General features: G+C 39.8%; 1 pseudogene; it reads right to left on the bottom strand.

Annotated features, from left to right (window-relative positions):
* Nucleotides 1-58,296: 58,296 nt before the first annotated feature.
* LOC147434300 (putative fructokinase-7 pseudogene) lies at nucleotides 58,297-59,808 on the bottom strand (annotated as a pseudogene).
* Between the last annotated feature and the right edge of the window lie 12,281 nt (nucleotides 59,809-72,089).

Below are 72,089 nucleotides of genomic sequence, written 5' to 3'. Positions count from 1 at the left end.
GCGCATTTTCGCAAGCAGTTAGGTGTAGGGTAGTACATCACTTCTCTACATCTCTTGTATATTAGCTTGTATAGTAGCTTCTCTCACACTTAAAGTACCACATTGGACTTTAAGTGGGAGGTTGTTGGGGTATAAAGCCCAATGTGGTCACCCAGGTAAGTGGGCGGGCCGCCAGGTATGTACACATATTCTTTTGTTAAAACCTAATAAGAACTCACTATGCTCTACACATTACAGTAGAGCGAGTTCACCATATCGTCGTGCTCTTCTTCTCGCACTCTCTCTCGCGTCGCACTTCCGCTCGTACTCCTTCACCACCGAGAGAGCATCCACCACTCTTTTCAGTAGATAGTTCAGCGATTGGCACACCGCGTGAGGTGGGAACCCGGAGCAACCTTAAGGTGCTTGACATGCCTGATGACTGAGATGCTTGAGGTGCTTGATAATTGAGATGCTACGGTGCTTTTCATGCTTGAGATGCTAGGGCTGTACTTGAGGTGAGAACCTACCCAGGCCAAGCTTGAGGGGCTTAAGGGCCAAGCTTGGGCTTAAGGGGCTTAAGGTCCAAACTTGGCCAAAGGTTGAGGGGCTTGAGGTGGCACAAAAGTCAAAGTGAATCCCTACAAGGAGGGGGTGAGCCATGCAAGAAGGGGGGGTGATTGATTGACGACTCTCTCTCCCAAAGGGCACCCCTTTGCCCAAGGGGCAAGTAGGACACATGTCAAGCCCCTAGCTAGGTTACCCTCATAGTGTGCCTATAGCCTATTGGCTGGCCTTCCAAGGGGTCCTATGATAATTAGTGGATTTAATTAATTGTTTTAGAATTTATCAAGCCCTCTTTCTCAGAGGTGAAAGGGAGACACTTGTCCCAAGGCTACCCTTGTTGCTTTGTATGACTCTTCCTTGTGATTGGGTAGGCCTGGAGGGGTCCAACGAGCTTCAAGCATGAGCTACAAGGGGGGGTTGACCAAAGCAAGTAGGGGGCCTGCTTAATGGGTATACTCTCCCACACACACTCACACACACTCTCATTGTGTGAAGTGCAAAGTGCAAGAGCTCCCTCTCCTTCTCCAAGCAAGTAGAGAGGTTGAGAGCCTACACCAACATTCTTGGCTATGGAGTGCAAATCCAACCAAGAGCCATGCTTCAATGCTTAAGCTTGCCATCTTCTCCATCTTCATTACTATGCTATTCTGTATGCTAGCAAGAAGAGTGATGATCACTGAGTAAATGGTTCTTTCTCCTATGAAATGTTTCTTCTTCCTCTTCCCTACCCTCATTCCCTGCTACCTCTCTCACACCTTCAAAGGTGTTTGAGGTCTTGCGACTGAGGCTTGGGATAGTTAATGCTTTCCAAAAAGTTTATGTTATGCTCATGATGCATGAAGCTTTCCATCTTTGTTGCATCACCTAGGTCACAAGGAACACAAAGATTGTATTGTAACAAGTCTCTCTTGATGGGATAAATCATAATACAAATGCATATTGGAGGGGGAACCGGCTCCACATAAATCCGGTCCTCTATATTATCTCTCTTGCGAAAGTATTGTTCATGCCTAGTTAACTAAATGCTATATTTATGTTGCTACCATCAATTATGTTCACCCGCTATGCTCACAAAGTAATTTCACAAAAGTACTCTTTGTAATTTCCGCTACTCTCAAGTTAATAGCGCAATTCCATTATAGTAGGTAAAGTGGATCAAGCTCTTCAAGTGATTGTGGAAGCACTTTCCATTATTTGTGCTAAGGTTTGGGGCTCCATCCTCGATGAAAACTATAGTATAGGCCATCATCATTGGCATCTAGAACATCCACATCAGAACTGTGTCTTGGATCTAGAAAGTCACTGGATGATCCTCCCCCACCTCCTCCAAAGCAAGCATCAAAACAAGAACCTCCCCCCGTCCTCGTCTCTGCTGGATGTCACTGGACTCTCGTCGGCCCCCAGAGCCACGTGAACTACGTCGCTCACTCTGCCCTAAACAAGATCGACGACCACAAGGGATAGGCTGGCTTGATGGTTGAAGCGGGGAGGGTTGATACGAGGGAATTGTAGAAGAGGGTGCCAAGGGAAATGGTGAAGGAAATGTAGTAGCGAGGACCAAGGGAAAGGGTCAAGGAAGTGTAGTGGGGGGTGCTGACGGAAATGGTGAAGGAAAGGTAGTGGGGGTTTGCGAGGGCATGGGCGAGGGTGAGAAGAAAATCCGATACCGGGATGACTGATGTGGCATCTATGAAGAGAATATCCCTTGAAAATCTTGTTCATACTCTTGGCTCATGCGCAATAATGAGGCTATCTGGGGATCCATAGGGACCAAACAAGGAGGAGGATAAGGAGTGGAGTGTTCATAGGGACTGGAGCCCCCAAAAGGATTCCTAGAAGGGGAACCCATGGTTATCCTAAAATAGTGAAAGAAGTCTTCGTCTTGATTGGCCATGTCACAATTGAAAAAAAAAGAAAAGAGAACTCAAACTCAACCTAAACATACTAAACGGGCAGCCCATTGCATGCAAATAGGCGTGCCAAAACCTCTCTAATAGAAGGGCTATAGCCATGCCCAAACTCATACCCAAAACTAAGGGTTTTTCCCCTTTATTAGAGAGATTTTGGCATGATTGTTTTCATGCAATGGGCTGCCGGTTTGGGGAGCCCATTGCATGCAAATAGACATGCCAAAACCCCTCTAATAGAGGGGCCAAACTCATACCCAAAACTAGGCAATTTTAATTAAAAATTACATAAATATAGCATCGAGTTGGGCTGAGCTTTTTTTACCCTAATTCTCTGCACATCTTCTTCGCTTCATCTGTTCTTCTCTTCTTCTCCATCTCCATAAAACATCAGTACTCTCTCTCTCTCTTTCCCTCTCTCTCTCTCTCTCTCTCACACACACACACACACACACACACACACACACACACACACACACACACACACACACACACACACACACACACACACACACACACACACACACACACATGATGAGGCTATTTTGATAGTCAAACATTGGTGGAAAGCATATATTGGTGGCAAGAGAGTGGCAAAGGAGCGTTGGCGGCAAGGAGACACACAAAATTGAATGCGCGCGACACATTTTTGATGTAAGTGCACTTATATTCTCTTCAATTTTTCATTTTGTTTTGAAATTAATGTTATTTGCTCTTATTGTTGAGGTAAAGGATTATGTGACCCCATGGGTTGTCCTCCATGCTCATGATTTTTGATTCTATTTTGCCCCCGCAATTAGAACGGTTTTGCATGCAATGGATTGTTCCAAATGAGCATTCCATTGCATGAAAAAATGCATGCTAAAACCTCTAGTTTATGGCATGAATTTGTCCCCTCTATTGGAGGTGTTTTGGCATGCCTATTTGCATGTAATAGGCTACCCAAAACGGGCTGCCCATTGCATGCAAATAGGCATGCCAAAACCCCTCCAATAGAGGGGACCAATTCATGCCATAAACTAGGGGTTTTGGGCTAGGGTTTTTGGCCCCTACATTAGAGGGGTTTTGACATGCATACTCACATGAAATGGGCTGCCTGTTGCATGCAAATAGACATGGCAAGATCCCTCTAGTAGAGAGGTCAAAAACCCTAGCCCAAAACCCTTAGTTTATGGCATGATTATTGGAGGGGTTTGGCATGCCTATTTGCATGCAACGGGCAGCCCATTGCATCTAAATATGCATGTCAAAAACCTCCCTCCTTATTATTGTTCTTTTGTCCTAATTGGTCGAGGTAAAGGCTCATGTGAGCCCATGGGTTGTCCCCCATGCTCATGTTCTTTTGGCCCTATTTTGCCTCCCTCCTTCAATGTCTTGTAAGGTGAGGTGAAGTGTGTGTGAGATGGTAATTTCTTTGTAACCTACATGGACGATAAAGAAGAGGATCAAGAGCTAGAAGAAGAGAATGATGATGAGGATGATCAGTTTGATCCCTATGCTAATTTTGATGAACTGGGACTCCACATAGAGTGTGTCATGGTTATGGAACTAGCAGATGATGATGTAGTGGATGATTAATTAAAGCCATGTTTTAATGCATCGTAATGAGGATGTTGTAGTAGCTAATGTCGGTCACTTGCTTTGTGAATTCTTTGTTAACGATCTTCTGTTAGCATACATTGTAACACATTTGTTTGATCTCTCTCTCTCTCTCTCTCTCTCTCTCTCTCTCTCTCTCTCTCTCTCTCTCTCTCTCTCTCTCTCTCTCTCTCTCTCTCTCTCTCTCTCTCTCTGTGGCTAGTTCATTTGTAGACAAGGAGAAGTAGCAAGGCGAGCTGAGGTGAGGCGGTCTTTGCAGAGGGATGAATTTGCTAGGACGTTGTCGGAATTTGTGTGGTCTAGCTAGGAAGGTGCAAAACCTCCAGCTATGAGAGTTCGTGATGAGAGTCACAAACACTTTCTGAAAAACTGTTTGTGGAGAATCACCAACCCTTTTTCTAAAGATGAAACAAAAACTAAGAATTGATAGAATAGTCACAAACACCCTCCCCTATTATGCTTGGGATTTGCTTGTTTTTGTGGGCGAGTTTGTGATGAAAGGTTCAACAATTCACATCCAGTTTTACTTAGAAGAGAAATTAAGAACTCTGATGCATGGTTTTTAGGACCCCTTCTGAAGATGCAATAAAGGCATAGTCAGTTGTTGGGGAGATGAGGATACTCTAGTCCAAGGGATCTCGAAAGAGAAGAAAAATCTACTTCACAAGCACCAAAGAGTAAAAAGTGCCATGGACAGAAGATACGTGGGAACGAGCTCTTATGCATGCCTACAACCTATATCTTACAGAATAGCCCATTCTAGGTGTGAATTTCTAGTGAAATTTACACGAGGATGTTCATGTGGACTCACAACACATCATACTCCGTTTTCACTTTTTTTACCGACAGTAAATATTTTTTACCTACAGTAAATATTTTTCACCTACATGGTAAATACAAATCACTTTTTACCTACAATAACTTTTTTTACCCATGGTAAATATTTTTTTACTGCACCATAAGTATTTGGTAGGTAACAATTCACTGTTACTAGAAGCAGTGATTGGGCATCAACAATGCAGTTACAGGAGGAGAAAAAGGGAAAATCTTATGGTAAAGGTGAGTCAACAGGGATAAAGACTTTTGAGTTGAAAAGAGACATGCTGATTTTTTCAAAGAACACATGTCAAAAGAAGCCATGGTTGAGGATTTTTTGAGAATTTGATATTCAGGAGGACCCAACTGACATGTGCAGAACCTCCAGTTTCAACAGCCACCTACCTGCTCTTAAATGCTTGTCAAGGCCTTATCCCCATGTGTCACAATCAGAAAAATCAGCATTTACCCTCCCCTCTCACATCACTCTAGAGAATATCTTGATGGTGACATATCAGGTGACCTCAATCTGTTGACCACCCTAAGCAAAAAGTAACCCCAATCAGCGGATTTAAGCATGTTTATCCCTAATCCTAAACCCTCTCGGAAACCTATATAAGGAGGCCTTCTCTCACTCAAAACCAACACTTCACCCACTTCACCAAGCAACGAAGCTATGACGACCTTGCTCACAACGAGGAGCTATGGATGGAGCTCTACTCTCTCTCCCTCTAGTATGCTACATTACTAGCCCTAAAACCTAAATAAGGAGTCTTCTCTCATGCTCCATGGCCACCATCCTCGCCATCATTCTCTAAGGTATTGATGTGTTGCTAGTAGGATCATACCTACTTGCTGGGTTGATTGTTTTTGACAAGGGATTATGCCATCCTTGGCTTGCTTCTCTATATCCTTGTTATGTATGATCAGATGCCGTTGTATTGTTAAGCTGATGTCTTGTGTATATATATGCTACATAAGGTCCCTAAGCTTCGTTTCTATGTGTTTTGCCATATGTTTTGATGCCATCATAATGCCAGAAGTCTCACTTGCCTATGTGCACTATGTGAGAGGTCCCTAAACTTCTTAATTTAGGGTGGTGCCCCCTTTGTTTTGTTCTTTGCTTGCTTGCATGAGGCGTGGTTTGTGGAGTGTGCACGAGTACAGAGGCCACCCGATTGCACTGCTCTTTTTCCCGCTATCATTTTGGTGCCCCCACGGAGGAGGGCTACACAGACCTTCAGTCCACAAGGAATGAAGATGTGCAATCTACAACATGGACGAATGGCGTGAGGAGTTTGCAAATTGGAGAACAGAAGAGGAGGAGGCTTTAGAGGCCTTAAAAGCTTTCATCAAGGTCTTGTTACCAGGTTGCAGTGTCATTGAAATTCAAGAAGTAAGTTCTTCTACATGCCTTGTTCGTGATGGTCGCCAACGAAGGAGAGTGAGAAGAAGAGCTTGATATACCTCTCCTCTCAACCTATGAGTGCTCCAGAAACCTCCAACGCACACGAGCTTGAAATATTCTACATCAACATACACGAAGGTACTGTGACACACATTAAGGGAAGAGAAAGCATCACCAGACCTCTCTTTCCTGAGGAGCCGACTAAGAGGAGGAAGATCACCTCTACACCTAAGTGGCCCAAGGGCGCAGCGCGTGCTCAAGCGTAAGGTAACATTTGGCTTAATCTCATTAATAAAGGATTACATGACCACTACAGGCAAGAAAAAGGCTAGTGAGCAACCAACTTCAACCTCCAACTTGCAACCACGACTCTCACCCCTAAATCCTTCTGAAGCAAAGAGGCGAAGGCTTGCCTACAAGATTGCCGCCCGTCTGTGAGTGCTCCCAGCGCACTTTGTGAATCCAGACACCACCAATCCCAAGCCAACCTCCTGTCCGCGTAAAGATCACTTTGGATATTGTCCAAAGTGCTTTGGAGACCGGGTGAAAAGCCTCCTTGCCCTACCTTTGCTGCTAATTTTCAAGAAGTTATCTCAATCTAAGGAAACTATCTTAGTTGATGATGTGCTGCACATTAATGGTGTCACTTTCATTCGTCATGCTGATTATGGTAATAGCATCCAATTGTTGCTTGCTAAAAGGCTCAGCATTGTACAAAGTGTTGCCATCACGCCTTACGTCTTCACAGATGCATCAGGGAGAGTCGAAGTGATCCGAGGTGTTGACCTTCTGTGGCTGATCAGGCTCATTGGTCCCAAGGTGGTGCAACTAAGCTAGGCTCTTGTGTGTAAGTATGGATGCCAATAATGAGAATGATGATCCCCGCATGTTTCCTTTCCATTTTGTGCGTCATATCCGTGTGAATATTTGTATTGATAGAAAAATCTTTTATCAGCAAAGAATAGCCCTGTTGTTTGGAGCCGAGAGACTTGGGGAAATCTTGCGCTCTCCTCATCCTGTCATTCTACCCTTACTAGACTATTACCATTCCTTTGATGTGTCGATCTTCATCCTATTTTGAGCTAAGTTGTGCTAAAGCTCCAAATTGTAATTACCATACTCTATTTTAAAATAAATTGGAGCTGTTTGTGTAATTGTTTACTCTCTCACTTATGGCCTTCCCTAATTTTTATGGTAAGCCTGGGGAGGTTGCTCCAGACTTTTTGGATAATTTGGAAATGGCCTTTCTGGTATCGGGAAGGGATGACGAAGCTACTAAGTTAAGGGCCTTTCCTTTGGTCTTGAGGGAAGGTGCAAAATTATGGTATCAAACTTTGGCACCTGAAGAAAGAAGAGACTAGGAGTCCTTAAAGATGGCCTTCATCGAAGAATTTCGCCGCCATGAGCTTCTAGAGGAGATATGGAGACAGCTCTTAGAGCTACGCCAAACATCACCCAATGACTATAGAAGCTATGAAGGAAAGTTTTCCAACCTGAGGGAGAAATGGTGTGCATCACTAGGTGAAGGAGAAAGGGTGCCAGAATGCCTAAAGAAGGACTGTTTCCTGGCAGGGCTTTACCCCATCCTTCGAGAAAAGGTAAAAGGTAAATTCCCAGATACCTTTGATAAAGCTATGACTTATGCAAGGGAGAAGGATAGAAAGTTAAAATTCCAAGCTCAACTACAAGGGGGAATGGAGCCTCCACCGCTAGCTCAACCTACGGCAAGGGTAGTAGCAGGGACAGGAGCAACAGACCAAGAGTCCTCTCAACAAGAATTACTTCAACAAATCACCAATCAACTAGAGAGCCTGTCCATCAATCTGGTTCAAGGTGTAAGGGCTCCCCAGCCAGGAAATGAACGAAATAGACAAGAAGGACAAAGGCAAGCACGTGAGTACATTTGCTACAAATGTGGAGAGGTAGGTCACGGCATGTATTATTGCCCCCATCCACGACGCCATCAAGGAAATGGTAATCAAAGACGGCCTTCTCGCCAGCAAGTCACTCCTCCTCGAGCTAGGCCACTAAATGGACAAAATGCACACGTGGCTCCACCAATCCAAATATTGAGACCCCCTCCTCCACCACCACAAGCACCAGCAGAGATCCCTCCACTACCATCGGGAGGGGAGGACAGGGCTGTCTCTGTCATAAGTCTTGACAATGGTAAGGATAAAGGGAAAGAAAAAATGGAGGAAGCTGTTGCCATGCCAATAAAGAGAGTTAGGAGACAAAGAACTGATGAAATGGAAGCTTCAGAGCCGGATAAAGGGAATGAGGGTTCCTCCCAAGTGATAGGAGACAAGAAAAGGAAGAGTAGGTCAAGGAGGCACATAGGAGTAGAAGACTTTCCACTTGGGGTAGGATCCATACCTTACGACCTGGTAGCAGATGTGATTAAGCAAGGACCAAAGATTTCATGGCAGCAACTCCTCCACCTTTCCCCAAAGATGCGTAGAACCTGGTCTAAGATGGTCAGCACCAGGAGGGCTAAGGCAAAGTCAGTTGGGTCTATTAGTGCAAGAGGCATGAAGGATATCGTGCCAGTCATTGATGCAGAGATTAAGAGTCAGCGAGTCTCCAATGTGTACGTAGATGGTGGAGCCGAGATTTGTGTTATGACAGAGAAATTAATGCACAGGTTGGGTTTGGAAGTAAACGAGCAAACTTCCTTACAAGCTAAGACGACAAATAATGTAAGGGTGGCTTGTGTGGGAAAGGTTAATGGAGTGAAGGTTTCAGCTTTTGGTGTGGCAATCTCAATTGATGCTTATGTGATCCCAACTAAGGGGGAGGGCTATCTGCTAATCCTTGGAAGACCTTGGCTTATGGCTATGAAAGCTAGGCAAGATTGGGAGACAGGTTCCCTTGAGTTGCGACCAAATCATAAGGTAGGTGGCAAGCAACAAAAAATTGTGTATGACATGAAGCAGGGTAGACAACAAGACCTAGAGATGGAGACTTCTATGGATGAATGGAGCACAAGCAGCTGCTCTTCATCTGAGGATGAGTCATCTGAGGAGGATGCTAGCTCTTTGGAAGTCATGGGTATAATACTGCGAAACCCAGAAGGAGAAGGTGGTCAAGACTCTCTAAACAAGGAAGAAGCCATAGGCTTAGAGGAGATGCTAGCTAAGGACCTACTAGAAGAAGAGAGAGAACCCTATTTGCAGGTACTAAAGAAGCATGCTGGCCTCTTTATAACTGATTACGAGCACATTAAAGGAGAAACGGTAACCCAACACCATATCCAATTAAAGGAAGGTGTCGTCAACCTTGTTGGTGATGAGGTATTTGCACAGGTTGAAGCTCTAGTAGGTCATGTTTCTGAGTATAAAGAGATGGTTGTGGAGACGTTTACAGAGGGTTTGGATACAGGTTTGAAAAGTGATCAGGTTTGCTTGGCTATGCAGCAAGTGGAGGAAAATGGCAGGGTCTTGCTATGTTATGTGATGCTATGGATACATGTGTTATTGGAGGTTGCTTTACATATATTTTTGTGTCAATGGCGAGGTTTTTTTGAAGTGGACTATACCATGGAGGGTTCTGTAGCAGATGGTAGGATAGCTGCTTATGATTCAGGTTTCTCAAGTGATGGCAAGTATGCTTATAGTGGACATGAAGGATTATAGATGCAGGGTGACGAAGCTCCGTGCTATAAAGAGCTGGAAGGGTGTACTGTCTATTGGCCTACAAGTGCAAAGGAAGGCTTGGATATACATGTTTTACAGGTTGATGGCAATGAGCAATGCTTTACTTTTGATCCAGGTGGATTCTACACCATGCGTGGGGGAGCTTTGAGCTTTCCATTTGGCCCTGGAGGGTGATGCGGTAGCAGATGCTTTTTTCTCTATCTCTATCCTATATATATAGCCACTATACTATCATTTTTCTTATACAGAAAAAAAAAAGAAAAAAAGAGAATGCTACCAGTGAAAGCGGATATTGACAATGGATGGGGTATGGCTTTCAAGGGTCTAGGAGACCAGTTGTTAGTCATGGATGGATACAATTATTCATCAGAAAGGACTAAATAGGGTGCATCAGCCAAGAAAGCAGTAACATGGCAAATTCAATTGGTACCAGGTAGGTAAGTATTCAAGAGAACCCTATTGTAGCACAACCTACAGCTAGAGGCATCAAATACCTCTAGCTTAAGGGGGAGGGCTATATGATGCATGGTTTTTAGGACCCCTTCTGAAGATGCAATAAAGGCACAGTCAGTTGTTGGGGAGATGAGGATACTCTAGTCCAAGGGATCTCGAAAGAGAAGAAAAATCTACTTCACAAGCACCAAAGAGTAAAAAGTGCCATGGACAGAAGATACGTGGGAATGAGCTCTTATGCATGCCTACAACCTATATCTTACAAAATAGCCCATTCTAGGTGTGAATTTCTAGTGAAATTTACACGAGGATGTTCGTGTGGACTCACAGCACAGCATACTCCGTTTTCACTTTTTTACCGACAGTAAATATTTTTTACCACAGTAAATATTTTTTACCTACAGTAAATATTTTTCACCTACATGGTAAATACAAATCACTTTTTACCTACAGTAACTTTTTTTACCCATGGTAAATATTTTTTTACTGCACCATAAGTATTTGGTAGGTAACAATTCACTGTTACTAGAAGCAGTGATTGGGCATCAACAATGCAGTTACAGGAGGAGAAAAAGGGAAAATCTTATGGTAAAGGTGAGTCAACAGGGATAAAGACTTTTGAGTTGAAAAGAGACATGCTGATTTTTTCAAAGAACACATGTCAAAAGAAGCCATGGTTGAGGATTTTTTGAGAATTTGATATTCAGGAGGACCTAGCTGACATGTGCAGAACCTCCAGTTTCAACAGCCACCTACCTGCTCTTAAATGCTTGTCAAGGCCTTATCCCCATGTGTCACAATCAGAAAAATTAGCATTTACCCTCCCCTCTCACATCACTCTAGAGAATATCTTGATGGTGACATATCAGGTGACCTCAATCTGTTGACCACCCTAAGCAAAAGTAACCCCAATCAGCGGATTTAAGCATGTTTATCCCTAATCCTAAACCCTCTCGGAAACCTATATAAGGAGGCCTTCTCTCACTCAAAACCAACACTTCACCCACTTCACCAAGCAACGAAGCTATGACGACCTTGCTCACAACGAGGAGCTATGGATGGAGCTCTACTCTCTCTCCCTCTAGTATGCTACATTACTAGCCCTAAAACCTAAATAAGGAGTCTTCTCTCATGCTCCATGGCCACCATCCTCGCCATCATTCTCTAAGGTATTGATGTGTTGCTAGTAGGATCATACCTACTTGCTGGGTTGATTGTTTTTGACAAGGGATTATGCCATCCTTGGCTTGCTTCTCTATATCCTTGTTATGTATGATCAGATGCAGTTGTATTGTTAAGCTGATGTCTTGTGTATATATATGCTACATAAGGTCCCTAAGCTTCGTTTCTATGTGTTTTGCCATATGTTTTGATGCCATCATAATGCCAGAAGTCTCACTTGCCTATGTGCACTATGTGAGAGGTCCCTAAACCTCTTAATTTAGGGTGGTGCCCCCTTTGTTTTGTTCTTTGCTTGTTTGCATGAGGTGTGGTTTGTGGAGTGTGCACGAGTACAGAGGCCACCCGATTGCACTGCTCTTTTTCCCGCTATCAAACTCTTATCTTTTGGCCATGAAACTTCAACTCTCATAGAAACACAACTTTCAATCAAAATCCAAACTTCTTTCATGGTATCATGTAGCTTTGCCCCTAATTACATAGTCGTAGCATCAAACATCTGAAAGGAATACACGATCTTCCACCTTCATGGTGAGCATTTTTTGAATTTGTAGGGATTTAAGAGCTTCTAAAGTGAAGTACATACACCATTTTGGTAAGAGGAAACCCTTATTCACTCCTCTCAAGCTCCGATACAAGATTGCAAAGAGGCAGGACTGTAGCACACATAGATTGGGCAACCATGGAAGCTATTTCCCAGTAGTGATAAATTGCATGTTTTTTCTGTGAAAAGTATCCCTCTCCCTCTTCCCCACAAAAGTTTCAGCTGATGTGTCAATTTTTAGGCCATTTTTAGCTCATTTTTGACCCAAAAAATGCCATTTTTGATGCGAAAAATCCCAAACGGAGTCATAAAAATCCCTAAATTTGTGGGATCACTTGCATAATCATAAAAGGCATAGATATTCAGAAATTTACATCAATATACCATTTTGGGTCACTTTCCATATGCAATGCTCCAACGACACATGTTAGTTGCTATTTTCGGCAGTTTTTGTCCGCATCAGTCTTTATAAGCGAGATGAGTGTGCCACCATGAAACACTTGGAATATGTGTATTTTAAAACCAAATTAGCAATCTTATCAAATGGGAAAGCACACAAAGGTGCCACATCTAGGACCACGCTTCCCCGGATAGGTATGCACATGATAGCGACCGTAGTAGCCGCTTTAGCATATATCACAATATGTATATTGTTGCTTTTCTTTACATGCATGGACAAGTGTAAAAAGTGAGGTGAATGTTTTTATTTCACACTATGTACGTGACACGCCACGACATCCACCCCCTCTAAACCTACACATCCTTTGGCATGTGCTTATATTTTCCTTATGTAGGTTTAATCCTCATTAAGATCCACAAATTTGGATGTCAGTTTTATCTTCTGCAAGTCTAGAAGCTCATCCTCTGCTTCTTCATCCTCATATGTAGCAATGTCATTAGGTTCTTCATCCTCATCTTGTTGTGAATAAAGAAGATCATTATTATGTCTCCTCTTGAACATCTTGATTCTTTTGCCTGCTATGGGGATTTTAAGCTCTGTTCCATCAAGCTCCTCATAGTATATGTAGCATTTCCATGCACATGTTGGACAACATAGGGACCAAACCACCTTTTTGAAATTTTTCTTTGTGTGGTGTGCTGGTTGTCAAGTCTACTATCATAGATTAGGACCCAATCACCCTCTTCAATAAGCTTTGGTTGAAGCCTATGCCTTTTATCAAACCTATCTTTATTCTTTAGTCTTGCATCCTTCAATTGAGATTTTGCAATGTCTATGTCTTCCTATCTTCTTTCCAATTTCTTTATGCGCAAAGCAAGTAGATTTTCCCTACTTACACCATCTTCCCAAGGTAACATGTTCTAAGCAGGAACTACATCCTCAATTGGCATGACTGGATTTTGACCAGACATCAATTCAGTAGGCATGTAACCAGTCACCGAGCTATGAGTAGTACGGTTAGCCCATAAAGCATATGGTAGCAACCTTGGCCATTCACACATTCTACCTTTGCATGCCTTAGCCAAAGCTTTGACAATAGGAGGATGTCTTCTCTCACTTTTTCCATTTCCTTCTGGATTATAAGGACAAGTCATGGCTAGATTGATACCAATTCTCGTAAAGAAATACCTTGCTTCATCTGCATCTAACTCACCTCTATCAACAACTATCTTTCCCACACAGCCATAGTGGGAAAATTACGTCTTCAAGCAAAAATTTACAAACAACTTATGTAGTTTTTGTTCTCAATGCACGCCCTTTCACTTGGTTTTTCAAGTCTCCTTGTGAAAGTACCAAGTATCTCATTTGCCAAAGTCCTAAAGGCATTGTGACTAGATCAACAACCCATTTATAGTGCATAGCTAATGGGTATGTAGGATGCAATCCATCACAATGGCATACATTGGAATACATTTGGCATGTGACACAAGACTCCACAAAATTTGCTACATCCTTATACACTCCTTTCCACCAATATTTCTTTCACTTTGAAAAAAGTAGCCCATACACCTCGATGTGTCCAGCATATAGGCTTTCATGAAGCTCTTTGAGACTTTTGAGCTGAGTAAGCTTATCACAAACTACTCGCAATGGAGTTGCATCTCTTCTTTTAAGATGTTTCCGTAAGTAGCCATCCCTCAAGAAGAATCCATATGCTTTCTTTTTTATCCTTTTGAATTCTAGTTCAGTCCTGTGAGGTCCCCAACCTACCAACACCAAAAAATTGGGATGGGGTCCTTGAGAGGTCTCTAGGCCTAATAAAAATCAGAGTCTCTAAACAAGAAATCCAAGGAATAGACCTTTACCATTGACAATGGCTTGGGTCTATAGCCCTCGAAGAAGACCTAGTTCTATCTCACAACGGAAATGGGACAACATATTAAAGAGTTCAAAACTATTTTGGCCCTATAACTTCCATAAGTTGGGCTAAGGTATCCTCAACCAACGCTTTTTTCCCCCTAACAGATGTGAGGGCACACCCATTGGTGGACTCCTCTTCCAAGTGAAGAAGTTTTCTAAATGTTTTTAGTGCGCAGAGATGGATAGTTACCTTACGAATCAGGTCCACCCCCCCGTGATTGACAACCTTAGTCAATCCCCACTTACCACCCCGCACTCAGACATGACTCTTTTGTTTTCTAATTACTATCACATTGTTTTAACATTTAAAACATTGGTTTCTTTTAACTTTCCGTCATGGTGATTCCTTCAATCAAGTATTAAAGACAGCATTGGAAAGCATTCTTTTAGCAACCAAACATTCTTTTAACTTTCTGTCATAGTGATTCCTTCAATCAAGTATTAAAGACAGCAGTGGAAAACATTCTTTTAGCAACCAAAAATCTTTAAACTTAAGACAAGGTACTGTCATTCAAAACATTGTCCATAATAACCATGACCAATACTCTTCTTGTCTCAAGTCCACCTAAGGGTGAACAACTTCTTTATATATGTAATTTAATTCTCATAAATAGCATGTAATCATCTAACACGATTTACTAATTTTCCCCCTTTAATTTTCAGCTAGAATTAGTATAGTTTGACTTGGATAAATATCTATATTAATTTTCTAACCTTAAGATAATTATCATGGCTTCTTTATCATGTAATCTAACTCTGGCAAATAGCCTGTAATCATCTAACATGATTTACTAATTTTTTCCCTTTAATTTTGAGCTAAAATTGGTATAATTTGACTTAGATAAATATCTATAATAATTTTCTAACATTAATAAAATTATCACGGCTTCTTTATCATGTAAAATAATTCACATAATTAGCACCTAATTTTCTAACTAAATTAGCTAATTTTCATTCTCAAATTATAGTCAAAATAAACCAATATTAGCTAAGGTAATTAGCTAAACTAATTATCTGTACTTAACATAATATCTCAACTTTTTAATGCTATTTTCCATCTCTGATAATTATTATGTAATTATATAAATTAATTTACTAATTTTCCTTTCCAATTTACAATCAAAATCAGACAATATTAGCTAAGATAACTAGCTAAATTGATTATCTATGATTAACATAATTACCTTGACTTCTAAATGTTGTTTTCTATCTCTAGTAATTGTCGTGTAATCATATAAATTAATATACTAATTTTCCATTTTAATTTATAACAAAAAACAGACAATTTTAGCTTAGTTAATTAGTTAAGCTAATTTTTTGGGCATGGCGTGATTATCCTGGCTCTCTTATAGTTTTTTCTAGCTTTGATAATTACTTTGTAATTATCTAAGTGAGTTAGCTAATTTCCCCGTTCAATTTATGTCTAAAAACAGACAATTTGAGTCTATTTAATTAGGTAAAATTATTTTCTATGCATGGCCTAATTATCACAACTTTCAAATAGTGTTTTTCAGCGCTAATGATTACTTTATAATTATCCAAGTGATTTAGCTAATTTTCTCCTTTAATTTATGCTCAAAAGCAGACATTTTGGCCTAATTAATTAGATAAACTTATTTTTTGTGCATGGCCTAGCTACCTTGGCTTCCTAAAAAGATTTCCTAGCTCTAATAATTATGGTGTAATTATCTAAGTGTGTTAACTAATTTTCTTTATTTTATGATTAAAAATAGTTAATTTTTATCTAATTAATTACAAAAACTAATAAAAAATCTAAGAGATAATTTTCTTAGCTTCTTGACATTCTAATCCAGCTTTGATAATTATCTTATACTAATCTAAGTTTAATAGTATAATTACCCTTAATTTAAAACAAAAAAAAATGAATTCCAATTCTAATATGACTTAATAATTAATTAAATATTAATATCCTTAATCTTAATCTAAGTAATCAACAAAATATTAAGAATTAAGAGGATAATTTAGAGTGTAAATAAGTTTAATCTTCTTAACTAGTGAGATTAATTAAGAAATTATAGGTAAATTTAGCACAATTCTGCTAATTAAAAAGGGGTTAGACTAATTGCCGTGGATAATCAGCTAGAGGTTTAGTCTCTAGTGATTTTTGGGTAGAGTTTCTCTCTATGTGAGAGAGGAATGGCAAGGACTCCGAGTCTGTCTCAATTGTGAAGAGGGGGGGACCTTTTTATAGCTTTTTAGGACTCAGTGTTTGGCAGTTCCTGGCACTTTAAGGTAGCCCCCATGCTCCCCCTAGTGCCACCTACTGCTTTATCTAGCATGCCAGGCTCATCACTGCTTTGCACAGTCCCCAGATACACCAAATCGACCCTGCTATTTTTTGATCCTTTTCATGATTAATTTTTAAAATATCTATAAATATCTGTAAATATCTACGGATTTTAAGATAAAAGTCTTTTATAGTAATGATTACCAAAATCTTACAATTTATTTATTTAATTTAATAAGCAATATAAACTTTCAGTGGCCTTATATAACTATGTCAATTTTTATCAGAATTTAGTTCTGAAAATTTCTAGCCATAGTAAAGTCATGATTACGGTTCCAAAAATACCAATATTTGCCACGATCGGACAATTATACATTGCTTTTTCAATGATCATATCAGTTTGATTAGGCTTTATACAATCTTTGAGGTTTCAAAAAGTGGAAACCTTACAATCACCCCAACTTAAGGAATTGAGATGTCCTCATCTCAACCGAAATTGGGAAAGTCCTTGAGAAGAGAAGATTCATCTTCCTAAGTGGCATCTTTGGTGGGATAATCTTTCAACTTTACCAAGTGTTAGTTTAATCTAAGAGTTCTTTCTAGTTTCAAGGATACAATTTGGTTGGAGTTTCTACAATTCCTTACTAATTACTTGCTACTCAATTTTTCCCCAAGAAACTCTCAGTGTTGAGATCATCTTAAAAACCTTTACAAACCATTTGTATCATCTCAAAAACTAGGTTGAGTCTATTCCATAAAAGATCCATATATCCACCTTGTCAACATGAATGCGCTCGATGTAATTGACCATTTAGAAAAATCAGTGTTTGACAAGTATCATGTATTCCAGTTTTACCAATCTGAATGCGCTCGGCGTGTTCTTGCCATCTTGAGAAATCTACATTTGGCAGAAGCTCCCATTATCACACCAGAGGTACTCCCTCTGTGCTCTAGCCTGGTTGACCACATTAATATGTAAAGGGTTTTAAGAAGTATCATACCAAGAGTTCTTTTGGTTTCCTATTATTCTTGTGCATTAATACTTACATATCTAGGTCATTTTTTAAGGAAGGCTATTTTGTGTAAAAGGAATGCGAGTTGGTTTTTTGATAACTATCTCATTCTCAAGATTCAAATTCTTGTCTTACTATCGAGAACCTCTTTCTCATTTGCTAGGTCATCCCCTAATTTTTGGATTGAATACTAATTTGACTTTAGATTCCTTAAGTAATTTTGGGAAAGAAAATAATGTATACCATTATAATATACAAGTAACTCAAACTTTTACATTATTGATTTATAGTGGTTTACAAAACTGTCTATTGTTGCTAAGCTCTAGGATTGTTAATTGTGGCCAAGCAAGTGGCTCTTTCATCTTCCTCATTCATTAAGGTTGGTTCTTCCATGATTGCATAAGATCTAGCTCCTCTTGCTCTTCCTCTACCTCGTCCTCCATTTCTACCTCCTCTTAGATTGTCTCCTTGATTTTGAGGAATGTCTCTAGCAATGGTTCAAGGGTTTTGCTCTTCTGGACAATTATTTCTATAGTGCCCCATTTGATTGCATCCATAGCACCTAACATTTGGGAAGGTCTGTTCCAAGTTCACTGCTGTAGCTACTCCACATTGTTGATATCCTTGGTTGAAACTTCCCCTAGCTCTTCCCCTAAAGTTATTAAATCCATTATAGTTCCTTGTAGAGTTGGTTCCTTCAACTGCAAGAGGCTTGGCCCTGAGAAGGGTATCCTGAATTGATGTAGGCCTCATGGCTTCAAGACGTGCACTTAGGGGTTTGTTGAGTCCTTGACAGAAGCGAGCAATTTGTTTCTCCATTGTCATTTGAGGAGCATAGCATCGTAAGGACACAAATTTTGTGTAGTACTCCTCAGAGAAAATCCTAGCTGGCGTATACCAAAGAATTTGTTCATCTTGATAGCCTGATGTGCAGGAGGGAGATAGCGTTCTTTGATTGCGTGCTTCATTTTCTCCCAAGATGGACTACTTGTGGGATTATCTCTGCAGTGTTGCTTCCACCAAAGTTTGGCATCTCCAATGAGACAGAACATACCCAACATTGTTTGGTTTTCTTGAGCAGTTCCTGTGGCTTTGAAATAGCCGTCCATAGCATCTAACTATGCTTCGGCATCTCGCTCTAAATTGGGTCCCTCTCCCTTGAAAGTAGGGAGTTGAACTTGCTTAGTAGTAATTTTTTCTCTTGAGTAACAATGTAAAGGCTATTTACGTGAATATTACTCTGGGATTGAATTAGTGAAATTTAGTACTAGATGAAAATATCTCTATTTATGCTTTTAACTTATCTCACACTCAAAACTTTTGCACACAGGATCAAGACAATTGCCAAACCATAAACAATACTGCTTATAGCATACCCATGAGAACCATAGTATGTACAAGAGTTAATACAATCCATGAAGATCCTACTATGTATAAGGGTGACGACAATCCTATACTATAATCTTGTGGACTTTGGGTGGATCAGATATAGGATCAAAATATGAAACATCTTTTGGTCCACTAAAACTAGGGTCTACACCTATGGGTCTAATTCTACCTGGGTAGGTTACTTTAGATACCTGATCGAACACCCACTGATTGTGTGATACTTGGGCACCATCCACTACAAAGGTTTCCTCTAGATTCTTCGTCGGAATGAAAAAGTACACTTCAATGACTTTAAGATCTTTGGCCCATTTGAGTCTCTTCATATTTAGTTCTAAACCTTCTAACTCTCCCACATCAATGAAGAAAAATCCACCAGATCCTGACCACTTGATCCTCCAAGTAGGAGGAGAAAATCTCATGTCTAGCCATTTCATCACACTTTTTCGCATTGAACAGTGTTGGGATAGGCAAGCCCTCATAAACCTAATGTTGAAATCCATGAATTTGCGGTAGGCCTGATGGAAATCTTCCTGCAAAGATGGGGATAATTTTATCTCTTTCTTTCTCTCCCTCTTTTTATTTAAATACCTCTTTAATTGAATTTGTCAAAGATCACTTATTTCAACCCAACACTTTAAACTTTTCCCTAGGTCCAAGATTTTAATTAACACACGCTCTGATACCACTTGTGAGGTCCCCAACTCGCCAACACCAAAAATCGGGATGGGGTCCTTGACAGGTCTCTAGGCCTAATAAAGATCCGAGTCTCTAAACAAGAAAAAATCCAAGGAATAGAGCTTTATCATTGACAAAGGCTTGGGTCTATAGCCCTAGAAGAAGACTTAGTCCTGTCTCCTAGCGAAACCAGGACAACATATTAAAAGTCCAAAACTATTCCGGCCCTATAACTTCTTCAAGTTGGGCTAAGGTATTCTCAACCAACACTTTTTCCCCCCTAATAGATGTAATGGCACATCCGCTGGTGAACTCCTCTTTCAAGTGAAGAAGTTTTCTAAATGTTTTTAGTGCGTAGGGATGGATAGTTACTTGACCAATCATGTCCACCCGTCCGTGATTGACAACCTTGGTCAATCCCCACATACCACCCCGCACTCACACATGATTGTTTTGTTTTCTAATTACTATCACATTTTTTTGAAATTTAAAATAATGGTTTCTTTTAACTTTCCGTCACAGTGACTCCTTCAATCAAGTGTTACAGACAACATTGGAAAGCAATCTTTTAGCAACCAAACATCTTTAAAGTAAAGACATGGTACTGTCAATCAAAACATTGTCCATAATAATCATGATCAGAACTCTTCTTTTCTCAAGACTACCTAAGGGTGAAAAAACGACACCCATTTCTTATTCACAATCTGGGGTGGATAAACCCCAACCCAAGGTTCGGGGTGCCTATACAACAAACTAGTTACCCATACAACCGGGCGGCTCCCCTAGGATAAAAACGGTATCCTAACTTATGTAAAAATATCAAGACATGACATGGAGTAAAAACTCATTGTTCATGGGGGGTAACCGACTTATCCGTGGGCTGGAAAGCCATCATTATTCATCAAAATATACCAAGGAGTCGGAGGTGTCTTGAGACAATCTATCTTAAGGATGATCAATCATATCTTTCCTAATTCAACCAGTCTTCTACTTTATAAACAAATGCACGTTGGGTTCTTGGAAGATGCCTTCCTTTTTTAAGCCAGTTTTACCTTTCCTAATTCCTTACTGCTCTTTTTTGTATGCAATGTTAATACTTAAGAAAAAATTGAATTATTTAAACTTAATTATAACGAAGACCCACCTGGGACTGATCAAGCATTTATTCTAGCACCGAGGCCCGAACGCTCTCGTCAGTGGGCCTACTACTAGGCCCAGCTTTGTTGTTGTGCGACGCTCTAGTTCGTTTTGGAGCTTCGTTCTCATCATCAAATGTAGGATTTTCTCGGGTCCTTTTGGGTGCCATAACTTCTTATCCTAATAAAAAAAGACGTATAATCATTAGGTAAATTATCTGAAAGCTAAACTTAACCTTTGTATTCAATCGTAACCCAATCAAGGTTAAATTTGTAGTCTTAATTGATAAATTCTTGACCTAATAATTTCTTATTTACCTATATAGATATGATAACTTTTTCCAAAGCTTTTCTAAGGGTTTTCTAAGCTCTCCTAATTTTCTTATAATTTCCTATATCTTTTTCCTAATTTCCCTATCGAATTTTAAGCTTGAAATTTGCTTATTTTGAGCTTAATATTTATTCTATTTATTTTCTTTAAAGATTTCATTTACTTAACTTTATATCATTGGTTTACACTTACTCTAATTTTCCTCAAAATGTTTGACAACAAAGTCTATTTATTTTAATTAATCTTTTGCTAAAAATAGAAATTTTGGTCAATTGTAATTTTCTAAACTAACTAATTAACTATGGTATAATTATCACAAGTAGACAATGATATTTCTGACCTTTGGTAATTATATTTTAATTTTTTAACTTACTTATCTAATTTTTATCTTTAAATTTTAGTTAGAATTAGTATAATTTGACCTAGATAAATATCTATATTAGTTTTCTAACCTTAAGATAATCCTCATGATTTTGTTATTACGTAATCTAACTTTGATAAATAGCATGTAATCATCTAACATGATTTACTAATTTCTCCCTTTGCTTTTCAGGTAGATTTAGTATACTTTGACTTAGATAAATATTTATACTAATTTTCTAACCTTTAGATAATTATCATGGTTTTTTTATCATATACTTTAACTCTCATAAATAGCATGTAATCATCTAACATGATTTACTAATTTCCCCCCTTAATTTTCAGCTAGAACTAGTATAATTTGACTTAAATAAATATCTATATTAATTTTATAACCTTAAGATAATTATCATGACTTCTTTATTATGTAGTCTAACTCTGATAAATAACACGTAGTCATATAACATGATTTATTAATTTTACCCCTTTAATTTTCAACTAGAACTAGTATAATTTGACTTAGATAAATATCTATACTAATTTTCTAACCTTAAGATAATCATCAAGACTTTTCTATCATGTAAACTAACTCTGATAATTAACACATAGTTTTCTAACTTATTTAGCTAATTTTCCTTTTCAAATTATAGTCAAAATCAACTAATATTAGCTAAGGTAATTAGCTAAATTGATTATCTACACTTAACATAATTTTCTAACTTTCTAATGCTCTTTTTAATCTTTGGTAACTACTATGTAATTATATAAAATAATTTACTAATTTTCCTTTCTAATTTACAATCAAAATCAGATAACATTAGTTAAGATAATTAGTTAAACTGATTATCTATGCTTAAGATAATTATACCAACTTCTTAATGTTGTTTTCTATCTCTGTTAATACTATGTAATTATATAAATTAATTTATTAATTTTCCTTTCCAATTTATAGTCAAAAAACTTGGCCTAATTAATTAGTTAAACTAATTTTCTGGGCATGGCCTAATTATCTTGGCTTTTTAACAGTGTTTTCTAGCTTTGATTATTACTTTGTAGTTATCTAAGTGATTTAGCTAATTTCCACCTTCAATTTATGCCTAAAAACAAACAATTTGCTAAACTAATTTGCATGAACTAATCATCTCAACTTTCTAACAGTGTTTTCTAGATCTGATAATTACTTTGTAATTATACAAGTGATTTAGCTAATTTCTCCCTTCAATTTTTACTAAAAAACAGACAATTTTGACGTAATTAATTAGATAAAATAATTTTATGTTCATGGCCTAATTACCTTGGCTTTCTAACAAGGTTTTCTAGTTTTGGTAATTACAGTGTAATTATGTTAGTGTGTGAACTAATTTTCCATTCATTTTATGATTAAAAATAGTTAATTTTTATCTAATTAATTACAAAAACTAATCAAAAAATTAAGAGATAATTTTTCTAGTTTCTTGATAGTCTAATCTAGATCTGATAATTATCCTATACTAATCTAGATCTGATAATTATCCTATACTAATCTAAGTTTAGTTAATATAATTACCCTTAATTTAAGACCAAAAAGATTAATTTCAATCCTAATATGGCTTAATAATTAATTCAATTATTATCCCTAATCTTAATCTAAGTAATCAACAGGATATTAAGAATTAAGAGAGTAATTTAGAGTGTAAAGAAGTTTAATCTTCTTGATTAATTAGATTAATTATAAAAATATAGATAAATTAGCATAATTTTATTAATTAAAAAGGGGTTAGGCTAATTACCGTGGATAATCAGATAGAGGTTTGCTCTCTAGTGATTTTTGGGTAGAGTTTCTCTCTATGTGAGAGAGAAATGGCCAAGACTCCGAGTCTGTCTCACTTGTGAAGAAGGGGGGGTTTTTTTTAGCTTTTTAGGCCTCATAGGCTGTGTTTGGCAGTTCCTTGCACTTCAAGGCAGCCCCCAGCCTCCCCCTAGTGCCACCTGATGCTTTATCTGGCCTGGACAGGCTCATCACTGCTCCACACAGCCCCCACATGCACCAAATTGACCATGCTATTGTTCTGACCCTTTTCATGATTAATTTTTAAAATATCTATAAATATGTGTAAATATCTAGGGATTTCAAGATAAAAGTCTTTTACAGCAATGATTAGCAAAACCTTATAATTAATTTAATTAATTTAATCAACAATATAGACTTTCAATGGCCATAACTATGTCAGTTTTTATCGGAATTCAGTTTTGAAAATTTCTAACCATAGTAAAGTCATGATTACGGTTCCAAAAATACGAATATTTGCCACGGTCAGACAATTCTACATTTCTTTTTCAATAATCATATCAGTTTGATTAAGCTTTATACAATCTTTAAGGTTACAAAAACTGGAAACCTTACAAGTCCAATCATCTTGCTTTTGTAAAATACTCAAGTAGCAACCTATGAGCAACCATTCATCCTCATAAAACTCCTCTGAAAAGGACTCCAGTGAAGATACAATGCATATATCATCACACTTTGCATAAGAAATTGTGTAGAATTTTGTGCCCAAATCTTCTTCCTCATCAATCATATCATCCTCATCTTCATACCTTGCCCTTGAAAGCATAACTACCATTGAATTATCTTTTCCTGCAATAATGTGATTCAATTCTGGGTTCAAGGACTTTATATAAGCAATCCACCTAAGCATAGCAATGTCAGGAGTAGTGCATCTTGCAATCATCCCTAGAAGTGGTAAGCAATCAGTCTCTACTACGGATGCTCCAATGAAGTACTCTTTGTCACACTTTAATGCTGTAACCACCCCCCATAACTCCCTTTTTACCTGTGGATATGCTCTTTGGTGAGAGCTTAGAACCTTGCCCCCAAACCTCACCACATACCCGTGTTTATCTTCATCGTCTTGTCCTACTGCCCATCCGATCCCCGTTGGACTAGTGTCCAGTGTCATAATCACCGGTCTTCCACACTCATAGTCAACCTCCTCAAAGTTGGTGAAGACAACAACAATTGCTTCAACTTTCTCATAGCTTTTACATGTACATCATTCCATTAAATTCTTTGGTTCTTCCTTAGCAATTGATAAAGAGGATCTAGGGCATGTGCATAATGTGGAATCCATATGATATAGAAGACACATGCTCCTAGAAACCTTCTCACCTCCGTGATATTTACACATAATTCATTCATCCTCTGTATTGCATCCACTTTAGTTGGACAAGGTCGGCGGCCATGAGGATTACAAAGATGTCCACTATCAATATTTCTTCAACCCCAAACACTGACTTTTGCCCAGATAATGTAAGGTCCACTTCTTCTAGCCTTATTAAAATTCTATCACAATCATTGATGTGGTTTGCCATATATTTATGGCACCCCCTCGAATCTAGAGCCTCATCTTTTTTAGCTAAGTTGCATCCTTTGATTGGCATGTCATCAAGAAAAGGCATTGTAATTTGAGGTATGAAGTCACGTAGGACTTTGTTCATACCATTCATCATGTGCGCAACCAAGTTGGTTACTCCATATAGTAAGGTGCACATCCTTACCAAACCCAAGGGTATTCTCATGGTAGTCAAGTCCCTACTTTCCATTGCTAGTTGGAACTGATCATACCCTGAGTAAAAATCCCCCATATAATAGATTGCCCTTCCTGCAAATGCTTCTGCAAACTCATCTACAATTGGCCATGTACCCATATTTTTGATTGTGACTTTGTTGACCATTTTTCTTTGGTATAGTGAACCATCTCCTTGAGTAGGGGGCACATGAAGGCTCCAAAATCCCCATCTTTATCTTTTCATTGAGTAAATCTATAAGCTTTGGCAAGAGTGCTTTTGGCACTGGAATTGGCCGTAGGTTCCAAGGCACATGAGGTACAATGAATATTACCATTGGTTTGCTGGATGCACACACCCTATCTCATGTGGCTCAAATGCAAAAGCTTTTCCATGTTTGGAGAGTGTCTACTCAAAGCATTTTCTTCCAATCTCTGTCAAGGAGTCATTGCTTCCAACTTTTAACATCTTCAATGACTCTTGCATAAACTTGTGTCTGATTCTTTTTGGATCTTGGAGACTAGGTTGCAAAGAAGCCTGATCCATCTTTTCCTTGCAATCTGTAGGCAAAGGCAATTCCATTAGTTTCACCTTCTTTGCTATAGTCTTGTCCTTCGTCTCCCCTTGCACTTCTAGATCTTTTTGCACATTGAAGCACTCCTCATCTTTCAAAGACTCAATGAGCCTATACATGTCCATAGAAGCTACTTTTACCACGTCATTTCCTTGTTGAAAACTAGAATCTGTTATAGCATTGAGATCACCCATAGTATCTATAAAAGAAACCTCTTCAAAAACACCTGAAATGTACTCGTCTTCATCTAGCCATTCATGGTCTTTTTTTCTCTGTACACTATTTACATATTTTTTTTGTCCTTTCTTTAAATATCCAAGCATTGTAAAAGATATTGATCCATCCTTTGCTAGTAGGGAACCTATAGAAAAAGCTTTGTCTCCCTTTGGATTAGGCAAAAACCTTTTTATTCCTATACCACTTTGTCTCCCTTTTGGATTAGGCAAAAACCTTTTTATTCCTATACCACTGCACTCCCACTTTACAGTGGTACTTGGCCAAAACCCCTCATCTCCCTTTGATCTCGAAACTCCTTGCTTGGTAGAGAACGGTCCCTTGAGCTGTCATGATTTCTCTCATGGTCAATGCAAACTGTCAAGAATTGAACAGCTCGTTTTCCATCTTTGCTTTTGACCCTGGCATAGGCAGATCCATCATCCAATACTTTTGTCTCCATTCGCACTACGGTGATGTATGGTTGTCCAAGGATTAGAGGATAGCTTGACATCTCTTGAACAAAGAAATTTTGCTCGCCTTTCACATCCCCTATGGTTACATTAACATTTGGAAAAGAACCATAGAGATCCCTGTTGGGGTATAAAGCCCAATGTGGTCGCCTAGTTAAGTGGGCGGGCCGCCAGGTATGTACACATATTCTTTTGTAAAAACCTAATAAGAACTCACTATGCTCTACACATTACAGTAGAGCGAGTTCACCATATCATCGTGCTCTTCTTCTCGCACTCTCTCTCGCCTCGCACTTCTGCTCGTACTCCTTCAACTGGTATCAGAGCTCAGATCGAGGCTCGGGGCAGCACTGCAGGAGGCTAGAGTCACCAGCTCAGATTGGAGTGAAATTTGATAGGGAAAGACACGGCCGCAAATCCTGTGGGCAAGCCTGAAGGGCTTGGTGTTGTCTGAATTTCATTCTGAGGTCATCTCGGCCACCGTTCGGCTTCGACAAAGGTCTGCGTAGGCCATTTTCGACTACGTGGTCTCGACGGGTGCAGATCCGACTGTGCAAATTTGGGGTTTTCGGCCTGCGACTGCAGGTGCTGAGGATATCGACACTCCCAGAGTGTTGATTTGTGGTTGTCTACACATCGAAGGACGGCTCACAGTTCTTGGAGGCGTGTCACATACGACACGGGCGCATCTACACACAGACTGTAGGCGACATCCACTAGTTCATCAGGTAGCTTGTGTTTGCTGCTTGATATTCCAGATTTCATCCTGACATTGCAGGTACTTCCACATGGGATGTATTGTTAGAGATGATGTATGTCTGTTGAGGGTTTGCTGGCCGTGAGTCACACAGCAAACAACTGCCGCAACGGTTACAGCATACAGTGGGAAATTTGTGGATGTATGGCTTTGTGGGAAGTCTATGTATTGTCAGATTTACTGCAGCCTTTGTTGAGGGTCGAGTGAGGTTTTATTGAGCTGGGGGATTTCTTCGAATGTTGAGATCCTTTCGGTGATACAGGTCTTGGAGCGATCCCTCGAGCACCCTTAGATAGGCAGCTAGGATGTATTGACTGTGAGTTAGATAGTTGGGATTGCATCTTTGCTTTACTGCCGTTGAGGCATTGTCGCAGTCTATGCTTACAGGATAGTCAGAGACAGGACAGGTTTACCCACAGCTTACAGTGTCAGAGAGACAGTGTTTTTTGAGCTGTTTTTTGGTCTGTTTTTAGTACACCAGAGCCATTTTACAAAGGAGACTCTGCCAAAATTTCTGCAGAATCTGAAGCTTTCTTGGTTCATTTGACAGGTTGATATTGGTTCAGAGGTCAGTTTACAGGGGAAACTCTGCCGAATTTTTCCCAGGAAAGTAAACTACTGTGAAGCGTAGCTATGGCTGGATCACAGGACAGTGCTCTTTACAATATCAAGAAGCTGGATGGAACCAATTTCCCATTGTGGAAGAAGCAGATTTGGCACGTGTTGGTACAAAAGAAGCAGATAAAACCTATAAAGCTCAAGGGGATAAAACCAGAAGATATGGACGAAGATGAGTGGAGAGAAATGGATGAATTGGCACTTTCTACCATTATGCTGACTTTGGCAGAAAGCGTTTACTTCAATGTAGCAGACGAGATTTCGGCTTATCAAGCATGGTTAAAGCTGAGTGATCTTTATGAGAAGTAGAGTGCAGCTTCACAGGTATACTGGCTTAAGAAGCTTGTTGACTTGAAGATGAAAGAAGGGACACCTATGTCCAATCATCTGAATGAATTCAACACAATCTATAGTCAGTTGTCAGCTCAAGGTGTCAAGTTTGATGAACCTGTTAGAGCTATGTTCCTGTTGATCACATTGCCGGAAAGTTGGGACACTTTTCGCACAGCTTTGAGTAATTCTGCACCTCCAGATGGTTTGAACATAGCAGGTGTAGAAGGAAGTCTGCTTACTGAAGAAACCAATAGAAAGACAATGGACAAAGGCAAAGGAACAGCCTTAGTTGTCAGGGGAAGGACCAAAGAAAAGTACAAAGGTGGAAAGAGGAATCAGTCTTGTAGCAAGTCCCGCAGTGTTAAAGGCAAGAGTGACATAGAATGCTACCATTGTGGCAAGAAGGGTCACATGAAAAGAGACTGCAGAGAATGGAAAGCAAAAAAAGGCAAAGAGAAAGCTGAAGACCATGGTGAGAAGAACAAGTCCTCAGTGAAGATTCAAGAAATAAATGTGACAAACACTGTTGCAGAGGATGACATTCTAGTGTCAGGAGACATCTACTTCTTGAAGAATACAATGGACTCAGCTCTTCTTACAGTATCTGATGGAAATGCACTGAGTGACTGGATTATAGACTCAGGGGCATCACTTCATGTGTCTCCAAATAAGGAGTGGTTTACTTCTTATGTGACCACTAAAGATCATGTTCGGCTAGGCAATGGGCAGACATGTGAGATCTTAGGTGTTGGAGATGTTCAATTGAAGTTTCAAAATGGCTCTTCTTTCACGCTGAAGAATGTGAGACATGTTCCCGCAATTACAAAGAGCTTGATTAGCACAGGTTTACTTGATGATGCTGGCTACGTCACCCCTTTTGGACAGAACATGTGGAAGATATCCAAGGGTTCTATGACAGTAGCACATGGAGTAAAGTCTGGAGGACTTTACATGATTTATGTATCAAATGTCTCTAAAAATGTAATCAATGTAACCGAGCAGCCGAACGTTTCTTTGTGGCATAGCCGGTTAGGACATATGTCCAAGAAGGGAATGGAAATCTTGTCTCGTTTTGGTTATTTGCCTGGATTTTCATTTAATGATTTTGAATTCTGTGAACATTGTGTGTATGGTAAGCAAACACAGCAGCCACATAAGCATAGAAACAGTAGAAGAGATACACAGTTGGCACTTGTTCATAGTGATTTGTGTGGACTTATGCCTAACCTATCTCTAGGGGGAGCTTCTTACTTTATGACATTTATAGATGATTACTCGAGGAAAGTATGGGTTTACTTTCTCAAGCACAAGGATGAAGCGTTTAGTGTTTTCAAAATGTTTGTGACACTTGTGGAGAATCAGAGTGGCAAGAAGCTTAAATGCTTACGCATTGACAATGGTGGAGAGTATGTTTCAAAGGCCATTCAGGACTTTTGTGAGTCAAAAGGTAAAAAACGTGAACTTACTGCTCCTTACAATCCTCCTCAAAATGGTGTTGCTGAGAGGATGAATAGGACCATACAAGAGAAGGTCAGAAGTATGTTGTCTAATGCACAACTGCCAAATGGGTTTTGGGCTGAAGCTCTATCAACAGCTGTTCATCTTGTAAATAGATCTCCTAGCAAGGTTTTGCAGAAGGATTCAGTGCCAGAGATGGTATGGTCAGGCAAAATGCCCTTATACAAGCATCTCAGAGTCTTTGGCTGTGAGGCATATACTCACGTTCCAAAGGAATTTAGGAACAAACTTGAGCCGAAGAGTAGAAAGTGCATCTTTCTAGGCTATGGTAATTCTGGTGAGATGGGGTACAGACTTTGGGATCCCGAATCCAGAAAGGTTGTCCGCAGCAATGATGTTCACTTTAATGAATCAAAATATCATTCTAAACCAGAGAGGGTTGAGGAGATTAGAAGAGTTGTCTTCCAAGAAGATGGACTTGCACGTGCAAGACAAAATGTCAGGGCTCAAGAGGAGCAAGGATAGGATAGAGTGGAACCACCGGTTGTGGCTGAGCCTGAGCCACCTATTGTGCGTAGATCTGGACGTGTCACGCGACCTCCTGATAGGTTTGTTCCATCTATGAACTATGTCATGTTGACTGATTGCAATGAGCCTTCATGTTACAAGGAAGCAGTGCAAATGAAGGACTCCGGGAATTGGCAATTGGCCATGCAGTCAGAGATGACAGCTCTGCATAAAAACAAGACATGGAAGCTAGTTAAATTTCCACAGGCTAAAAAGGCTCTACCTTGTAAATGGGTTTACAGGTATAAGATCACCACTCATGATAGTCAGCCAAAGTACAAAGCAAGGCTTGTTGCCAAGGGCTTTAAGCAAGAACAAGGCATTGACTTTGATGAAGTCTTCTCTCCGGTGGTCAAGATGACTACATTGAGATTCTTTCTTGCATTGGTTGCCATATTAGATTTGGTGTTGCACCAAATGGATGTCAAGACAACGTTCTTGCATGGTGATTTAGATGTGGAAATTTACATGCAGCCAGAAGGGTTTGTTGAGAAAGGCAAGGAAGATTGGGTATGCCAGTTGTTAAAGAGTCTTTATGGCTTAAAACAATCACCGAGGGCATGGTACCATAAATTCCACAAATTTATGCTTTCTCAAGGCTACAAACGTAGTGAGTTCGATCACTGTCTATATACAAAGAAGGCTAAGGATGGCAGTTGGCTGATCCTTATTTTGTATGTGAATGACATGTTGATTGCTGGCAAGCACTTGGAAGAAATTTCAGCTTTGAAGTCAAAGATGGAAAAATCGTTTGACATGAAAGACATGGGTGAGGCAAGTCATATACTTGGTATGCGCATTGAGAGAGACAGATCAAAGAAGTTGATTTGGTTATCTCAAATAGAGTATATTGACAAGGTTTTGCAACGTTTCAATATGGAGAAGGGAAAGGCATTGAGTGTTCCATTGCCACCATATGTGAAACTTAGCAAACAAGATTGTCCTGTGTCTGAGGAAGAACAGGCTGAAATGGATAAGATTCCATATGCGTCTGCAGTGGGTAGTTTGATGTATGCAATGATTGCTACTCACCCAGACATTGCATTTGCAGTGGGAGTAGTAAGTCGATACATGTCAAACCTAGGCAAGAAACATTGGGAGGCAGTGAAAGGAATATTGAGATACCTGAAAGCTACAAAGAGTATGCGTATATGCTATGGGAGTCAGGAGCTAAGTGTAAAGGGTTTTATAGAGTCAGATTATGCAGGTGACTTAGACAACCGAAGGTCTACGTCAGGGTATGTCTTTACATTGGCTGGTGGAGCAGTATCATGGCATTCTAGATTACAAGATTGTGTTACTCAGTCTACTACAGAGGCTGAATATGTTGCAGCATCAGAGGCATGCAAAGAATCAATTTGGCTTAATCGACTAGTAACAGATTTGGGAATCAAAGAAGAGATGCCTGTGTTATATTGTGATAGTCAAAGTGCTATACAATTAGCTCGCAATCCAGTTTATCACTCAAAGACAAAGCATGTGGATGTGAAGTATCATTTCATCAGGGAAATGCTCGAGGATAAGCAACTTCAGCTTGTCAAAGTTCACACCACAAAAAATCCTGCTGATCTACTTACAAAAGGACTTCCCTCAGAGAGCTTTGCGTATTTTCGCAAGCAGTTAGGTGTAGGGTAGTACATCACTTCTCTACATCTCTTGTATATTAGCTTGTATAGTAGCTTCTCTCACACTTAAAGTACCACATTGGACTTTAAGTGGGAGGTTGTTGGGGTATAAAGCCCAATGTGGTCGCCCAGGTAAGTGGGCGGGCCGCCAGGTATGTACACATATTCTTTTGTAAAAACCTAATAAGAACTCACTATGCTCTACACATTATAGTAGAGCGAGTTCACCATATCGTTGTGCTCTTCTTCTCGCACTCTCTCTCGCGTCGCACTTCCGCTCGTACTCCTTCAATCCCTAGATGAGTCGTTGACAGTCCTAATCATCCACCCATGGTCAGTATCAACTGGCCACTTTCCTTTCAAAGGTTAAGTCTAGCTTTTTGAATTATTTACCTAATGATTAGACGTCCTTTTTATAAGGTAAGAAGTTATGGCACCTAAAAGGACCCAAGCCAATCCTACATCTAATGATGAGGACAGAGATCTAAAAAGAACTAGAACGTTGCACGACAATGAAGCTGGGCCTAGTAGTAGGCCTACAGAGGAGAGTCTTCAGGCGCCAGTGCAGTAGCAGATGGCCGATCAATCCCAGGTGGGTTTCCCATTATTCAATTAATTCTTTAAATAGTTTAAGTTCTTTTATAAGTTAACATTGCATACGTAAGGAGTGAGTAAGAATCAGAAAAGGAATAGTTGGTCAAAAATGGAAGGTAACTTCCAAGAAACCATCGTGCATTTGTTTATAAAGTAGGAAAGAATTGTTTGGGTTAAAACTAATTGAATTAGGAAAGATTTGATTGATCATCCTTAAGACAGCTTGTCTCAAGACACCTCCGACTCCTTGATAAATTTTGATTAATAATGATGGCTTTCCAGCCACGGATAAGTTGGTTACCCCCATGAACGATGAGTTTCTACTCCGTGTTATGTCTTGATGTTTCTACATAAGTTAGGACACCTTTTTTATCCTAGGGGAGCCACCCGGTTGTATGGGCAACTGGTTTGGTGTATGGCCACCCAAAACCTTGAGTGGGGTTTTATCCACTCCGGATTGTGAATAAGGAATGGGTGCCGTTTTTTCACCCTTAGGTGATCTTGAGACAAGAAGAGTACTGGTCATGGTTTTTATGGACAATGTTTTGATTGACAGTACCCTGTCTTAAGTTTAAAGATGTCTCTTTCCAAAAAGAATGTTTTCAATATTGTTTTAATGAAATTCAGCTATGAAAGTTAAAAGAAATCATTGTTTTAATTGTGATAAGAATGTGGTAGTAATTAAACAATACAAAATCATGTGTGAGTGAGGGGTGGTAAGTGGGGATTGACTAAGGTTGTCAATCATGGACGGGTGGACCTGATTAGTCAGGTAACTATCTATCCCTGCACATTAAAAACGTTCAAAAACTTCTTCACTTGGAAGAGGAGTCCACTAGCAGCTGTACCCTCACATATGTTAGGGGAAAAAAACGTTGGTTGAGGATACCTTAGCCCAAATTGTGCAACTTATAGGGCCGAAATAGTTTTTTGGACTTTTAATACATTGTCTCGTTTCCGCTGCGAGACAGGACTAGGTCTTCTTCTAAGGCTACAAACCCAAGCCATTGTCAATGGTAAAGGTCTATTCCTTGGATTTTTTTTGTTTAGAGACTCTGATTTTTATCAGACCTAGAGAATACTACTTGTGAGGATCCCAAACCGCCAATACCAAGATCGGGATGGGATCCTTGACAGGTCTCTAGGTATGATAAAAATCAAAGTCTCTAAATAAGAAAAATCCAAGGAATAAACCTTTACCATTGACAATGGCTTGGGTATATAGCCTTAGAAGAAGACCTAGTCCTGTCTCGCAGCGGAAACGGGACAACGTATTAAAAGTCCAAAAAACTATTTTGGCCCTATAACTTCCACAAATTGGGTTAAGGTATCCTCAATCAATGCTTTTCCCCCCCTAAAAGATGTGAGGGCACAGCCGCTGGTGGACTCCTCTTCTAGGTGAAGAATTTTTCTAAATGTTTTAGTACGTAGACATGGATAGTTACCTGACTAATCAGGTCCACCCGTCCATGATTGACAACCTTAGTCAATCCCCACTTACCACCCCGCACTCACACGTGATTATTCTTTTGTTTTCTCATTATTATCACATTCTTGTCACAATTAAAACAATGATTTTTTTAAACTTTCATCATAGTAATTCCTTCAATCAATTATTGAAGACAGTATTGAAAGCATTCATTTACAAAATAGACATCTTAAAACTTAAGACAGGGTACTGTCAATCAAAACATTGTCCATAATAACCATGACCAGTACTCTTCTTGTCTCAAGATTACCTAAGGGTGAAAAAACGGCACCCATTCCTTATTCACAATCCGGAGTGGATAAACCTCCACCCAAGGTTCCGGGTTCCCATACACAAAACCAGTTGCCCATACAACCAGGCGGCTCCCCTAGGATAAAAACGGTATCCTAACTTATGTAGAAACATCAAGACATGACACAGAGTGGAAACTCATCGTTCATGGGGGTAACCGACTTATTCGTGGCTGGAAAGCCATCATTATCATCAATTCATACCAAGGAGTCTGAGGTGTCTTGAGACAAGCTGTATTAAGGATGATCAATCATATCTTTCCTAATTCAACCAGTTTTAACCCAAATAATTCTTTCCTACATTATAAACAAATGCACGTTGGAATTTACCTTCCATTTTTGATCAATTATTCCTTTTTTGATTCTCTCACTCCTTACGTATGCAATGCTAACTTATAAAAGAGCTTAAACTATTTAAAGACTTAGTTGAATAATGGGAAACCCACCTGGAACTGATCGGCCATCTGCTGCTGCGCTAGCACATGAAGACTCTCCTCCGTAGGCTTACTACTAGGCCCATCGTCATCGTCGTGCGACGCTCTAGTTCTTTTTAGAGCTCTGCCCTCATCATCAGATGTAGGATTGGCTTGGGTCCTTTTAGGTGTCATACCTTCTTATCCTTATAAAAAGGATGTCTAATCATTAGGTAAATAATCCGAAAGCTAGACTTAATCTTTGTATCCAATTTTACCCACATCTAGGTTAAATTTATAGTCTCAATTGGTAAATTCTTGACCTGATAATTTCTTATTTTTCTATATAGACATGATAACTTTTTGCACAATTTTTCTAAGGGTTTTCTAAGCTATTCTAATTTTGTTATAGTTTTGTATATCTTTTTCCTAATTTTTCCATCGAATTTTAAGCTTGGAATCTGCTTATTTTGAGCTTAATATTTATTCTATTTATTTCTCTCAAAGATTTTATTTCCTCAATTTATATCATAGCTTTACACTTACTATAATTTTCCTAAAATTTTTTGACCACAAAGTCTATTTATTTTAATTAATCTTTTGCTAAAAATAGGACTTTTGGTCAATTATAATTTCCTAACTCACTAATTAATTATGGTATAATTATCACAAGTAGATAAGGATTTTTGACCTCTTGTAATTATCTTATTATTTTCCAACTTACTTATATAATTTTTGTTTTTAATTTTCAGCTAAAGTTAGTATAATTTGACTTAAATAAATTTCTATACTACTTTTCTAGCCTTGAAATAATTATCACTACCTCTTTATTATGTAATTCAACTCTGATAAATAGGATGTAATCATATAATATGATTTACCAATTTTTCCCTTTAAATTTCAACCAGAATTGGTATATTTTGACTTAGATAAATATCTATACTAAGTTTCTAACCTTGACATAATTATCACGGCCTTTTCATCACGTATTCTAACTTTGATAAATAGCATGTAATCATATAGCATGATTTATTAATTTTGCTCTTTAGTTTTCAGCTAAAATTAGTATAAATTGACTTAGATAAATATCTATACTAAGTTTCTAACCTTGACTTAATTATCACGGTCTTTTTATCATGTAATCTATCTCTGATCAATAGTATGTAATCATATATCAAGATTTTATAATTTTCTCCTTCAATTTATCCTTAAAAATAGTATTTTTCAACTAGGATATTTAGCTAAACTAATTATCTGTCATTAAAATAATTATCACAAATTTTTTAAGATGTGTTTTACCTTTGATAATTATCTCAAAGATTTTTAAATTATTTTACTATTTTTTTTCTCATGAAAACAGTGTTTTTCTACTGAGATAATTTGTTAAACTAATTATCTGAGATTAAGATAATTATCACTGGTTTCTTAAGATGTATTTTATCTTTGATACTTATCTCAAAGCTTTTTGGATTAGTTTACTATTTTCCCCTTGTTAGTTTTCCTTGAAAATAACGTTTTTCTATTGAGATGATTAGTTAAACTTACTATCTTAGGTTAAGATAATTATCACAGGTTTCAAAAGATAATTTTTTCTATGATAATTATCTCAAAGATTTTTAGATTAATTTGCTATTTCCCCCATTGTATTTTCTCTCAAAACCAGTGTTTCTCTGATGAGATAATTAGTTAAACTAATTATCTGAGGTTATCACCGGTTCCATAAGATGTGTTTTTCCTCTGATAATTACCTCAAATCTTTTCAGATTAGTTTGCTATTTTCCCCCTTGTATTTTCCCTTAAAAATAATGTTTCTCTGATGAGATAATTAGTTAAACTAATTATCTAAGGCTAAGATAATTATCACGGGTTTCAAAAGATGTGTTTTTCTTGTGATAATTACCTCAAAGCTTTTTAGATTAGTTTGCTATTTTTCCCCTTGTATTTTTCCTTAAAAATAGTGTTTCTGTGATGAGATAATTAGTTAAACTAATTATCTGTTTAAATAATTATCTGAGGTTAAGATAATTATCACGAGTTTGAAAAGTTATATTTTTTCTATAATAATTACCTCAAAGCTTTTTAGATTAGTTTGCTATTTCCCTCCTTGTATTTTTCCTTAAAAACAATGTTTCTCTGATGAGATAATTAGTTAAACTAATTATCTGAGGCTAAGATCACGGGTTTCAAAAGATGTGTTTTTCCTATGATAATTACCTCAAAGCTTTTTAGATTAGTTTGCTATTTTTCCCCTTGTATTTTCCCTTAAAAATAGTGTTTCTCTGATGAGATAGTTAGTTAAACTAATTATCTGAGGATAAGATAAATATCACAAGTTTATCAAAATGTGTTTTACCACTGATAATTATCTCAAAGCATTTTGGACTAGTTTGCTATTTCCCCCAATGTATTTTTCTTTAGAAATAGTGTAATTCTACTGAGATAATTAGTTAACACTAGAATGGTAACATGACACTTTTATGTCCTTGGACACTTTTGTGTTCTGTTAAGTGACCATTTTGCTTGAATTATTTAAAGAGTATGAGAATGGATTTCTAGGTGCTATATATCCAAAAAGTTGCCTTATGAGCTGAAAAAAACTAAGCATTTTTTTTGGAGTATCGATCTCACCATTAACCTTACTCTTGCACAACATTTGTGAACCTAAACTGTGTGAAAAAATGGGTCCTGTTTTTGGCTTTTTTTCAATTTTTGGCAACTATACCACTCTAAACTTCATGTTTGTGAGGTTTAGATGGATAGAGGTTAGGCCTTCATAGTTCTCAACATGCTTTGATGCTTGTAGGGAGAGCTAAGTGTTAAAATTGAAAGTTATGACCAATTTACAAGAATTGCATAATCCTGTTTTTTGGCCAAAATTAGCACTTTTATGATTTTTTTGGGGGCTTTCTTGATATCCAAATTCAATTTTGCTTGTGTAAGTGTAAGCTAATCTTCCTTGAGTTTTGGGGGACCTAATATTCTATATAGCATAGTATATGATGATGGTTGAGTTTTTTGATTGCTGAAGAATACGATACATTTTAGAGTAGCAAGTATAACTTTCTCAATATTGCTAGTTTCTTAGGCCAATTGTGTGTATTTTGTAGGTAGTGACCATATCTAATCATAGACTACAAACTTGGCTAGATATTGAGTAGTTTCTATGGGTTTCTAGAGGTCATAATGCTACACCCAGTTTTTTCATGTTTGCTGTATTTAGAACTTTATCATTGCCCCCAAGGTTCCAATTGTAAGAGATCCATTATCCTTTTGACATGATCCATGGCTCCTTTTGAATCCAAAGGCCCAAAGGGAACTAAGAAAACATGTATATAGTATCTATATTGAGCGTGACTATAGAAACTTTGATGATAGGTCCGCAGAATGGCAAAAATGCAACTTTTTTGTATCTATTTTTTTTGCCCAAAAAAAAATTAGAGGTAAAAGCAACCATATGTTTTGGTCACCAACCCATTGAAGTTAACGGGGCATTTTATCTCATGTCCTACAAAAATCCCCACTCTTATTTACATGCAATCAACCATAAGAAATTGTTGTTTTGGGCAAAATGCACTGGTCCATCAACTTTGGAGGCTTGTAGTGACCAAGGGATGAGAAAAATTACAAGTTTATCATTTTTTCCATATGTAGTAGTTATTGAACTATAAGCTCATGAAAGGATTTTTCAAAATGAGTGGATCTAATATGGTTTTGGAAATTTTTCCCAAAACCCTGAAAGGACACTTTTATGTCCTGTTAGGTTACCATTCTAGTGTTAAACTAATTATCTAAGGTTAAGATAAGATGTGATTTACCTCTGATAATTATCTCAAAGCATTTTGGATTAGTTTGCTATTTTCTCTCTTTTATTTTTTCCTAAAAACAGTGTAATTTATCTGAGATAATTAGTTAAACTAATTATCTGAGGTTAAGATAATTACCACGGGTTGCATAAGATGTAATTTTTTCTCTGATAATTATCTCAAAGCATTTTGGATTAATTTGATTAATTCCCCCTTTACTTTTCAAAAACAGTGTAATTCTGCTTAAATAATTACAAAAATTACTAAAAAAATTACAAATAAGTTTTCTAGCATAATGACAGTCTAACACAGCTCTGAGAATTATCTCATCTTAATCTAAATATAATTAGTATAATTATCATTAATTTATGATTAAAATGAGTAATTTCAGTCCTAATATAATGTAATAATTAATAAGCTTAGTGTCCCTAAGCTTAATCTCAATAATTAGTAGAGAATTTTGAATTAAGAGAGAATTTTAGAGTGTACATAGGTTTAATCTTCAATTAATTAAGAAAATTGTAAATAGGTTAACCTCGTTTTACTAATTTCAAAAGGTTAGTGCTAATTATTGTTGATTAACCAACTAGAGCTTTGCTCTCTAGCGATTTCTGCGTAGAGGTCCCTCTAGATGAGAGAGAATGTACCAAGACTCCGAGTCATTCCAAAATTGTGAAGCAAGGGGTCGTATTTATAGGTTTCTGGGCACTCACAGGCTGGAAATGGTAGTAACTTGCATCCCAAGAAGCCCTCCAGGTCCAAAAATGCCCCCTGCTGCTAAATCTAGTATGGGAAAGTTCATCATTACCCCACACAGTCCCCCAAATACACAGAATCGATTTTCTGCTAGTTTGTTGATGTTTAATTTGTTTGTTGACTTTTAATGATTAATGTCAAGGCTAGGGACTTGCTACGCGCCGTGTGCGAGCCACAAAGGCTCCTAGCACACAGTCATACAACAGACAAGATCACAAGGAAGAATGGTGTGTCACTCACCTTCCTGCGTAGTTGCGAATGAAGGATTCACGTGCCGCAAAGAAGAGGGAGACGCCGCTACGCCGTGCTCAACCGCCTCGCCGCCGTCGTGCCGCCGCAACGCTCGATCACACACACACTCTCACACTCTCTCTCACACGTACACACACACACACACACACAAGGAGATGGTGAAGGAGAAGGTGGAGATGGAGCAAGAGCGGCTTCTATTGCACAATGAGAGAATGAGTAAAAATTAGGTTTAGTGGCTTTTATATGAGCTCACCCCATTCACACTTGGGCACCCATACTTAGCCAACTAACTCCTTGAATATTCCAGTTAGAGTGCGCCTGTCATCGGCGATCACCCTTACCCTGTTCCTATTGGTCCGACAAGCCCGGTACCTGACTCTAAATAATACAACGTTTATAGATCATAGGGTGTCCGTGTGCCGTGAGGGTTAACATGCCCCCCTTCCTGATGTAGATTCCGTCCTCGGAAGCTATCCAGTTGAAGCTCATTCGTCTAGATGGAAGAGCAGTCGACATGGATGTGCGTAGCCTTCTTCAATCACTGCAAAATCAAACAACATTGCCACAGTAATTGCATTCTCATATACAATTAAAAATCATATGCAATTTTAGACAGACAAATTGATTAGTAATAGAATTTTAGACAATTTGTCAGCAATAAACATTAAATTGCAATATAATCAAATGCATAAACAGATGTAAAGGTAAAAAATTAAACAAGTCCGGGGTCGTTAATTTAACGGTCAAAAGGCACTAGAGCTCGACTATTAATACCATGGGTAACTTCTCAATTTTCTCTGGTCAATTAAGTTGTTTAATCGCGAGAGCCAAGTATTTGATGTTCGAGGGCTGACTAGAGGCTATACCTAGAAGACCTTGTAGTTAAGCTACGATAAAAGGAATTTCTCATGAAATCATCGCCTGACTGATTACCTTTTCTTTGACCCCCCAAAGTCTTTTCACATTGATTCAATTTTGATGTGTGTGCTTATTTTGTATGCCTTGGGTTTTTTGCTTTTCAAGGAAAAGCGCCCACATTGGGAGCCTCTAGGGCTCTAGTACCATAGGCGATACATGTGAGTGAAGTACCAATTTAAGCAGGGATTTCTCTTCCAGCTTAAAATTTTACATTGTGGCACTTTGATTTTTTGTTTGTTCATTTTCAGCATTTTAATTTTGTAACTTTGGGGGGTCATATAACACTGTTACCCTCCCCAGGCTCATCACATTAGTAAACTCCCTTTATAATACTTAAGCTAAAGGTCAATAGGGTTAAGCCCACTAGAAAGCCCTAGTACATTTCACACAATGCTGCCTAAATCGGATTAAGAACCTAAGTAACCATTGCTTATTAGGAAGGCATTCCCCATGGTATTAAGAGAAGATTTATAATACCTAGCTTGGTCAAACTAGCTTAGTCGGACTGCTTGATTTTTAAACCTAGACAAGTGATTATGACAAAACATTACATTGAATTAAATGTTTGATACTAAGCAAATGCGCTGAATATTATGCTACCAATCACAATCAAAGTAGACAAACATGGATGCAAAAAGATAAGGGCAATGCTAATGGACATAAAACACCTGTTTGTGTTGATGGTCGCGCTTGATTTGAAGTGTGAACTAGAGAAAGGTTCCATGAAGGTCCAAATCCTATCAATAGCAACACGCTCCTGTACACACTAGGAAACAAAAGGAATACCTCCAGGAGGCACATTAGTGGGAAAAGGTACCAACACTTATTGAACACAACAAAAAACATAAGGAACCCTAACCTAATTATTTGCACTCCCCCTAAAGAGTCAAGGGAATAGGATATTGTAGAGGTTGGGGGGAAACCCTAAGGCTAAACCCCTATCCTCGTCGTCGAGATAAACAAAGTCATCATCCATGAGACCATATGTGCCATCCGTGTAGTCATGTAAATTTTCTTCTTCATCATAGGTGCCCATGTTTACTAAGAAGGTCACTAGACGCCTATAGTCATCTTGGTCAAAAGGGTAGGCTTGTGCAATGGGAGAAACGCTCTCTACTAAGTATGGATCAGACATGGTCAAGAGACGTATCAACCATTCTAACTCCTCAAAATTCCTCTCACATGCTAGCGTACCTATCAAATCCCATTCACATGCAAGCACTGGAAAGACCATGTGAAATATTTGTGAAAAGTAACGAGGGTACCTCTCACCCAAGGCAGGAGTGGATGACTCTAGTGTACTAGCCATATCTGTACATGCAAATAGATGATGGTTAGAGTGCAAATATTACAAGGGTCGTGTTCTTGTGCATAATTTGTTTTTATTATTTTGTGTTATGGCTCTTACTCTTTTACTTTTTTATCTTGTTTTTGTGAGTATAAGGCTTTATATATACATTCCCTAAGATTGGAGATTGAGAGGTCAGGGAGGAAGGTTGAGAGGGAAGCAAGTGAATGACGGATGTCAGCAAACACTCCCCCCTTCCTTGGGTAGATCATACTTTTTGGAATGATGTCGTCACCTTTTGAAACCAATTGTTCCAAGTTGTTATGGGTAAAGGCTTTAACCAATAGTTTTCGATCACCCTATGTGTTTCATCTAGTTGCAAGGGTGGTAAGGTACTCTCCCATGATTTTATTTGCAACATTGTTGGAGGTGGTAAATCTACAACGTGAGGTGCAAACTCTTTCTTGCTTGTATGGATATGTACAATGGTAGGTGGAGGTTGTGTTGAAGCTTCTATTTCCGTATAGGAACTACATGAAGAGCAAGAAGCTTCATTTGCTTTTCCTGTTCCTGAGCTAGGTGGAACAAATCGTTCTTTCTTTGCTACCTAAAATAGCTTTGGAGCAGGTGTGTCGCATTCCGTGATTTTTTCCTTTCCACGATTTTCAATTTGTTTTGGAGCCACAGGATTGGGTTTACATGGGTCAGGTGACAAGTAAGAGTACAATTTACGTTTGGGCACCCAGATTTGATCATTTCCTTTATAGTATCCTTGGGCTTTTAATAGTCGTTTAGGAATCCAGCGCTACGTTTTCTTACATGTCTTGGAGCGAGTGGGACGTTTCTTACGAGGCTTCCGTTTTTTAGCATCAGCCATGGTTACTAAAGAAGCTTTAGGGACCCACTTGTATGCTTCCTTTGCTATATTAGGATGGTTCTTGTGTCTCTCAAGCTTTCTTTCAACTACATCAGTTGAAGATCTAGAGAGTTGGGCTATGGGGACGTATGGTTCAACCTTCTGGACATGCAATGTCTTGCGTTTTATTTTGTTAGGCAATATCTCAGGGACTATGGCTTGAGTGGTAGGGATAAGAGTTGGTTTTTGCGTTGTGACACCCCCAGTCCCCCAATCAATAGTGCATTTGGTGGCTATCATCCACATGCGTCCTAGGTTTATATTACCCTCCATAGTTCCAGTAGGCATGACCAAAAAGTCTTGAGCTACAATTCCATTGTCATAACTGACAGAAGTGTGCTAGATTCCAAAAACCGTAGTTTTTTTCTTGTTGACACCCTTGACTTGGATAATTCTCTCAGATAGAGGTGGCTTCCCTAACTGACACCACACCCCATAGGATAGCAGATTATATTTAGCACCCGTGTCCAATAAGGCGTTATATAGCACTTTTCCATAGGCACTATTTAACTCAATAGGGTATCGTAGAGGTGTGTCAGAGTCCAACCAATCCTCTTCGATTTCCACGTGGAATGCATTTGTGACTCCAAGGTTAGCCTCTCGTTTTTGTCTTATACGTTGTTGTCGCTCCTTAGCCTCAGCTTGAGCTTGTATCTTCTTTAACTCGGTTTGTGCTTTGGCGGCCTTCTTTTGATGAATGGCTCGTAGTTCTTCTTGGCTTAAAGGATCATAATATCTTTTGAATTTACTCCCATTGAGGAATCCAATGGTTTCAACTCCATCAAGAGTTTCCACACGAAGGGTACCTTGTGGGGTAATTTCACATACTCTATATGGTCCTTTACCAGCATATTTCAACTTTTTCTTCTCTTTACGTACTCCATACATAAGGACTTTATCACCAACTTTGATGTCCTTGTCCTTCACATGGCGATCAAACCACTTCTTTCTCCTTTCCTTTTCCACAAGAGCATTTTGCACAGCCAACTGTCTCTCTTCGTCTAGTTTTTCTAAGATATACAAACGCTCGGTTAAGTGGTTACCATTCCATCCTTCTTGCGAAGCTACCCTAAGACTAGGAATGACAAACTCCCAAGGCATAACCGCTTCTTGGCCGTATACCATTTTGAATGGTGTACAATTAATAGCCACTTTATAAGCAGTACGATAAGCCCATAGAGAAGATGTCAACTTCAAATCCCAATCAGTGCGATGAGCTTCTACCGTCTTGGTTAAAATAGAGATTAGAGTCTTGTTGGTGCTCTCGGCTTGTCCATTAGCTTGCGGGTAATAAGGTGTAGACTTATAGTGGGATATCATAAAGGTCGTGGTAAGCTCTCTTATTACCTCATTTATAAAATGGGTACCATTATCACTAACAATTTCCAAAGGGAAACCAAATCTTGTGATAATGTTCTCAAAAAGAAACTTAGCTGTTGTCCTCGCGTCAGCTTTTTGTGAAGCCTTAGCTTCAGCCCACTTTGTTACATAGTCCGTAGCAACTAGAATATATCGAGATTGAGTGTTGCGAGCTGCGGGACTAATTGGACCTACAAAGTCTAAGCCCCATTTTTCAAATGGTTGGGTTACTTTAATAGGATGTAAGGGCATTCTGTCTTTGCGCTGTGTGGTCTTGTAACGTTGGCACTCATCACACCCTTTTGTAAAAAGTGATGCATCCTTAAATAAAGTTGGCCACCAATAGCCTGATTGCAGCACCTTTCTAGCAGTCAGGTCTCCTGAAAAATGTCCTCCTGCTATGACCATATGTGCTTCTTGCAAGATACAAATATTCATCCTCGCGGGCACAACGCCTAAGAATATCGTCCTTGCCTAGTCTATACAGAGTTCCGGCAATCAAACAATAGGGTTCACATTCTTTTACTAGCCTTCGAGCGATATCCTTACGAAGTTCCTTGGGTGGAAAACCATTAACTAAAAAGTTAACAATGTTCTCACTCCATTCAGGCATAGTCTCAACTATGATTAGGGAAGTATCGGGTAATTCATCATCAACTCCTGTAGGGGCTTCACCATTGGGTATGCGAGCCAAATGATCAGCCATGACGTGCCTTTTACCGGGTCTCACTACAATCGTGAAATCAAACTCCAGAAGAATTAACAACCATCGTGTGATTCTTCCTATGGAGCATGGCTTGTTTACCAGATACAGCAACGCTTGATGATCCACATAAAATACAAACTTGTTTGCCAGAAGGTAGTAGCAAAATTTCTTTACTGCATAAACCATTGCTAAACCTTCTCGCTCTGTAGTGGTGTAGTTCCTTTCAGCATCGTTCAATTGACGGCTTGCAAAGCTAATGGGATAGTCCAATTTATGTTCTCCTGGTTGAGTGAGAACACACCCAATAGCAAAGTTTGATGCATCAATATGCACATGGAAAATGACATCCCAGTTAGGTGTCCTTAAAATCGGAGCACTTGCTAGTGTTTTCTTCAATTGTTCATAGGCCTGGTCACACTCTTCAGTCCATTTAAATTCAATGAGAAGCTTGTACAAAGGACGTGCTATCTCAGCGAAAAATAAAATAAACCGTCGATAATAACCCACGTGTCCCATGAACCTTTGAACTCCCCTGTAATTGGTTGGTGGTGGTAACTCTAGAATCACTTTAATTTTGCTCTCATCGGTTGAGATACTATTCTTAGATACTATATGCCCTAAAATAACTCCATGCTTGACCCAAAATTGGCATTTGAACGGGTTCAATGAGATACGATATAACCTACACTTTTCAAACACCTTCCGTAAACATGATAGATGTTCTTTCCAAGAAGAGTAAACACAAAGGTCGTCTAAGAAAGCTTCACAAAACTCTCTCAAATATTCTTTAAAAGCAGTGTTTATTAATCGTTGGAATGTATCCGGGGCATTTGTTAAGCCAAAAGCCATCACACGAAATGCAAACACGCCAAATTCTGTGATGAAGGCAGTTTTAGCTTGGTCCTCTAGCGCTATCGTGATTTGGTTGTAGCCTGAGTACCCATCTAGAAAGCTATAAGCTTCCTTGCCTGCAACTCTTTCGAGTACATGTTCGGAATATGGTAGGGGGTAATGGTCTCTTCTAGTAGCTGCATTAAATTTTTTGAGGTCCACGCACACCCTAAGTTTCCCATTCTTTTTTGGCACGATAACTATTGGAGACACCCATTCAGAGTGTTCAATAGGATATATGAACCCACATTTGATAAGCTTTTCTAGTTCTTCTTGAATGATCTTTGCGTACTTAGGATTCATCGGGTAGGGTCTTTGTTGTACGGGCTTCGCAGTGCTAATCATAGGGATCGTATGTTGGACCACAGAAGGTGGAACACCTTTCATATCATGGTATGTCCAAGCGAATATTTCCTTGAATTCCTTGAGAAGCTCTTTGAGGACCGCCTCTTCAATTTCTGTGAGGTCTTGGGCAATAAAAACAGGTTTTGATTCTTCACCGGGGTCGGCTAATTCTATTTCTTTAACTATTGCCGGACCATCATAGATTCCATTATTCCCATCGATAGGTATTCTTTGGGCTTTTGTGTACACAACCTTTGCTTCCCCTATGGTGTAAGATTTGAAATGTTCTGGTGAAGGATGCAAGTCTGTGGATTCTGGTTGTGCTTTGGTCTGTGCTTCTATTTCTGCTTTCTTGTGTTGTCGAGCTAACTCTTGGTTTTGACGCCTCCTTGCAGTGCGGCTCAACTTTGGCTTGTCTATGATCTCCAATTGGGCTATTTTATAGGGTCGTGGTCTACACCACATAACATTTTGGAGATATTCACCCCAATCGTCTACCAATTTTCGATGAGCATCACATGCTCCTATATAACTGAGCCATTCTGCTGAGGATCTCTTCTTTTTTATCCTAGCACGTACATTGGCTCGATATCCACGCCTCTTAAAGTTTTTCTTTTTCTTATTTGAGACCTGCTTTTGATTTGCATTTAGATCTGGCTCACTAAAGGAGTCCTCGTTGGTGTCCTCTTCACTCTCGGAGGAGCTATCATCGGTTGATGTGCTCGGTCCTTCCGAATGTTTTGACTCTGAACTTGCTCCACTCTCTAATTCATGAGATTCAGAATCCGTCTCACTCTGGGAGTCAGTGTCTGAGTCGTGTTGGTCAAAGTCTTTTATTGAGCTATCGGTGTCACTGTCAGATTGGTCTACAATTGCCTTGCCCTTAGAAGATGCATGTATGGCACTTATCATGTTCAGAGGTGCAATTTGTGGTACCTCTTCCCCCTCTGGTGTGACCCAAGTGGTTCCTCTATTTCCCCAAGTATCTATGGTTGCAGCTAGGTGTACCCAGTCTACGTTGTCTGATTCCGTCATACCCGGTAACACATCCATGTAAGGAGAATCTTGAACAATGTATGTATCCTTCTTACAAGTGTAACAATATTGTAGTGGGGCCGAGTGAACTGTGGTGTCAGAGCGATGATCCATAATGGTTTTACTCCCTAAGGGGTGTACCTTACCAGTCACCAAATCCACTCTAAGGACAGAGTCTTGGAATTGCAAATAGACATGATTTTTAGACCAATCATGAACCATTTGTGCTTCCCTCATGAATGGTCGTCCTAAAATCATTTCATTTGACATAAGGTGTTTAGAGAAATCCATTACAATGAACGTATGTCGTACCTTGTGTCCTAGAACTTTGATCTTAAGATCCTTGAGAGCATCCCCATAGGTTTGGCTATGGTACCATTTGTCATCTTTACCACAATGTTAGTAACACTGAGGCGGGGTTTTCCCATGGATTCCCAACAATCTTTGGTAACGATGCTAACTCCCGCACCACCATCAAGAATTCCCTTTATAGTTAATCCATTGGTAGTGATGGGTAGGGTCGCATTAGACTCGTCGCCTTCAAAATACTGCCCTAATTCGTTAATGGGTACCTCGATCACAGACTCGTGTCCATCTAAGTCAAGTGATTGCACATAATTTTCCTCATCAATCATAATCGAGTCAGGCCTATTTGGTTGCGCAAACTGCAGTAATCCCGTTTGTAGCTCTCCGTTAAGGAATGCTCGAAGTGCAAAGAATAACTCAGGATCTCCATACAGCTTTGCTATGATTGTGGTTCGGACCTCAGAAGACATGAAGTCCACTAGTTTGGAAACATTCATTGGCATTTTGCAAGGTGTAGGTCCTTGACTAGGAACTGGTGAGGATGAAATCTCATATTCCTCAATGGGATCAGGTATTCCTTCGTTAAACATCCTTTCCAACAAGAAAGGTGTATGCTCACTTTCTGATGTCCCGTCCTCACTCCCTTCTTGGACGATACTAGATATGGCTAACGGTCTATGGTTCATGTGGGGTGGATGAACTTGCGTGGGAAACACTGTGTCATGAATTCTGACATGCATGGGTTCTGGTTCTAGTTTCCTTTGAGTCTCCTCCACTAAACCTCTTAGATGTTTCACCTGCTCAATCTCGTCTACTGGGTTTGGGTACGTCCCAATCTTCTTTTTACGATTCTTCCCTTTTTGCCCCTGCGGTTTATCTTGGGGGTCTTGGATTGGATTTGGAAACACTTGTGGTGTTTTTAGAGGCTCTTTATGGTTTTCTTTTATTCGGTTTTCATTTGGTTCCATGTTACGGTTTTCTTTGTCAGTCTTTCCCTTTGTGGTATTGGTTCTAGTCTCCATTGTCTCGATTGAATCTGAATCATCCTCGAGATCATTCATATACACGGGGTCATCTCCTGTTCCTATGTTTGTTTTGGAACTTGGTTTTGAATTTCCCGTATTCTGCGACCTCTTCCTTTGTGTCTTCTTTTTCTTTGCTTGGATAACTGACGCGGTATCTCTCTCTTCGAGGATATGGCCTGGCCCTTGAAGCATGGACCGTGTAATCGCATAAGCGGGTGCGACAGGTGGTATTGGCGATGTCACACTAGCAATTTTGACCAAATTTAGGGGTGTGATTTTAGGCGCATTTGGGTTATAGGGGCATTGGGCAATCAAGTGATCTATGCCACAATGATTACATGTGAGTATTGGCATTGTAGACGTGCTCCTTTGATTCATTTGCATCTGTGCAGCATTCTTTTGCAGCCTAATAGGGCACTCTGCTGCCCGATGTGGTCCACCACACTCGTAGCATTGAAGAGGTGGCCTCCTAGCCTGGGTGTTGATATTTTGACCTCTGGATGCGAGAGCAGCAGCTTGATAAACCGGCTTGACTTGCCCCCAACAATCTTCCATGTAGTATATAGGACACTCTTCCAATGTATCAAGTCCGTAGGCAATACTAGTGTCTATTTCCTCCTCAGAGCCATCTGCATAAGCATTAGATGGCTCGCAACCCACTTGGTTCATAGGGGTGACTCTTGGATGCGGGGGCTGCGGTCCTAGCACAGTAGGTGGTAGCGGTGTAGCTTGTACAACATTTTGAGATCTAGGGACCATGTGTTGCGGTAGTTGCTCAACAGGTGGAGCAGGCATCAATACAGGAGCTCGAGGCGCATCCGTACAGGCTACAGGTGGTCTATTTGCCATCATACGTTTGATCATTAAACAATCCTTAGCTTGGTGACCATACCTACCACATGCGTTTCAAGTTCCATTAAATTTTACTCTAAACGTAGGGCACTCACTAGTGCTATGTGGACCTAAGCAAATGGAACACCATTGTTGCTCCCTTCTTGGATACATGTGACTATTTTGAGGGGGTCGATTATCCTTAAGAGACTCTTAGATTGCCTTGGTGAGGTCTGTCAAGAATGTCTCAAATACCTTTGGCTCATTGGCAATGGGCTTTGCAGTCATGGGTTCATACTCAATGGCTTGTGAGCTAGTGGATCTCGTGTCAGTAGACACCCTCATGCCTGCTATCATCAAGTTGTCCTCTAATTGGATTGCATTGGCAGTGACATCTTCCCAGGTTGTGATACCTCTAATCACTAGTCCATTATAGATTCCTTCATTCCTCAACCCTCAAATGAATCGATCAAGCAGTTGGTTATTGTTGAAGCGCTCATTTACAGGGCAACGAGAGTTTAAGTGCTTTAGACGACTAATGAAGTCCCTTACTGACTCTCCTTCCTTACGTTCGGCCTTCTGTAGCTGGAATGCTACACCCCAAAGCACACCTTCTCGTATGTACTCCTTTAGAAACAACCTTCGAAGGGTAGGGTAAATTGTTTTCTCGTCCACCCTTAGGGTTCTATACCAATCTCCAGCCTTCCCACTTAATGTCAAGCTTAAGGCATTGCACTTATGTAGTTCATTGCGTTCCCCTAAGGAATCACATACTTGTTCAAACACTTCAATGTGTTTTCTAGCATCTTCGTCCCCATTGAATTTTTGAGTGAGTTTGGCAATTTGTACTGCCTTACTTCTAGGCTCTCTATCAGATGCATGACGCATATTTTCCGCGATAGATCGTCCTATGGTTTGAGCAAACACTGCCAAGTCACCTATGTGAGGAGGCAAGGCCGGTGGAGGTACTCTTGGAATCATATGTCGGAGAGGGACGGGTACCGGTCTTGGTATATGTGTGGATGATGCAGGATATGGAACATAACCGGGCATAGGTCCACTCGGATAAGGGCTAGGGAGCGGCACTCGAGGATCATAAACAAGTGGTACAATTGGAGGTGTGGGGGCCATGTGTGCATAAGGGGCTAGAGGCACATACGGTCGAGGCCCCATATTAGGTACTACGACACTAGGTAGTAGCACTGCGCTAACCGTAGTTGTCATCGGTAAATTCTCTGTCAGGCCTATCCCTGGAGTGAGCACTGTGTTTTCCTTAATAGAGGGTTGAGCCAAGTTAGGGAAGCTAAAGTTGTCGCTCGGAGGCTCAAATTGCATAGAGACCCCAGATGAAATGACGTAAGATGGGTCCATGGGACTCATTAGAGGAGTCTCCATTTGTGATAGAGTAGGCTGTTGAGCCTTGCTCGTATCCAGAAATCTCATGGGGCCAGTTGAGAGTATATTTACCCCTCGGTTTTGCCTTTCTGATTGAATAATGCCATGGATAACATTACAGATCATTTTCTGTTGATCTTCGATGCTCATGGCACTAGAGGTGGATTGTACAATCTCTATCCATCCTACATGGTAGGCGTGGCCAGAGTGTAGATCCTTCAACACCTCAGTGTGGAGGTCGTATGTCTAATGATCATTAATGAACAATCCTTCTAGAGTCGACGTGTTAATGGTTTCTTGTGAGGTAGAAGCAATGTTGCTCCCCGTGGTTTTACTTGTCACCAACGGTACTCTAGAGGGGACTTCTGAAGGAGGCAGCTCAACAGGGCCTTCTTGGTAAGAAGTTGGCAGGATATCCACATGGACACTCTTTAGTGGTGTGGGGTCCACGTGCGATGTGAAAGGAGTGTCCACTTCCCCACCCCCTTCGTGTGCTTCATTTTCATCAGGTTCCGAGCGAGTAGCTCTACCTAATGTTTCCATGAAACGGCTAAACATACTAGTACTAGGCTGTGGAGCTTCGGGAGGTGCATGGCCTTCTCTCTCAGTGTTTTGGGTAGGGTATGCTTCCATGATTTCTGAGTCGGAGGAGGAATCACTAGCGGCTATTTTAGGGTCTTGGGTGGTGCTACCTTGTGTCCCCGCTGAGGGTCTAGAGCCTATCGTGGATGGGTAATGGGTGTCCGTATGAAAAGAGGCACCCTAAATATGCTCGTGTTCTAGCACCCGCCCAGAGCGTAAGTGCATGTGCTTTTGATACCCTAAGGTGTCAAAAAGCTGCTCTAGGAGTCCTTGTGACTAGTTTTTTGCGAGTTTTTTGTTTGTTTTTTTGATAGATTTTTTAGAGCGTGTCGTGGAATGGGCCCTGTGATAGCTCAAAACGAGCGTATCGCTAGGAGGGACGCGCTGTGCTTTACAGCCCACCGTTTGGTTCTATTTTGCTCCAGAAAAGTCCGAAACAGTCTTTTCCTAGCTGGGGAACTAGGCTCCAAATAGCAAGTCCTAGTGTGTAATGAAGGAGAGGAGAGTGTAGGACTTATCCCACATTCCTCACTTCCTCCTTGTGTCTAGCCTATATATATAGGAGTGAGACTACCCTATATCATAAGACAGAGCTTGAGCCTGGGCTTGGGCTTGGGTCAAATGATCCCGATCTCACTTTTATACAAACCAACCCGTCCGTTTTTATAACCTCCCCCTCTCTCACGTTTTTATTTTTTGAAATTAAAAAAAAAATAAAATTAATTATTTTTTTAAATTATTTGGTACGCGTTTTGGTGCGCGTTGACCTCACCTAACTATTTACTGTCTCACCTACCTACTGACCTGCTAATCAGTGGTTCACCTAATTACTAACCTACTTAATTAACTAACTGTGCGCCTAACTGTGCACAAACCAGAAAACACAGAAAATGCAAAAAATTGAAACTTGACAGAACTGTGCAGTGCAAACCAAAAATGCAGAACACGCAGAAACGCAAGAAATGCTAATTGTGTAAGCTGAAATCAGAGCTTAACAGAACACAGAAAACTTGAATGCAGTCAACAACATTGTGTCTTTCTCTACTGTTTTTGCATAACAACAATAATCAAACTTAAGCCGCGCCTTTCCTACATAAAAAATAGCTTCAATACAATTTACAGGTCGCCATTGGAGCTTCACGCGCAGCAGCTCCCCGGCAGCGGCGCCAAAAATGTCAAGGCTAGGGACTTGCTACGCGCCGTGTGCGAGCCACAAAGGCTCCTAGCACACAGTCATACAACAGACAAGCTCACAAGGAAGAATGGTGTGTCACTCACCTTCCTGCGTAGTTGCGAATGAAGGATTCACGTGCCGCGAAGAAGAGGGAGACGCCGCTATGCCACGCTCAACCGCCTCGCCGCCGTCGTGCCGCCGCAACGCTCGATCACACACACACTCTCACACTCTCTCTCACACGTACACACACACACAAGGAGATGGTGGAGATGGAGCAAGAGCGGCTTCTATTGCACAATGAGAGAATGAGTAAAAATTAGGTTTAGTGGCTTTTATATGAGCTCACCCCATTCACACTTGGGCGCCCATACTTAGCCAACTAACTCCTTGAATATTCCAGTTAGAGTGCGCCTGTCATCGGCGATCACCCTTACCCTGTTCCTATTGGTCCGACAAGCCCGGTACCTGACTCTAAATAATACAACGTTTATAGATCATAGCGTGTCCGTGTGCCGTGAGGGTTAACAATTAATTTTGGAAATATCTATAATTTCTAGAACCTTAGGATAAAAAGTCTTTAGCAGTAATAATTACTGAAACCATTCAATTTTACTTAACTAATTAAATTCATAGTGTAAGCTTTCAGAGCCCGCAACTTTTCCAGATTTTATCGGAATTCTGTTCTGAAAAATTCTAACGCTCTGGTTACAATTCCAAAACACCAATATTTGCCATAGTTGGATCTCCAAACCATGGTCTATCAAGGCCACATAAGGCTCCTCAAGATCTCCAACCTTAACCAAGGTTTTTGTTGTAGCCCTTGCCCAATGGTTTCTAGAATATTGGCTCTTATGAGTGGCTTCATCTTCAAATTTAACATGCCTATTTTAGCCTCCCGAAGACTGGTAGAAGCTTTCAACATTCTCATCTTCATCTCTTTGTTGTACTTGTATCACATGTGTCTTTGAAGCACTCTCTTCAGCCATTGATTGTATAGACTCCATTAAAGCTTGTCGCTTTTTTCTTATGACATCAATGATTTCCTTGTGGAACACTCTCTTTGCAATGCCAAGGACTTCTCTCAATGTAAACTCCACCTTGCTATTTAAGATCCTTTTCTATAAAAATCTCTTTAAATATGTGGCAACCTCAATATATTTGAGTGTAGCTTGTATGATGGGATTTTTTCTTTTCTCTTTTCCTTATCTTGCTTTTCCTTTGGTGCAACAACTCTCATTGGTACTTCTTGTGATGGAGGTTCCCTTGCCATGGGCTCTTGAGAGGGACCCATATCCTTTCTTCCTCCATGTCTAGTAGCCCTCTTTGAGGGACCTTCATCCCCATTTTCTCTCATGTATTTTTCTTCAACAAGTGCCTTGTTGCCTAAGCACTTTGCAATGTAAGCATGCACTGACAAGGAATCTACAGGTTCATTTCATCCAGTCTCAAGAGCGATACAATCTCTTGCTTCATGTAAGACTTCTTTAGTCAATTTTCCCTTCATAGCCAACTCCATCGTAGATGGCTAGACATCTTCACCATCCTCACTCACGTCTTCAATAGATTTTCACCCTTTGAGCATGACTTGACCAACCTTTAAGCCAAATGTTGCTGCTTTAACCATTGAGATAGCATGACTGGTTGCCAAGGGCTTCCTTGTTTCACTAAGATGTATCTTTCCTTCTTTGAAGAAGAAAAGATCTTTACCCAAGGCATCTTTGAAGCTTTCACAGTCCCTTCTTGGATGGTCTGGGATCTCACACCATTTGCAACTATTTACAAAAACCCCTCTCTGTTTTGAGGTCTTTGACTTGATGACTGTCCAGATGTTTGCCCCTTTTCTTCAAGCCTTGCTAGCTTTAATTTTAGCTTGCGTATGCCCTTCATAAATTCTTCAAGCGTAGATTCATCATCCTTAGAAGCTACAATAGCAGGTTTTGGCTGCTTCTTCATAATAACAAAAAATGGAGCACCATTGTTCACCACCATCTTGTCTCTTCTGCGTTGTCTTTTTGCCAAAAGGGAGACTGCATCTTGTACATCATTCCACCTTGTCTTCAAACCTTGCTCTGTATCTTTGTCTTCCAAGAGAAGCTCTAATTTTTCTTTGATTTCTTTGCTTGCTGCTTGTAGGAAAAGTTCTACCTTCTAGAAAGCTTGTTCAGTTTGTGATAGTTGAGCATAGTGTCGCTCAAACTCTCTAAGAAGATCTGTAGCAAAAATCCCTTCCTTAGGCTTTGTAACCCAGTCTAAGAAAGTTCTTTTGGTGGCCCTCTCAGAGTCCTCCATAAAGTAGTCTTCTTTTAGAGCAAGCTTGAATTCCTCCCAATTTCTTCAATGAGCATTTTGAATTCCCCTAATACGGTCTCTGATCTCTGGGACACAAACTAGCTCAAAACATCGGACCATGTCTTCATCACACACTTCGTTCAGCTCCATTTCCTTTATATAATCTCATAGATACTTTGTGATGTCCTTGCCATCAAATTGGTCAATTCTCTTCACAATATAATGCAGTGCTTTGGTGGTTGAAATCAAGCTTCTTTCCTCTGCTTGTTGTTGCTACATATACATGGCAAATGCTTGAAACATCTACATGACTGTAGGATCAAAGCGAATCCCATGTGTCTTTGGATTTTTATCCATGGCTAACAAAGTGTGTATATCAATTCACAAACTCCCACCCCACAAACTTCACATCAGGTTCACCAGAAATGTCGGAATGTGTGTGGTCTAGCTGGGAAGGTGCAAAACCTCTGGCTGTGAGAGTTCGTGATGAGAGTTACAAACACTTTATGAAAAAGAGTTTGTGGAGAATCACCAATTCTCTTTCTAAAGTGAAACAAAAACTAAGAGCGTTTGTGATAGGACAGTCACAAACCTTCTCCCCTATTATGCTTGGGATTTACTTGTTTTCATAGGCGAGTTCACGATGAAAGGTTCAACAATTCACATCCAGTTTTACTTAAAAAGAGCAATTAAGAAATCTAAATTTTCAGCCATGAAAATTCAACTTGCATGGAAGCACAAATTTCAATCAAAATCCAAACCTCTTTCATGGTATCATGTAGCCTCGCCCCCAATTACATAGGCGTAGCATCAAACAACTGAAAGGAATATACGAGCTTCCACCTTCATGGCATCCATTTTCTGAATTTGCAGAGATTCAAGAGCTTCTAAGTGAAGTACACACACTATTTTGATAAGGGGAAACCCTAATTCACTCCCTCACAAGCTCAGATACAAGATTGCAAAGAGCCGGGACTGCAACACACATAGATTGGGCAACCATGGAAGCTATTTCTCAGTACTGATAAAATGCAGGTTTTTTCTGTAAAAAGAAGCCCTCTCCCTATTCCCCACGGAATTCTCAGCTGATGTGTCAATTTTAAGGCCATTTTTCCACTTTGGACCAAAACTAGGCCATTTTCAGCTCATTTTTGAAACAAAAAATGCCATTTTTGATGCGAAAAATCCCAAACGGTCATAAAAATCCCTAAACTTATGGGATCACTTGCATAAGCATACAAGGCATAGATATGCATAATTTTTTATCAATATACCATTTGAGTCACTTTCCATGCAATTCTGCAATGACACCTGTTAGGTGCTATTTTCGACAGTTTTTGGCCGCATCAGTCTTTATAGGCGAGATGAGTGTGCCACCATGAAACACATGGAATATGTAAATTTTCAAACCAAATTAGCAATATTATCAAGTGAGAAAGCATGCAAAGGCGCCACATCTAGGGCCACGATTCCTCGGATAGGTATGCACATGATAGTGATTGCAATAGCCACTTTAGCATATATCACAATATGTATATTATTGCTTTTCTTTCCATGCATCAAGAAGTGTCGAAAATGAGGTGAATGTTTTTATTTCACATTATGTACATGCCACAACACGACAACGTACGTGTGGCCGAGATGAGGGAGGATGTGGATGGAAAAGGCATGCACATAAAGGGGGAGGGGGGGTGGCGCTCATCACAGAGGACTAAGCTACCGTAGAGGGTTGGAAGGGAATGCATGGTAGAAAACTAGTGAGGATGGCACCGGGGGGCAGCAAGGCGATCGGTCTCTGTTGATGCGAAATTTTGGGGTGGGAGGGAGGGAGGGGGGATATAATATTCAAAGGGAATCCTAAAATTTAATGGATTTCTTTTGAGGAGAGCCAATAAGTAAGTACAGTATCTAGAGAGGATACAAAATGAAAGTATTTTTATTATATATTTTGTATTATATAAAGGAGAGATGTGGCCAGGAATCATAAGGGGTATATTATATTCATGTTAGGGTATCTAAGAGGCTATATTAGTGACAAATACTGAAGCTATCTGTGGGGCAATCAAGTAGGCAATCTGCATGGCAATCAACAAGGCAATATACACAACAAAAAAGCATGTGAAGTCTCTCTCTTCCCCAACACCTCTTCTCTCTACTCTTTCTCATCGTGACGCGGCTGTCATGCACAGCAAAGACCTCGGTCTATTATAGTGGGTTCTCTCAAAAGAAAGGTATTGACTTCAATGAAATATTTGAACTCTTGTTGTAAAAATGAATTCAATCAGGCTTGTCTTAAACCTTGTGACTGCTCATGATTTAAATCTTGAGAAAATGGATGTAATAGAAAGATCCCATGCCAAAAAAGGAGAGCAACATCTCCATCAAGAACTTCGTGGTTTAGAACACTTTGCATATGACATGTGAAAGTGGAAGAAGGATTTATTCGCTAAGGTGACCATATTTGACCAGCGATCAAATTTATCAATACAAGAGCAAAGATAAATTCCTTGTTTTTATAAGATGAGAAATGAGTGGGTTAGAGCAATCCATAAGAAAGGAGCAAATCAACAATGGGAGCATCTACAAACCCATGGACAAAACTCTATGTCAATAGATTGTCAAGGTTCGTCATTTGCACTCAACTCCCTATACCTATGTTTTTGCTTGGCCCATGCAACTAGACTATGGAGCAAAGCACAACTTCTGTTCCTTATAATTTCTTAAAAAACATAGTGCCAACTCTCCACCATACTTTTGTATGGCACTTTTGTATAATGTGCACTGTATATGGTCTTTAGTTTGTGGCATTTCCTCATTGCATGATGAAAAGTTAAACTACTCACATGGTTTTCTTGTAGCTTGATAAAAACAACGTTTTCTGCCTTGCACACTCGGACAAAAAATAAAATGCTTCTCAATGACCAAGTGAGTAGCCCAAGTTAATTTTTGCATTTCTCTACACTACAAATCTACGTCTATACGTAAACAAATTGTTCAAGACTTGCAACAACACGTGGATACTAAACCCCATCAAGACATCAATACAAAACCATATTAAAAAATGAAAAAATTACCGAAATACCCCGCTGATTTGTGAAAATCCCCAAACTACCCCCAATATTTTATCAAAATGCCCTTCAAATTCCGCGAAACTCCCAAAATACCCCTAGATGTGAGAGTATATTTCTCCAAAGATAAAGTTTTTTGTAGCTTTTCATAAGAAGACATATTGTCTCTCAATACAAGATGCTAAAACTAGAATTTTGAGTTGGTTATGTAGGCTTTGGAGATGAATTGCTTCATTGTTTTTGGACATAATTGCCTTTTTTTGTGAGGTAATTTGTGACAAATTACATGCTAAGCACTCAAAAACGGATCTCAATTGTTAAAAAGGAATAAAAATTAGCAAAACAAATACAAGGGTATTTTGAGAAATTTTGAAATTTGAGGGGTATTTTGGGAATTGCCACAAATTAGAGGGGTATTTGGGTAGTTTTCCCAAAAACAATTCTTTGACAAGGCCAACCAAGGGAGACTAGTTTAAATTCACGCACTCTCTTGGGGTGCTAAGCTCAAAGGAATTTAATGTAAGTTGGTCCTTTTGATGGAGCTATTAATGCATCTTGTCTTCTGTGTGTGAGTAAGTGTATGTGTGTGTGTGAGAGAGAGAGAGAGAGAGAGAGAGAAGGCTGGACAACCCAAGTTTACAAGTAGCATGTACACGAGCATGATATTTAGTTAGAGACCAACCAAAAATCATGCTCGTGGCCATCAAGACAATAACGAATTACCAATCTTGATAAGATCTACAATATTGCAAAACGACTTATAACATGAATTACCCTGCATGCACTGCTCTATTTCATAGACACTTCATTATGACTAATTGGGTATTAATTAGCAGTAATTGGTATACAATCTTTTCTGCCGATTACATCTTTTCTGCGGGACCTTGCCAGCCAATCAAAGGTAGAACCATATATGTAAAGTATATGCAATGTAGTCAGACAGTGATTTCCCTGTCATTCCTAAACTCTGAGTATATATTATTCTCATAAGGAATTTCAACTGTTAACGTTCTAGATTCATCCACCGATCTAAGGGCGTTTATGCACACCATATACACTTTTCAGCTGGTTGAGGATCACAAAAAGGCATTTTTTCACATATGCTGCCTTGCATGCACTTCCAGCTCCACCTATCAGGAATTAAGAATGCTTGCAACCAATTTGAGCACTGCCTCCTTGTTTGGTAGGGCCGGGATGGCACCTCTCTCCGTGGTCGTTATAGCCCCACATGCATTTGCAAAGAGAAGAGCAGACCTTAATCTACCCTCATCTTGTAGGATTAGAGACAAACCCTCCTTGGCAACCTGCGAGAGGAGGCCGCCAACAAACGCATCACCGGCACCTGTTGTGTCCACGCTTGTGACCTTCAAACCCTTCACTCTTCCTTTGAAACGCTGTGTGTAGTATCGGCAGCCGTCTTTCCCTTCTGTTAAAAAAGAAGCTTAAGGTTTGCATGCAGAAGCTTGCGAACACGCTGATCTACATGAAGATTGCCGTTGGAGCCCAACTGATCTGTGGAAGAATTGCCTTGTCCATTTGTGAGAAATTCCACCTCCTCCTCACTCACCTTTATTATGTCTGCCTCCCTCCAAATGCTCAAGATGCCATTCCGTGCCACCTCTGCCGACTCCCACAGTGGTAGCCGCAAATTAGCGTCATATGACAACAGCACACCTGCCTCTTTTGCAACCCTCCAATCAGACTAATCGATCCATAGTGGAAAATGGATGCCCTTCGGATCAAACCCATGTCAAGTTCGCTCTCCCGTAGCATCATGTCGGCACTTGGGTTGCGAAAGAACATGGGTTGCGAAAGAACATGAACTCATGCTCACCATCGCCTCGAAGCGTAACAAAGGAGAGACCAGTGCGTGCACCGGAGGGTGCATCAAACACAACCCCCCTATTATCAACACCGTTTTCATGGAGGATATCCACAAGCATGTGACCAAATTCATCATCACCAACCTTGCCCACAAAGGCAGAGTGCCCACCGAGGCGAGCGATGCAGACAGCGACATTAGCAGGGGCACCGCCTGCGGCTTTTTTGAAGGAAGGGGCAGCGGCAAGGGAGATGCCAGAGATGGTGGGGACGAAATCTATCAACATCTCGCCGAAGCAGACGACAGGACCAGGGGGGGCGCTGCAAGGTCCATATTTGCAAGCAGTACTGGAATGGTGATCTGCAGGAAGAAGATGATTGAGGGAGCCATATTCCCGAGCTCGATCTGGACGATCGTGAATGTCGATATTTTGCTGCAAAATGCAAGAAGCAGAAGCGAAAACAGGAAATGCTGTGATGATCAGGGTGCAGGCCGGAGCTGCTGAATGCGCCATTGTTTGCCTGCGTTGCGTTGTAGAGCCTGCAAATCCTTAAAAATACCTACATTTTTTGGCCTTTATATTGACACTGCTCAACGCTGCTTTCGCTTTTTGCCAGACGCGCAATATTCCTGACCGCGTTTCGGAGTCAGAGATCAAAAATCGCCAATGATCCAAAGGTTAAATGTTGGAACAAGTTCAAGTCTTTAAGGTAAATTGCCCCTAGCCATGAAATTGCTATGTTTTTAAGATCATGGCTTTAGGCCCTAGCCATGGAATTGCCCCTTGGACCTCATGTAAAAATGTCAAGTATGGGTTGGAACTCTCGGCCTTCCTGTGGTCATCCGTCGGGGAGCTTGCTGCCTCTCTTGGAAAGGTTTTCTTTACCCATAGCCTACTAGTTGTCCCAACACCAATAGGGTTTGTGTGATGCAGTAGGTAGATAAAGTGATGCAAGAAACCTTGGAAATTGAGCTTCAAGACATTGAGCCTTGAGGGAATTATCGTCTGGGGGGATTTATCTAGGGTCTACTATCATTGTGGCGATTTAAGCAACTTTTCAAAATATTGTCCTACACTTTCCATTGCCACTATAGACACCATTCCCTCGTATCCAGGGAGTAAACACATGGTGTCAGGAGATTTTTTTTTTTGGCAAATCTGTAATATCCCCTTCTAATGCCACAAGAAAAGCCTTATTGCTCTAGCTGCTCCTATAATTACTTGCGAGGCATCATATGCTAAACCACCTTGGGGTAATAGAGCCCCTCCCAAGCATGCAAGAAACCAGGCATTTAACCAAGCATCTTCTTCAAAAAATCCTAATTTGTTGGCAAAGGGAAATTTCCAATTGATTTTGATGGGTTTCAACTATTGGAAAATACATTCAAAAATTAGACTTGGTATACTCTATCACACATCTCCATATTTATGATGTGCTCTAGGAAATACCTATCAAACTCGACGATGTGGAAGCATTTAGCCAAGAGACAATTCATGATAGATAGATAGAGAGAGAGAGAGAGAGAGAGAGAGAGAGAGAGAGAGAGAGAGAGAGAGAGAGAGAGAGAGAGATTTTGTTGAACCAACCAACTGGGCAGTGAATTAGAGAGGCATCATATGCTAATCCACCTGGGGGTAATAGAGCCCCTCCCAAGCATGTAGGAAACCAGGCATTTAACCAAGCATCTTCTTCAAGAAATCCTAATTTGTTGGCAAAGGAAAATTTCCAATTGATTTTGATGGGTTTCAACTATTGGAAAATACAATTCAAAAATTAGACTTGCATATAATAAGGCATACATCTCCATATTTATGATGTGCTCTAGGAATTACCTATCAAAGTGGATGATGTGGAAGCATAGCGCCAAGAGACAATTGATGAGAGAGAGAGAGAGAGAGAGAGAGAGAGATTTTGTTGAACCAACCAACTGGGCAGTGAATTAGATTATGATACAATGGGGATTGTGTGCTTCTTATATACTGCTTTGGGGTCTATAGGTTACCCCTCAGAGAATTGCCCTACCCAGAACTTTGTCAACTAAGAAAAATAGATATCTTAAAATAGATACTAGGGACACATTGGGCTATTTACTTGAGATGCTATAACATTAACACCCTCTCCGTAGCTCATAGTGGACATATGTAAAAAGACTAAGTTGATAAAGAAGCTACCATGGACACCCCAACAATTGCAGACTGCTGGATACACTTTGGATTTTCTACACCAACCATTTACTTGAGAAGAACTCCTTCTTGAGCATCTGTTTCCTCATAAAAAAATGAAATGAAGACCATACTACATCCAAGAATCCCCATTCATGAACCATGACACATCACGTCCAAAATATCCTAAACAATGAAGTTTTGGAACACATCTTGTCCATAAAACGACCAAAAACAATGCATTTTGTGCACATCCGTAAGTGCTTTGTATATGTCCCGATGGTTTCTTGCTAGCTACAAGTGCCTTGAACTCTGACTCATGGGTTCAAACACCAAAAACTTCAACTCACATTGACCATTGATAACTTGAACTCACGTGTCCAACTCATTTATAAGGAGTTCCTTTTGCCCCTTTTTGCATATCACAAGCCTCTCTCTAGCTTAAGCATGTTGTGCCAACCAGGACTTGGGTAGAAAATTGAAGGAAGGGCCAATGTGGCCACTGCCATGTGAGCCATGCCATCTTCATAGGTGGGATTATTGTCTCTACCATCCCCCTTAAGCTTGCCTTTGCCTCTATCCTTTACCGTGCTCTTGCATTTTCCTTTGTCTTCCCAATTCCAAGACCAATGGATTTACACCGCCCTTGAAGGCTATGTGTGAGCCGAGGCAACTATCTGAGTGCCAGTCCAAGCACTTTCCATAGCCAAAAGCTGATTAATAAAGCCGATCCTTTGCCAGAATAAGACTTGAGAGTCCTCATAATGGAGGCCAAGGCAAGTCTTTTCCAAGAATTGCCCCAGAACTCAATGGCTTGCAAAGGCATTTCAAAACGCACCCTTAGAAAGCCTCCACAACCCAAACTCAATGACGTCCCTTCACTGCCTGCTCCTAGCTACATTTCAAAATGGTGCAAAAAAGTTAATCCATTGGTTTCAACATTTCAAAATGTTGTTGGGAAAACGCCTTCAAAATTGGTTGCACCAGTGGGTGTTTCAAAATGCTACAGAAATTGAAGTCCTAGAGCCATTGAAAAATGTTGTGGGTGGCCAAAATGAAACCAATTTGAGAGCCTTTCAAAATGCAAGAAACGGAGTCTTCTCCTTGCCGGATAGAAAACACCTCCTTGTCTTTGCCTTGCACTAATCTCCCCTCACAGTCATGAAGCCAATGTCTTTGATATCATGTCAAAGTCGATGATATGAAAGCATAGAGCTAAGAGAGAAATGCACGAGAGAGAGAGAGAGAGAGAGAGAGAGAGAGAGAGAGAGAGAGAGAGAGAGAGAGAGAGAGAGAGAGAGAGAGAGAGAGAGAGAGAGATTTTGATAAACCAACGAATTGGGCAATGAATTAGATTATGATACAAGGGACTGGGCTTCTTATATAGTGCTTTGGGATCCATCCATAAGTACCCATAGAATTTCCCTACCTAGAATCTTGTCAAATAAGTAAAGTAAATACCTAAAGACATAGGGCTATTTACTTGAGATGTCATAACTTTAACAAGATCATCCCTAGAGACACTAGCTACAATAGGTTCAGTGGGCTTAGCAGCTACAATTATAATAAGAATGATCCCCTTATAATGAAAATCGAAGTGACTATGGATGATGTTGAATCCGAGTGAGGCACTTAGATTACTCTTTCTAATATGTCAGAGGCATTGCATAAAGTAAGAGAGCATGCTGGCTTTGGTGCAAAGGACAAAGCCTCCATGATCACAGATGCCAACAAGCGATAGGTGCAATTGCATACACCATTGCATGGTGCTGCATTTGTATTAGATCCTAAATTTCAAATGCACCAACAATCAGCAAATAAAGAATTCATGAGTGACTTCAAAACAATGTGCTCACAACTATTAGGCCAAGAGGATGGAAAGACTGCTTTTCATCAGCGAGTTGATTATGCTAATAGAACTAGCATGTTCCAGGATCCATGACATATAGGTGCCATTGCACACACAAGTGTGCCTCTATGGTGGAAGGAGTATGGTGGGGAGAAAGTGGAGCTACAACACATTGCTATGAGGGTTCTATATATTGCAGCATCAAGTGGAAGCTGTGAGATGAACTAGTTGTCTTTTGAATTTATGCATACTAAGAAACAAAACCGGCTTCATCCTCAACATGCTGCTGATTTGGTGTATGTTTTTTGCAGCATGAGACTCATTCACAATCCGGTGAACATTGCGACAAGAGCAACACAAAAGCACTATGGTGTTTTTCAAACCCATGAAGCTATAGCTGCGGAAGTAGACGATGACGATGATATGGAATGGGAGATAGCTTCAGAATGCTCTAATATGGATGAAATAGATGATATGGTTGGTGTGTTTGATGGAGATGAAGATGTATGACTTAAGGTCTATAAGTTTTGCTCGATGTGAGTGTGAAAATTATGGCACTACAACATGTTCACTTATCTCTCTCTCTCTCTCTCTCTCTCTCTCTCTCTCTCTCTCTCTCTCTCTCTCTCTCTCAAGTTACTTTTGCAATAAGAGTGATAATTACAATTACATACAATAGGATACAATTTTAGCCGATCGAGAATACAAAACTGGCAGTTGAGGGGATAAATGACGAGCCGTGATTACAAAAAATTGTAGCCCTTCTCCTAAATAGACAAAGGTAAAGTGAGCGAAGTGCTCAACCCAAATGTCAAACTCAGCATTCTCAGGCGTAGGAGAAGGGCCTAGAGGCCCTTGCTGTGAAGAACCAGCCTGATCTGGCAATGGACCATAGAGTTATGCATATTGTTACAGCTTGGCTTGGGCCTCTTATAGCTCTATCTCAAGCTCAAGAATTTTTCACAAAAAATATCAGGTGTCTCTCCTTGACTTGCAAGATCTTGCCCTTGGCTTGCTATTGCAATGAGTGTGTCTGATTCTTCGGGAAGTAGAACTATGGGACATTTGTGTGGAGGCATTGGATTATTGGCATGACTTGCAACAACTTTCTCTGCAATCCTACCATGCACAACGCCAAAGTTCTTGGGGCGGTCTGACCAATCCACGCGTCTCCCAAGGATGTCATGAACATAACATTTTGCTGTATAAAGTAGAGTGCCATTTGATTATTGTTTGGCATAACTCTCTCTTGACATATAAATCTTCGTAGCAACACTCGTGCGAGTCCTTTGTGCTGCAAATCTGATAGCTTTACATGCACCGATTCCTTGGCATTGCCACTGATTCAAAATAAATGTTGATGCACAAAGTGGCTTGGACATAGTTTCCTGTACTCATTAAGGCTGAGAGGTTTGCCTTGTAGCCCGGACTCATCCTCTTCGATTCGGGCAATAGCTTTGAGATCTTTCTCCTAACCATAACGCTCTCTCTCCTCTTTGTAGATGGCCTGTGCTTCGGCGTGGTTAAGTTCTTCTTCCATATCTGTCAATCAAGCGAACATGTCATCATGAGAAAGATTTGTCATAAAGTTAACATGTTATCACTTTCAAATCTTCAAAGAAATAGATAGGATATCTTAATCTTGCAGCAATAAAGAGATATAATATTTATTACCATGTCATTAGAAAGAGACAAGATTATTTGATCAATTATATAATTTAGAAGCGCAACTAAAGAGGACCATAAACAATTCATCACTTCAATCATCACTTGGTCGTAGACCAAAAATCCTTAAAATGTCATAGCCCACTCTATGGGCACCGTTTAGACACAGGGAAACATCAAAAAGAGTTAGGTCAAGATAAGGAATTGTTTTGCTTGCCACTCTCAAGATGGGTAAGTACATTGCCTTAAAAATCCCTTTTGTTTTGCTCTTGTGGCACTTCCATGCACTTCAAGAGCCGTTTACAAGTATGGCACATGCAGTAAATATCCATGGATTTATTCTAGGGAGGGGGATTAGTAGATTTTCATTCTGGGGCAGCCCATGGAAAATCTCTCTCGCTCTGCCTTCTAGTTTCTATTTTCAAGTTGCAGAGAGGAGGAAAGCATGCCGTTGTGGGGGTCTTTGTATATGACCCCCAATCCACAATGCCTGCATAGACCCCTTCTGTCCAAAGTGAAGCATCATGTTGCGGGAGTGAAGGTCATTGTGGAGATAGTCGTGCACATGTAGATACTTCAAGGTCTAAAGAAGATCATTTATTATCTTCAAAATGTTTTTTTGTAACAACTCTACTGTTCCTTCTGTGGTTACATAATTGTGAATGGCAGGCTGACTGCCATCTGCAGTGCACTCTCTTATCCATTGCTCTGTATGGCCGCGATTCCTAAAACGTGAAATGAGCATTGGAATCTCTATATGGCGAACCATGGAAAGTGGATAAATGATGCCACGATGAGCGATGTCCAAAGCTGTGGCTTCGTCCTTGACTTATTGATCCACTGTGGGTCCATACAAGTGGACTTTGAATATTTTCGCCGCATATATTGGCTCTTTAAAGGCAGGGTGTGTGACACCTACACGTTTCACGTTTGCCCATCTCCCTTCTCCTAGCTGCAGAGCCTGTATGTTGAAGAGTGCAGTTTCTGGCAAAAGATATAACACAGGGGGGAGCTGAGACTGATCGAGTGCGAGAGTGGCACTAGCAGGAGTCTCTACTCTAACCATAGTCTCTCACTCTGTAGTAGCATCGTAAGAGCTGACTTCCACTCTCGTGCGATTTGCTGCTCTTTCCAACTTTCCCTTTCTCTTTGTTGGAGCTATATATACCAACCCCTATGCTATATATAGCTAGGAGTCCCCACTATATATGTGTACTGATTGTGTGAATAATGGAAGGCCTTTGTCCTATGGCCTTATGTAGGATGGATGAGAGCAATCCCAAGGAGGTATGTCTGCTAATGTACGGGGCTCCAGCTTGCAATCATTTGCTGATGACAAAGAGCTATTATAGTGGGCATGGAGCAACCACCATAGCCGCAAGTCATCAATTAGTCAAAGCCACAGCAGAACTGCGGGTGATGGTAACCACCAATCTTGAGAAAACCTCTAAATAAGATAATATGACTAGCTAGAGGCTTGATCAGAGTAGACCCTTCACTCTTTGCAGACTCGTAGGGTTGTGGGTACGCATGCCTTTGTCCACTATATCACTCTACTAGAGAGTCACCATCTGCCACCATTAGAGTTACGAGGGGCAATATATAACCAGAGAAGCCAAGGCAGTCCGCGTTCAAGCCACAAAAGCTGATGACTGTTGGTTTTGCTATGATATCATGTTGACCTTTTCAATTACCTATAGTGTCTAGCGCTGCAAGAAAGGCAGATCAACCACATCGTTTTTCATGCACATCACCTCCTCGTAGTAGCGTCTGCATTAGTGCTTTTATTAGTTGCTACGTTCAAAATATATTTTTTGATGCTATTATAGGTAAAGTAATACGCATGACTAGCACCATCGCTATTTACAAGGCCTGCAAGCTTTTTCATATTGTTTCTACTCTAGGTCTAAATCTCGGTGATTGAAGAAGATCTGAGTCTCGGTGACTGAGGAAGACTCAAGAGGTTGTGCTTGTGGAAAAACATTCACCTACTGTGACGTTTATCGCTAGCCTGCTAGAAACTAGGCACTACGAGCCATGATAGTTTCCCTGCAACAATTTTTGGTACAATCCTTTCTTGTGCTTGCCATCTCTCAGAGGTTACTTGCAATTGTTCCTATGCTGCCCTCTATTGGGATAGGATACTTATAAGGGGTGATTTCCATACTACTAAAAATATGGGGACATGACCCTTGCCTTGCATTCCACGTGATGTCAAATTGGACGCTTCATCCTATGGCAGGTGAAACCCGACTATTATAGAGTCGATTTTGATTCCTTTTTCTTCATTTCTATGACAAAAGAAATTTACAACTTATGTTTGTGTTATTTTGTTATAGATTTTAGTATAAATGTCAACTACTCTTTTTATCAGTGGTTACAGGTATTCATGGTTCCTAATGATGCAAGTGATAAAGTTCATGCAGGGAGGTTATTACTTGGTGGCTCTTTAACCCATGGTATTTTGAGCTACATGGTGATGACATGGATCCATATTGTCATGGGTATTGACATCTCATATTGTTCTTCCAAAATTCTTCTTTGATTTGCGTCTCTAATGCCATGGTGTGTGAAGCCATGATGATGATTACTACTAATTCGTTCATTTGTTGAAAGTGTCTCTAATGCCATAGTGAGGACCATGATGCCATGGTGCATGAAGCCATGATGATGATTGATGCTAATTCGTTCATTTGGTGAAAGCGTCTCTAATGCCATGGTGAGGACCATGATGTCATGGCATGATGATTACTGCTAATTTTTTCATTTTTTGAAAGCGTCTTTAATGCCATGGTGAGGATCATGATGCCATGGTGCGTGAAGCCATGATGATGATTGTTGTTCCATAGTTTTTACTAAACTTGTTGAAAGTGTCTCTAATGCCATAGTGAAGACAATGATGCCATGGTGCATGAAGCCATGATGATGATTACTGCAAATTCGTTCATTTGGTGAAAGCACCTCTAATGCCATGGTGAGGATCATGATGCCATGGTGCATGAAGCCATGATGATGATTGATGTTCCATGGTTTTTGTTAAATTTGTTGAAAGTGTCTCTAATGCCATGGTGTGCGTGAAACCATGATGATGATTACTACTAATTGAGATTATGGAAATCTTGATATGTTTTTTAGGTATTAGATTTGTGTTTATGTGCGCACATGTGATTGCATCAATATTATGTTTGTTCCTCATTACATCATCATTATGTTTGTTTCTCTGTTGTCTCTAGAGTGGCAGCGCGAACCGTCTCTAAAGACAATGTGATGTGATTATTTCTAACCTTCACATCTCGATATGTTTTCTTGAGTTTTTGTTGTTTACATGATTAAAATCACATCAAGGAGCATATGTGACGAGGGATCAATGATGCTAAAGTTGCTCAAAGATATTGAAGAATTTGCATCAATTCAATTGCATATGTAGGGCTTTTAAAATTTCAAAGACTCTTAAAAGCGCACATTGTATATTATGGAGTGATGTAGCTCCTCAAAAATGATTTTTGTAAATTTTGATAATTGTTAATATAACAGTGCATGTATATGGTGCTATGGGTTTTTCCCTTGTACCCCCAAGGGTTTTTTCATCCACATTTAGGGACTCCTATTTGAGTGGGGGTGCTGGAGCTATATATACCAACCCCTATGCTATATATAGCTAGGAGTCCCCACTATATATGTGTACTCAGTGTGTGCTCTACATACACTTTGGGGTTTGCAGATCTGGAGTCGTCTCTCTCTTTGCTCGTCTGCTAGTGTTCTCTCCCTCTGGTTCAACACTCTTGAACTCAGTATACAACTATTGCACAAGTTGTATATGAGTAGCTACCCCTAGCAAAGTAATTATTTCAGGGGTTTTTAGATTCTAAAAAATCTTCGCAATATGTCCAATAGACTGCTTGACCATGTTTGATAATGAACCTGATATCATTAAAGATATGTCAAATGCATTCTAGGGTGTAAATGCATGTTGAAACTGCTCAAAGACAGACAATAAAGCCTGTGTGAATTGGTAATACTGTTCTAGAGCCGAGGGAGTTAGGCAACAAAGAAGCTCAAGCTCTAACATGCGATGAAAGTGACGTATTATCACTTTGAAGAAAAATTTTTGATGATGCTTTGCCAGTTTAATATTCGCCATATCTACAAGATATAATTTTATAACATAAATTTTCTCAGAGAAGAAGAAAAACTATCAAATTTGTGTCATGTTTGTTAATCCAGATTTCATACACAATTTGACTTAATTCATAGCAAACGACAATACATTATGATTGCAATACATACATTGTACAATAGAGAGGAGAATACACAAAGAGAGAAATGGAGAGAGGTGAACATGCCAGGAGTGTGAGGTATGCTCATCACAATAACTGGACCCTGTTATGTGTGCAACATAATACACATAAACAATTGGAGCGTGATTGTGAACAAGCCAGCTGGTATGAGGTACACTCAACACAAGACTTGGACGTTGTTGTAATGTTGATTGATAGTTTAATCAATCTAATCCTTGATGAAATGTGTGGAACACACAACACAACCATCAGCGGGGATAATTTAAAAATCTCGGATTGTGGTCAAACATCATAGTACGTATTTACATCCAAGACAACACCAATTCATCTACTAATAAGTGGCGTATCTACGGATCAAAAAATGCAAGGCATGTCATGCTAAGATGAAGAGGGCATAGGTATGCATCTCTTCACTCTTAGGTAGACAAAACGTATCCCTCATGTTTCTATGTAGTAAGAACAATGATGTTACTCACTCCAATCCCTGATGAAGTGTGTGGAACTCACAACATAACATCAGCGGACAACTTACCAGTCTTAGATGCAGGCCAAATATCGTATGTATTTACATCCAAGACAACACCAAGTCATCTAGTGATGAACAATGACATGCCTTTGGAGTTCGAAACACAAGAGTAACCAGTGTGTCACACAAAGATGAAGAGGGCATAAACTATGCATCTCTCCACTCTCTGTTTGACGAATCGACACTCTTGTGTGTACGTGAAACAAGTGATAATTTGAGTTGATCTAAAATTGAGCAACCTATAGGCTACTCTGGAGTGAGAGGTGTAGCATCATGCCTACTACACACCACGAGTCAACCACTAAACCTAAACTCAGCCCTGTGGTGAGAGATAGACAACCGCACCACACGAGTGAGAATCTAAGTTTGTCCTAAAACCCTTCTCTGCAGTGAGCCAAGTGGCTGCATAACACGAGAAAAGTGATTAATTTATAAACACTTCTGGAGTGAGCCGGATGGCTACACACCACAAAGTGGCCTATAACCTGTAAGCCAACTCTGTGGTGAGAGTAGAACAATTGCACCACACGAGTCTGGCACAACACACAAAAACAAGTTAGAAAAGAGAAATACAAGTTGAAAATTTTACCTCAAGCTCTGACTGTCCCAAAATCCTCCTCAAACTCTGGCAATCTCAAGCTTTGTCTATCTCACCAATCTCCTGAATCTCTCGATCGAAACCAACGATGGTTTCTTATATAAGATATTTTTTGATCGAAAGTCTTTTCGATCAAAAGATCTTTCGAAGATCTTTTGTTCAAAAAGACTTTCGATCAAAAAAAGAAAACGGCAATACGGTGATTATACGGGATTTTATCGTATAATAGTGTTTTATACGTATAATTATTTTGGTACGGGCATATAAATGCAACGCAAGGTGCAATGTAGAGAGAATTTTTACCCTAGCCAAACCATTTGTAGATCTTTTGCGAATAGTCGACAACGACTCTTTAACACCTTATTAGAGAGTATGGGACTTTTGAAACAGTTTGGGAATTTGAAATCAATACAGATCGCATAAGACTGAGAATTTTGTTAATTTGGAATTGAGATTAGTACACAAAGTGCACTAAAATTATTGAAAAATACCTTTGGTTGCAAGCTATTGAATGGTTCATATTAGTTAAAGAGATGATTGTGAGAATTGTTGGTATAAGGGAGTTGATAAAAATGTTCTTTAGGTGGTGTTTAAAAACACCATCATTTGGTTTGTTGGAATCCCATGCCTTGTCCTTTACGATGGGAAGTGATAGAAAGTATTTGGCCAAAAAGTCCACGAATTTCAATGGGAATCCCATGCATTTTGACGAGAACAAACTAGGGCCCAATATTGTATAAGAAGTTTCTTGAAGCTATTTGAACACTTTTCCATGTCTCAAAATTGAAGAGGTTTTGAGTGCCCCATAAGAGCTTCCTTTGAATCACACAAGGGGTCCTCAATATAGCTTTTAAAATCTGGCACATGCGTTAACACTAGAATGGTAACAAGACACTTTTATGTCCTTGGACACTTTTGTGTCCTGTTAAGTGACCATTTTGCTTGAATTATTTGAAGAGTATGAAAATGAATTTCTAGGTGCTATATATCCACAAAATTGCCTTGGGAGCTGAAAAAAACTTAGCATTTTTTTTTGAGTATCGATCTCACCATTAACCTTACTCTTGCACAACATTTTTGAACCTAGACTGTGTGAAAAAACGGGTCCTGTTTTTGGCCTTTTTTCAAATTTTGGCAACTATACCACTCTAAACTTCATGTTTGTGAGGTTTAGATGGCTAGAGGTTAGGCCTTCATAGTTCTCAACATGTTTTGATGCTTGTAGGGAGAGCTAAGTGTAAAAATTGAAAGTTATGACCAATTTACAAGAATTGCATAATCCTGTTGGCCAAAATTAGCACTTTTATGATTTTTTTGGTGGCTTTCTTGATATCCAAATTCAATTTTGATTGTGTAAGTGTAATGTATAACATAAAGCTAATCTTCCTTGAGTTTTGGGGGACCTAATATGCTATATAGCATAGTATATGATGATGGTTGAGTTTTTTGATTGTTGAAGAATACGATACATTTTAGAGTAGCAAGTATAACTTTCTCAATATTGCTAGTTTCTAAGGCCAATTGTGCGTATTTTGTAGGTAGTGACCATATCTAATCATAGACTACAAACTTGGCTAGATATTGAGTAGTTTCTATGGGTTTCTAGAGGTCATAATGCTAAACCCACTTTTTTCATGTTTGCTGTATTTAGCACTTTATCATTGTCCCCAAGGTTCCAATTGTAAGAGATCCATT

The sequence above is a fragment of the Adiantum capillus-veneris genome, chromosome 19 (genome assembly GCF_014529385.1).
Source record: "Adiantum capillus-veneris isolate H3 chromosome 19, ASM1452938v2, whole genome shotgun sequence".
Lineage (NCBI taxonomy): Eukaryota > Viridiplantae > Streptophyta > Polypodiopsida > Polypodiales > Pteridaceae > Adiantum > Adiantum capillus-veneris.
This window is presented reverse-complemented; position numbering and strand designations above follow the sequence as displayed.